Source organism: Suricata suricatta, chromosome 3 (genome assembly GCF_006229205.1).
Source record: "Suricata suricatta isolate VVHF042 chromosome 3, meerkat_22Aug2017_6uvM2_HiC, whole genome shotgun sequence".
Lineage (NCBI taxonomy): Eukaryota > Metazoa > Chordata > Mammalia > Carnivora > Herpestidae > Suricata > Suricata suricatta.
Window position 1 is genome coordinate 158,182,134 of NC_043702.1, and position 72,089 is coordinate 158,254,222.

Here is a 72,089-nt window from a genome sequence, read left to right on the forward strand (position 1 = left end):
TCAATAACTGCCAATCAGGTAGGTGTGAGGTGATATCTCAGAGAAGTCAGACACAACAGATCACATGTTTTGTGACTCGACTAATAGAAAGACAGAAAGTAAATTATTGGCTGTCTGGAGCTGGGGATGGAAACAGGGAATGATTGTAAGTGAGTAAGAAGGATCTCTTAAGGGTGATGAAAAAGTTCTAAAATTGGATTGTGGTGATGGTTTCCCAACTAATCAAATTTATTAAATATAATTGAATAAAAAATAAAATAAATAACCCCAAAATAATAACAACAGCAACAACAATAACACGCCAGAGAAAGCAGAGAAGAAGACAAAGTGGATAATATCTTGAAGTCTCTTTTTGAGATAAAAACATAAAGTCAGCCTCAAAAAAGTAGTCTATCTTGGGATTTAGGTTGTTACACAAATGATGATTTTAATTAAATCAATAATTGTATTTTCATATACAGCAAAATAAACTAAAACATCAGGAAGCAGACAGAGTCTTGCTGTTAAATAATTGTCATGGACAATAACTTTTGTGTTATATTTCAAAATAAATTGTACTAATGTAGAAAGCATTAAAGGTCATGATTTGGGATGAAAGTATGCAAATGGTCTTGGAGAGAATTTTTTAAACAGAAAAGAATATGTTTTGAAAAAGTGAAAAGGAGACAAAAATGCTGTAGCAATTTACAGAGATGTTCATTGCAAAGTGAGGGAGAAACCATTTTGCTAAGATTGCACCAGATTGTAATGCGTCTTTAAATCTATACGTAGCTATGCTAAGAAATTTCAGCTTCTTTGGTTTGTAAATTGTAAGATATTGATTTCACAAGACAGAACATGTTAATGGCATTTTAGAGTATATGTAAAAATCAATATTTTATAATAATGACAGTAATGGTCACATATACCGGAAAGAGGGGTGAAAATGTAGGCTGTGGGAAATTTTTGTATGAAGATCAAGAGGTAGCAATAAATGAAAGTCTTCTAAGGATGTGAAGATGAAAACAGTTCCTACAGAGATGAATCTGAGTGAATATAGAAAGAAGCAGTGTCTTTTTCTTTCTAAGACAATGGATTGGAGCTTAGATATGTGGATATGTGGGTTGAGTGTCAGTTCAAGGGAGGCAAGGTCAGGGACAATAGAAAATAAAAACAGAAACAAATATTAAGAACCAGTTGAAGGCATAATGACCAAAACTTGGGAATCGTTTTAGTAGAATAAAAGAGAGAAAGAAAATTGGGGAGTATTTCAAGAAGTAAACCAAAGCTCACATTAGCAGGGAGAATTAGGATTTTGCTTCTGACTTTAGAGTGACTTCGTACCATTAGGAAAGGATATTTGCTTTAAGGTTTTACTTCTGTTGACAATTTAATGATCATAATTGTTCATAAAATGATCAGGTACCACCAAAATAGTACTTATATTAGTATGATTACTTGTTCATAGAAACCAATATATTTCATTGTAGTTGCCATTATGGTCTTTGCTTTGTCATGGTCAGTCCTCTTTTTTTTGGTATGGAGTATATTTGCCTGTTGAGAAAAAGTAAATTATATAAGAATTAAGGTATTGTAAGAATGTCATTCAGAGTTATCAAGTCAACGTGAATAATGCAGACAAATATTTTCTAGAAAATGACCATAATGGGATTCATATGCACAGTAATATCATATGGTCAACAAGAAAGAAATACACATGTTACATACCCAATTTTATAATTCAAATAATTATGGGTTGAATATTTTATAGCATACAAAAATAATTCTATGGAGGGGTGCCTGGGTGGCTCAGTTGGTTGAGCATCTGACTTTGGCTCAGTCATGACCTCACACTTTGTGAGTTCGAGCCCTGTGTTGGGCTTTGGGCTGAAAGCCCAGAGCCTGGAGCCTGCTTCAGATTCTGCATCTTTCTCTCTCTCTGCCCCTCCCCTGCTCATGCTGTGTCCCTCTGTTTCTCAAAAATAGATAAAAGTTTTAAAAAATAAAAATAAATAAATAATTCTATGGAATAACACAGAGTTAAAAATTTACCAGTATTTTGGCATATTCATTGTCCAATTAGCATGTGTTGCATAAATTTTACAATTTAATATTCTACTGTCTAAAAGATTGGTTTAAATGGGATTGTTTACTATATTGAATTGAGCCAGATAACTTAATGATCTTTTTATAGTCCTCCAAATCGATGAGATTCCTAAGACATAATAGAGATAAATGCAATTAAACAAAAATGCTTTAAGGCTGTTATTCTTAAATTTATTACTTCTATAGCTATGAAAACTCCCTTCATTTAAAGGGCTTTCAAATAAAAGTTATTTAGAATATAACACATTTCCCCCCAAATTCTATACCAAGCAATAAAGTAAAAGTACTAAGTATGAAAATTATAAGAGACTAATGACATTTATTAAATGAAATATATAATGTTGCAGAAGTAATGTGACTTGTTCAAAATAATAGAACTTGTAGGCTTAAAAAGCAGAGCTTCTGACTTTATCTACAGTGTTCTTTCCATTATGACATTCTTTCATGATGATTAGCTTTCAAAAGAAAGACAAAAATATTTCTTCATGAGATAAAAAAGAAAGGAATATTCATGAAGATATAGACAAATTTTGGTATTGGAATCAGCAATTCAAGTTAACTTAGTTTTGTAGACTTGAAATTTATTTTCATAAAACAAGGGCTAAGATTACCTGAAGATAGAGCTTATGGAAAGTGAAATGTTTTATATAATGTACTGTAGCAACTGCTATAATTTTAATAGGGAGAGAATCTTTTGTAACTAAGGTTACACAACTTAGATTCAAACATAAAACAAATGGTAATTCTAAATTCGATTTTTTATCTACAAATATGATTACATGTTAACAGAAGGGATTCTAGGATTATAGGGGATGATCAAGTAGAGCCACAAAGAAGCCAGTGGACTAAAGAGAGGTTGAGGTTGTGTGATTTGATCTCTTGATCCACAATTAATACAGTTGCTATAAAAATAAGAGAGGATATGAGAAAAGAAAAATGTTGATAGGCAGAATTAGAAATTAGAAATGGTTACTGTTTAGCTATGAGAAAGAAGGACATTCTTCCCATTGTGACCAAATAGGTAGACCTTGAACATATTATACTAAGGTAAGTCAAACAGAGAAAGACAAGTACTGTATAACATCACTTATATGTGAATCTTAAAAAGCCAAACTTGGGGCATCTAGGTGCCTCAATCGGTTAAGTGTCCAACTCTTGATTTTCGCTCAGGTCAAGATCTCATGATTCATGGGACTGAGGCCCAGTTTAATCTCTAGGCTGGGAATGAAGTCTGCTTGGGATTCTCTCTCTGCCTCTCCTTCTCTCTCTCTCTCTCTCTCTCTCTCTGTCCCTCCACCACCTCTATCTCTCTAAAAAAATAAAATAAAAAGGAGAGTAAATACCATATTCCAGTTTTCATAATCAGGCCTATGTGGAGTATTGAGTTCAGTTCCAGACAACATATTTAGTCTGCTTTATATGTCTTGATTGATGAAGTATCTGAAAACCTTGATATTAAAATGAGAATGAAAAGAAAAGTAAGAGGAAAAGAAGAGATTTGAAAGAACTGAAGACATTTACCCTAGGGAGGAAACAAAAGAACTTTAGAGGAAAATATTGATTCCTTCATTCCGTGGGAGACAGTGAAGTTTTTGTGACGTGTGTGTGCATGTGTGTGTGTATGAGTCCATTGGAATGATAGGATAGATAAAAAATATAGTTGAAACTATAAGGAGATGTTTTAGGTAAAATTGTGTAAATATTTTCAAAACAATAAAGTGTGAAAATAGACTACCTAAAACTGAATAAAAATAGTGTGTTGTAAGCATGGATAAAAGAGAAATATTCAGATATATAGTCAAATTTTAAACTTAAATCACTGATAATCTGTTTTTTTTTAAAAGTTTACTCCATATTTGTGTAAACAGTGACAGTTTTGTATTACCTGTGTTTTTTTTTTACTTTTGTTCACCCACAGAATTGTACCCGGATGTCCACTTTTCATTGAAATAAAAGAATGTTGAAGTATTTATACACAACCAAATTACATTGTGAGTATGGAAATACATTAACTCTAAAATTAAAATTGTTTGCTTATCTAAAATTGGTTAAAGCAGAGAATTACTACACATACTTGTCATTATTACATAGAAATGTGTTTATTTTCCAACATATTAATATACAAAATATGTGACTTTCTAATTCTTTGAAGATCGTTATCACTGCAAAATATTAAATTTTATTGCCCCTAATTCCTTTTCTTGCTTTAATCTGTCTTCTGCACAGTGAATCTTAAGGTCCTATGGAAAGTCTTTTCCTAGGCAAATCTTGCTTCTGAATCTATTTTCCATACATCAACCCTGGTGAATAATGTTGGATATCTCTTTTTTTTAAATGTTTATAAATGTCTATTTATACTTAAGAGAGAGAGAGGAAGAGAGAGGAGGAGGGGGGGGGATGGGGAAGGGCAGAGAGAGAGAGGAAGACACAGAATTCAAAGCAGGCTCCAGGCTCTGAGCTGTCAGCACAGAGCCCAATGAGGTGCTAGAACTCACAAACTGTGAGACCATGACCTGAGCCGAAGTCAGATGCTTAACCAACCGATTCACCCAGAAGCCTGTATGTTGGATATTCTTGAGGAAAATAACGAGGTCACTAGTAGTGGTTATGTGTTCTTTTTGTAAAGTTTTGCTTTAGGACCTGCCCCTGTTCCACTCTATCCAATTCTGGTAGGCTTCTGGATCAAATAAATATCCCTACCATATTCCCCACAGGAAGAAAATATGAGCCAGGGTGCAAAGTTAGATTGCTCTATATACTTGGACACAATAAGATAGAAATGATGTTACAAAGGCTTTATTGGTACCATAGCAAACACAACCCCACTCCACCCTATATATTGGAGCCCTATCTGGTGGAATAGCATGATTATTGAATATTTAGTTATCTACCTTTGATATAATGTAGAGAGAGCCTGTTTGGGAATGAAACAAACATGGACCAAGGCAGAAACAGGAGAGAGAGAGAGAGAGAGAGAGAGAGAGAGAGAGAGAGAGAGAGAGAGAGAGAAAGTTATAGTCCTAGACATACTGTTGCACTCCTAGATTCCAAAGATGTTATGTCAGATCAGACCTTGGATCAATCACTAATATAAGCCAACAGCAAATCTCCTTTGTTTATGCCATTTGAGTTGTGTTTTTGTCTCTTGCAATTGAAAAAGCCTTGACCAATATAGATCCTATACCTCTTTTCCCCTCAAGTGTAGAGCTCAGAGCAAGCTCTCTACAACCTATTTGCTCTTCATTTATCTTCCTTTAGAGCCCATTCTAATTGATCCCTACCTTTCATAGCCCAACCAAAACCAAAAATGCATTCACACAAAATGTGTTTCCTCAAATCTTAAGGTCATGTTGCTTTCTTTTGACATATGATTTTACATGCCAAGGTCTAAGATGAGAAAACAAGAAAGATAATAATGGCTAAATTTCATGTTAAATTATAATCTTTAGTTTTCATACTCAACACTAATGGTATCGATTAAAAACTAGTTTGAAATGTCCAGTATCCTTGCTTAATTTTGTACATCCTCAGAGTATTGTTTTTTTCTCTGCATTGTACATTTGCATGGCCTTAGCACCCTCCAGGAAAGTCCCCTGGTGAACCAAACTCAGGATATGGGTGTCAAATATGGTAAAATATTAAACCTACAGTACTGAAAATTCAAGGCTTTTTGTTGTTGTTATTTTGTTTGTTTGCCTGTTTGTTTGTTTGTTTTTGGTCATTCATTTCCAACCAAGTGAATGGATTATTTCTCAAAGAAACATAAACATTCAACTAATTTCTGCATTTCAAACACATATACCCTTTTCTTCAGCCTCTGGCTATTCTGTGGTTTATTTTGTCCTTTATTTATTAAATTAACTATGCTCAGTGACTTGTGTTGTCTGCTTTAGTACCGTGAGGAGCTAAGCACCTCAATGCCTCCCCAACCAGCACTGAAATGCTTATTTTTCCCAAGACTCATAAAGATGTAGCTAATACTAGTGCTACACAGAGGTCATAGCATCCAGTGAAGATAAAATGTTTCTTCAAAATGATCCAGTTTCATGATGGCAATAACATCTAATTTGAACTTGCCTACTTCGTCTACTTGCACTGTTTCATGTAAGTTAGCAAGTATTGTACCGCTGTGAGTTCATATCAGAATTAATCATTCTCATAATGGATAATATGTCTCTCTTCCTTCCATAATGTCTATTCCTTGACTATAATGTTCTGTAATTGATATCAAGCTATTTCAGTTCATGTTGGGAAGCACATACATATGTGAGGACAAAGGGGGGATGATAATGTTTCATTATATAAAAGCCAAGTGTACTTTAAGTCTCTGAAAATGACTTTTGTCATTGGCAATCAAGTTTTTCACACACAAGTATCATCTGCCTTTATTATGTCCACCTAAATTGGATGTCAAATTTTGCAAAGTATGTGATCAGATATTTAACATCTTTTCTTATTATTACCAATTCATAAAATGGTAAAATGTTTATCTGAAATTTCCACCTATGAACACTTTCTTATCAAAATCCCATATCAAAAAAATATGTCTTCTGGGAAATATTTACTTCAGATGGTTTAAATTCTTTTTATTTCTCATTTACCTTCTATAATTTATTAATTTATATATTGTGATATTAATCTTTTGCATATATTTGATATCATACTAAATTATAAACTATTTGAAGGAACTGGCACCTACATATTCATTTTCCTTTTTCTCTTTCATTTTGGAATCTGGAATTATGTAAGTATTAATTAAATATTTGAGCTTAGGTGCTGAGATACATTTATTTTTGCATCACTTGAACACTTTTGGATAAGCCAGGACTTATTTAGAAAACAATTTTCTACTTTCAGATAACACTGATATGGTCTATATTGGCAAGAAGAATGATTTAGATAAACACATGTTTATGAACACGCACATACATAAGGCAAAGCACCTACAAAGTAAAATTTGCACTTGTCCATGTATGTAAACATTCTATAAATATATAATTATTTATTTATAAGTAGGCTTCATGCCCAATATGGGGTGAATTCATGATCCCGAGATCAAGAGTCACATACTCTACTGACTGAGCCAGCCAGGAGCCCCTTCACCATAGGTCTAAAGGAGCCATGTTCCTAACCCTTTTATAAAAGAAGTTAAAAAAAGAAAAGCCAAAAGAGGGTTAAAGATAATGAAATGAAAATTCCAAGTAAAAGATAGAAAGAAGAATAAAATATGTGAATGTAAAAAGAGGAAGTACCAGGAGACTCTAGAATTTTTTGTTGCTAAACTTTTGTGGTATAGAGGGATAGAAACATGAAATTGCAGTATGCCAGTAAGACCAGAATGTCTTAATATCTCTCATTATCAGTTTCTTCACATATAAAATGTGATAGCAGCAATATCTCTTGGGATTACTTTATGGTGTATGCATGTATCCACCTACACATATTTATTAACATATAGTGTTATATAGTGATAAAAGTTTATCAGATAATAGTAGCTTACAAAAGGGCACAAAGTAACTCACTTTAAATTCTAAGGACAAACGTTTTCTGTTTGGGAGTGAAGTTTACAAGTTTTTGATCCTCCGATCTTTCCCAATAACACTTTCCTCTTGCCATGAATAGATACTAATTTTAAGGGGTGTGTAAAATGTCAGCTGTGCCTTTTGGAACATTCCTTCAGGGTCCTCGTTGTACAACAAGACACCCAAACATCAACAAAAGTCGCTGAGGTTCTCTGAAGCAGGTAGGCCTTGGTCTTCCGTAGGACCTGAGTGATCAAGGACACTCTTGGGAAACGAAGTCTGCTCCTGAGTGTTATAACAACACAACCGTATTTGATTATCATGGTTATATGATACAACACTGTTATTCTAGGCTCTTTCTTTTTATTGCCCACAGTTCTCAAATGACAACGACAAAGGGGTGCCTGGGGGACTCCGTCAGTTGAGCATCTAGTTTCAGCTCAGCTCACAATCTTGTTCTTTGTGGGTTTGGGCCTCAGGTCAGACTCTGCTGCCAGCTCAGAGGCCACTTCAGATCCTGTCTCCCTTTCTCTGCCTCCCCCGTGCTTCTGCATATGTACTTTGTCCTCTCTCTTTCCCAAAAATAAACAAATATTTTTAAAAATAAAAATAAATAAATGATAACAACAATGACAATTATCCCCTGGCTATTTGTAATGACATCAAATCAAATTATAATTATGTGTTTAATTTAAATCCTTGAATACTTGAAATAATATTCTCCTTTTTTACAAAAATCATGTTTAATACTTAGTGATTAGATATGCTGTTTAGAAAAAGGTGCATATATGTTATTTCCTAACACTTACCTGACCATGCATTCAATATGGCATTACATAAAATTTGATTTACACAGATAATCAAACTGGTTCCCTAAACCTAATTAAGAATGATTTTTATGATGATTTTCTAAGAGGTCATTGCACTGAGAAATATTCCTTAGGGTATTACGAGACAGATATTGAATGTTCAAGTACTTGGAAAAAATGTCATCAACAGCTTCAAGACGTTAAGCTAGTCTATTTACTTTACAATAACAACAGTGGGAGTAAAATCTGGTCATCATCTCTACCGCTTTTCAAGTCTTGCATTTTCCCTTTAGCTCAGCCTATTAAATGACACTCCTTTTATTGTGAAATATTTCAATAGGGAGCTTTAAGGAATTAGTTTCCAACACTAAATGACCTAAGTTGCACTGACACAAATAATTTTATTATGATTGGGAAAGAATAACTTTGGTTCCCACACATCCATTTATTCCATCGCTCACAGCAAGATCGTTGTGAAACTAAGTACTTGTTTATAGTGAAACACCAACAAAATACATGTATATTCTTATATGATGCAAGTGATTTAAAACCATCTTTTGTTGTATTCATCATTTTCCTTTTTATAATATGTTTATATTTTGGTGTATACAACAGAGGTACTTGTGGGGAGGGGGTGGAAAAGAAACCATTAAGTGGCTAAACATGCTACATCTAGGATAATAGATGAGGAGATAAAGACCTGCCAAAATGTTCCACCAAATTACTAAGATAAAAAACAAAAAAAATTGTGGGTGAGATATCTATCTAAGTCTTCTCTTCTGTCTCTCAATATCTATAGAAGGTGGTAGATGGATGGATGGATAGATAGATAGGTAAATAGATAGGTAGATAGATAGATGGATGATAGACATTCCAGTGATATTATACTGGGTTTGTGTGTGTGTGTGTGTGTGTCTATCTATCTATCTATCTATCTATCTAGGAACATAATATTCTATCTATAACAGTATCTATATAGGAGCATACTGATATCTCCATAGATTGCTCTCTCTCTCTTTCTCGATATCTCTATATATATCCACATGTATATCTATCTATCTATCGATCCATCCATCTATCTATTGCAGTAATATCACCCACACACACAAAATCCAGTGATTTTTGCAAGGTGGTTCATATTCATATTCATTTGCATCAGAGTTACTGGTATTTAAAAGAATTGGTTTAGAAAACCAGACCTCATCATTAGCCTCAAAGATAGAGATTATTTTTTATTGGGTCACCATCCTTTAAAGTAATCAATCAGTTGGATGTGACCATATATGCTTATAAAATAGAGCTGGTGGGCAAGAAAAAATAACAACATAAAAAAAAACTATAAAACCCTAAAGGAGATGCCCATAAAGTATCCAAATGATATTATGAAATGTAAATCTTGAAATATACTTATAAACATACATATGTTTCTACCCTAGATCTAAAACATAATTGAATCAGAGAGAATAATCATAAATGTTTGGTGTGTATCTTACATTTTAAATAAGGATATTTTTAATAAGAGCCATTTGCACATAGAATCTAAAATAAACCTGGAATTAAATATACTATCATCTCTCAGCAAAACCTAAAAATTATACTGGCTAAGAGAGGAGTTTGAGAGTTAAAAGCAAAGTAGAAAAATAAAAATATCCCACAAATATCTTTTATTGGAGTGAGAAAATAGTAGAGTAGTTCTTAAATTATCTATCCAGGTGTGGGAAATTTGTACCACTTATCCATTGAATTGTAAAGAAATATGTGTTTAAATGTGAGCTGTAGGAAACTTAGAGCTATAAGCAAGGACCTGGAAGACAACAGAATTAACAGATTCACAAGAAGAATAGTGGAATGAATAGCATCATAATAAAACTAATATACGAGAAAAATAAAAATAAATAAACACATAAAAGAAAAACCATTAAGAAAAATAAATAGTAAACAGAAAGTAAGATCATGGATACATATTCACTTGATCTGTAAAAATAAACATAATGCTAACTTCTATTAACAGCAGCAATGTCCAGTAATAACAAAGACATTGAATACTACACTTGGTCTTAGCCAAAAGGCCAGGAAGTGATAACATAACAAAGACATTATGTATGTTAAACAACATTGGGTATAGAAATTTACTTTTGAGGAGTAAAAATTGGGGCGCTTGGGTGGCTCAGTCGGTAGAGTGTCCAGCTTCAGCTCAGGTCATGATCTCACGGGTTCGTGGGTTCGAGCTCCACATCGGGCTCCGTGCTGACAGCTAGCTCAGAGTCTGGATCTGCTTCAGATTCTGTATCTCCCTCTCTGATCCTCCGCTGCTCACTCCGTGTCTCTTTCTCTCTCTCAAAAATAAATAAAATAGAAAAAAATATTTAAAAAAATAAATAAAGAGTAAAAATTGAGAGAGAGAGAGAGAGAGAGATAAAAAGGGGGAAGGGTACTAAAAACTTTATCAGGAAAGTACAAAAAAATAGTGGTACTCATTATTATCAGATGATATAAAAACAAAAAACATGGGCATAAAGATATATAAAATTATATGAAATAAACATTACCACTGTTTAAACACTTTAGAAATGCGAAAGAAACTTGAGGAAGAAATTGTAGTCTAAAATTTAGTACACCTTTTCCCATTCAAAGGATTACTATCTGGTGGCCAAGAACTAGATGCAAATATAAAAACAATATCTTATTTCATAAAATGACCAGAATGTGAACTTGTCAAGAATTATATAAAATGAAGTAAAAACACGGAAAAGCAGTGCAGCAATTTGGAGCAACATAAATGCATGAATTCAAACACCAAATTAAGGGGAAAAAACTGAGTGAATTCCACTGGAAAACTGCTGTGTGGGACAAAAATTCACTACATACTTAGAGCTGTTTGTCCCTCGTACTTGCCTGAGAAGTGACAATATTGCCATTCTGAAATTTCAAGGCACTGACTTCTGCCCTGACATAAATGGTAAATCTGTTTTTTTTTACTGGGTAAGTAAACTTCTATAAATAGAATTGGTGAAGAATAGAATTGGTGAAGAAAAAACCCTTAATTAAAACATTTTTTTAAATGTTTTATTTATTTTTGAAAAACAGAGAGACAGAGAGACAGCATGAGCAAGGGAGTATCAGAGAGAGAGTGAGACACAGAATCTGAAGACAGGCTCCAGGCTCTGGGGGTGACTAACTGAGGGAGCAGCAAAGCCCTGCTTTACTTCGGACTAGATTGACTCAACCTCCCTCCTTACTGGCCTGACCCAAGAGGAAGCATGCCCACATCTGGGCATAAATATAATTATCATTTTAGTAGTTAGACAGACATGCATCTCTACTAGTCCTCGCTGGCTACATCACTATGAAATAACGGCACTTATACTGCGTGCATACAGATATAAATATATGCACATGATTCTAAATATGTATGCATGTGTGTGTGTGTGTGTGTATACACACATGCTTCTCACTTAACTATATGTTCTGTATTTAATATGCATAGAAACAATTTTTTTAGAACAAAAACCACATGAAAGGAAATCTATCCAAATTTGTCTTCAGGGCAAGAAAGTCTAAATAATGTCCAAAATTACATATATTAAAATCACACTATAAATCAATATTATTAGAAATAAAGTCAAAGAGTTCCCTTTCCAGAACTGCTGCTCCTTTGGGGATTTGGAACTGCAACCAAGGACATATAGAATTCATTTTTCTTTCTAGTTTTATTGAAATAGAGATGACATAAAATGAACTGCACATACTTAAAGGGCACAATTTAATAAGATTTGCTGTGTATATATATATATATACACACACACCCCTAAAGCTATGACCACAATCAAGAATTTCGGCTTTTGTGAGTCATGATTCCTAACTCGGTTTCCCACTTTTGGATCTGAAACTCATTGTGTGAAGAAGTGACTGAGTCCTCAGAGGAAGCATGTTGCCACAGCAGAGCAAGTACTCATGGTAATGATTTTCACAGTCCTTCCTCAAAGGGAGCTCCTTCCATTTATTCACATATTTGCCTTGTTTTTGAACACAGGAGAAAAATCATTCAGTCTCTTGTGGTTAATTAGGTTGTAAGCTGTAGGTATTTATAAGCATATTATACTCTGTAGCTGGAAGTATATCTTCAACCTGAATGAGACTGAAGCAGTTTCCTTTTAATACTAGTTTGTTGGCAGGTTTTTGAAAAGAATAGATATTGGGCATTAGCAAATGCTTGTTTAGCATATATTCATTTTTTCCTATAATGTTTTCGTCTGGTTTGTTATCAGACTAATACTAACTGCATAGATCGATTAAAGTATTTCCTTATTTTCAAATTTTGGAATAATTTATATTGAAATATTATTTGCTTTCATTAAAGACTTGGTAGAAATCCCTTGTAAAACCATGTATATCTGGAGTTTTATTGTGTATGTTATTTAACAAAAAGTCTAATTTTTAAAATAAATAGAGATGTGTGCATATTATATATTTATAATGAGGTTTGGTAGTTTTTTTTCTTTGAAAGAAATTAGAAATTTTTAAATTTATTAGATAAAGTTGCATATTATTATTATCATTATTAACTGGAAGATCTGTAGTTATGTACTTCTCTCATTCTTGGTACTGGAAATTTGCTTTTTCTCTATTTTTTGCTGATCAGATTGGGTAAGTTTTATCAATTTCTTGATAATTTCTAAGAATCAGCTATCAGTTTCAGAGATTTGAATGACAAGAATTCAACATGCCATTGCTGACTTTTAAGAGGAATGTGGCTATATGTCAGGACCAGAGAGCTCCACAGAGCTGAGAGTAAGTCTTGGTCAACAGCCAGCAAGGGGTCTTACAGTCGAACTTAAATCTGCAAATAACAGCATAAATTTGTTAGAGATTCCTAAGCTACAGAAAGGAAGACAATTGACTAACACCTTGACTTCAGCTTTGAGAGATCCCAAGCAGAGAATTCAGAGAAACCAGTCATGCCGTCCCAGACTTCTGAGGTGGAAGTCTGAGAGATAATAAATGAGTGTTATTTTAAACCTCTAAATTGTAATTTGTTATGCAGCAATAGAAAACTAATGGATAGATAATATTAAGTTACTATAATTAAGACTGTGTGATATCGATGCAAAGATAGACATGTAGCTCAATGGAATAGAATAGAGTCTAGCAATATACAAACATAAATATACATGCACCATATACATATATATACATACATATACATGTTGATATATGTATATATAAACAAATCCAAAGTCAAATAATTGTTTAAACTAAATTGCAGGAGCAATTCATTGGTATAGGAAAATCTCTTGAAGAAAATATTCTGGAACAATTTGATATCTGCATGATGAATAACCTGACCCTTATATTATTCATTACTTAAAAATCAATTATAGATAAGATAGACCTAAATGGAAAACTAAAATAAAATAAAAATGTTTCTGAAGAGAAGACAGGAACGTTTCTTTGTACCTTGAGAGAGGAAAAATTTCTTAGGGAGGACACAGGAAAAGCAAACCATAAAAAAAGTGATGATTTGGGCTTGTCAAAAATAAAACTGGTGTAAATTAGGGAGTCTGGGTGGCTCAGTCTATTAAGTGGTCGATGAGGTCACGATCTCACGGTTTGTGAGTTTGAGCTCTGCATCAGGTTCTATACTGAAAGCTGCAAGCCTGGACCTGCTTCAGATTCTGCCTCTCTCTCTCTCTCTCTCTCTCTCTCTCTCTCTCTCTTTCTCTCTCTCTCTCTCCCCCTCCCCAACTTGTGCTCTGTCTCTCTCTCAAAAAAATAAAAATAAACAAACACTAAAAATGATTTTTAAAAAACTTGTATAAGTCAAATTAGGAAAATAAGCAGGAACTACTGACTGAGGGAACATTTTTGCAGCATATTACATTTCAGACACAAGGCTAAGCTTGCTATACAAAAATGTAAGCTATGAAACAGTATATATGAACTAACCTACAGTGATAGAAATCACGCTTGACTGACTGGAAAAACAAGAAGTGCTAGAATTGGAAGCCTTGGTATGAGACATACAGTCTGGAGAGTGAAAAATGGGCAAGTTATTATGTCTTGCATATCCCATCACAAAAGGTAAGCACAATGTATATAATGTATATAATACATAATAAACTCTTACAAGTCAATGATAAAAACACAAACAACCCATTTAAAAATGGGTAATAAGTTTGAACAGACATTTCACAAAAAGTATATACTCACTGTAAATGATAAATATAACTTGGTGAGAAGTGGGTGATTAGGAATCTCATACATTATTAATAAGAACTTAAAATGGTATAATCATTTTAGAATACTTTTAGGCTGTTTTGTAAATTGAACATATTTCTATCCCATTACTCCCAAATTCCCTTCCTAATGTAAATTATAGCATAAGCCCACAAGTAATCTTACACAAGAATGTTCCTACATTTCATTCAGCATAGCCAAAATTAAGAATAGCCCTAATGTTTGTCAACAAAAGAAAATATGGTAGTATATTTATTGAATGAAACATTATTTATAAATAGAAAGGAACTCCAGCTGTTACTCACTGCTGGTAAATTCATATAGAATCATTTTGTAAATGAAAGAAGCTTGCTATACAAAAATGTAAGCTATGAAACAGTAGTATATATGAACTAACCTACAGTGATAGAAATCATGCTTGACTGACTGGAAAAACAAGACGTGCTAGAATTGGAAGTCTTGGTATGAGACATACAGTCTGGAGAGTGAAAAATGGGCAAGTTATTATGTCTTGCATATCCCATCACAAAAGGTAAGCACAATGTCTGGTAAGTCTCTGTATTCTGGAAGCAGCATGTTCCTCATCTAGCTAATAATGCTTCAGCCAATGTATTGAGTGGCACAAGTGACAAAAAACATTGACAGTGTTCAGTAGTATCCAAATCAGGAAAGGGCTCTGCAGCAGCTTTGGGCTAAAATATGCATAGTTTTGCTTCCTGTACTGTGTTATTGGAAGTTTTCACGCTGGAAAAAAAATGCCATGTGGAGTTAATGGCAAAGCCCCAGTAGGAGAAACAAAATGAATACTTTCAGTGTTCCGGAGTAGAGCCAGGGCATTTGGAGTAGGGATTATACAACTTATGGAAAATTGTTTTTGACACACTGCTATTGAAATAGAGCTTCTGACCATCAGACATAAAGAGATCAAGAGGCCAAAACTCTGTGTAATGAGCTATGATTCACCAACCACACCATAAGGACAAGTCTATCAGCAATGTGTTGAAAGTCAGAAGTGGTGCATCCAGGATAAAAGAGGAGCAGAACCTGAGTATAAACAAGTTCTAGTCCCATGAACAGGTCACCCATACTATCATGTCATCTATCACAATTTACCAACAGTGAGCAGTACCTGTGTCTTCATGGACGTTCCTTATGACCAGCTGACACAGAGGAAAATAGCCCCAAATTGGTTCACAGTTGTGAGGTGGCTTGGAACGTAGGTAGAGGTGAAAATTACTGTGACTGCAAGATGAGCTCACTCCTGAAGGACAGTCAGAAGAGAAAACTTGTGACATGGCGGAGCTTCTTCATACCTGATCGTACACACGGGAGAGAACTATAGTCTGGTGTTAAAATATACATGGAACCGGAAGGAGCGAGAATCCTGGAAAGATAAGATAAGAAAGTCAGGAACAAAGAACTGCAGGGCAGAGGCTGTGAATGCACATGTAAGACTGCACATACCCTCTTGTGTTCTTGTCATACTCAAAGCATTCACCGTGGAAGAGACACTAAGTGAGCAAGTAAACAATGTAACTTGGCAAGTTGACATGAGCCATCTCTGTCATTTGCCAGCCTGTTGCTGGCTTATAGACCATGAGTGCAGTAACCAGGCTGCAGGATTGAAGACCATGGGTGGGCTCAACAGCCTGGGTTCCTAGCTAACAGTGTTGACATATTAATGTAATTAGTTGGGGACATCGTAAACTGCACCCCTAAAAGATGCCAGACTTAATCAATAAATGCACATATTCTGTCAACTCCACTGGTCATTCTTTGGTCTCTGTCCATCTTTTCAGGCCTCTTATTCCCTGAGACACAACGACATGTGAATTAGGCTAATTAATAATCAGGTAATAACCTCTAAGTGTTCAAGTAAAAGGAAGAGTTGCACATATCCCACTTTAAATCAAAGCTAGAAATGATTGAGTTTATTGAAGAAGGCATACCAAAAGCTAAGATAGGCCGAAAACTAGGCCCTTATACCAGAGTTAGCCAAGTTGTGAAAGACAAGAAAAGTTCTTGAAGAAAATTATAAGTGCCACTTCAGTGAACATATGGAAAATAAGAAAGTGAAACAGTCTTATTGTTAATATGGAGAACATTTTAGTGGTCTGCATAGAAGATTAATCCAGCTACAACCTTTTCTTAAACCAAAGCCTAATCCAGAGCAAGGCTCCACCTCTCTTAATTCTGTGAAGGCTGAGTGAGGTAACGAAGTTGCAGAAGGAAATGTTGAAGGTAGCAGAAGTGAGGTTTAAGGAAATAAGCCATCTCATCATATAAAAATACAAGGGGAAGCAGCATGTGCTGATGTAGAAGCTGAAGCAAGTTATCCGGAAGAACTAGCTAAGACCGTTAATGAACTATCCCTAACCAAGAGATTTTCAGTGTTTATAAAAGTATTTTTTATTGGAAGAAGATTCATCTAGAACTTCCATAGCTAGAAAGGAAATCAATGCGTGACTTCAAAGCTTCAAAGGAAAGGCTGACTCTCTTGATAGGGGCTAAAGCAATTGGAGACCTTAAATTGAAACCAGTTCATTTGCTATTCTGAAAATCCTTGGGCCTCTAAGAATTATGCTAAATCTACTCTCTATGTGGTCTATAAAGGGAACGACAAAGTCTGGCTGACAGTATATCTATTTACAGCATTGTTTACTGAATATTTGAAGCCCGCTATTGAGACCTACTCAAAAAAAGATTCTTTTCAAAATATGAACTTTTACTGACAAATGCACCTGGTCATCTGAGAGTTCTGATGGAGATGTACAAGGAGGTCAGTGTCGTTTTCATGTCTGCTAAAACAACATACATTCCGTAGCCCGCAATTAAAGGCCCATCTCAACTTTTGAGGCACGTTATTTAAGAAATACACTTGGTAAGGATATAGCTGCCATAAAAAGTGATTCCTGTGATTTATCTGGGTAAAGTAAATTGAAAGTCTTCTGGAAAGGATTTACCATTCTAGATGCTACTAAGAATATTTGTGATTCATAGGAAGAGGACAAAAGATTTAAATGAACAGGAATTTGGAAGAAGTTCACTTTGAGGGGTTTAAGACCTTACTGGAAAAGGAATCATAGATGTGGCTGAAAAAGCAAGAAAAGAAAAATTAGAAGTGGAGCCTGAAGATCTGACTGAATTACTGCAATCTCATTACTTTAACAGAAGAGGAATTAATATTTGTGGAAGAACACAGAAAGTGGTTTATTTTTTGTCATTGCTGTTTCAGGTTTTTATTTAAACTCTAGTTAGTTAACATATAGTGTAATATTGGTTCTAAGAGTAGAATATAAGGATTCACCATTTATATATAATATCCAGTGCTCATCAGAACAAGTGCCCTCCTTAATGCCCATTATGCGTTTAACTTATAACCCACCTATCTTCCTCCATCAACCCTCAGTTTGTTCTCTGTAGTTAATAGTCTCTTAAAGTTTGCTTCCCTCTCTTTTTTTATTTTTCTATGGTCATCTGTCTTGTTTCTTAAATTCCACAAAGAATGAAGTCTTATGGTATTTGTCTTTCTTTGACTTATTTCACTTAGCATGATACACTCTAGCTCCATCCTCACTGCAAATGGCAAGATACCATTCTTTTGATGTCTGAGCACTGTTCCATTGTATATATACCACATCTTTATTATCCATTTATCCATTGATGGACATGTGTGCTCTTTCCATAATTTGGCTCTTGTTAATTATGCTGTTATAAACATTGGGTTACATGTGCCCCTTCAAATCAGTATTTCTACATCCTTTGTTTAAATACTTAGTAGTGCAATTTCTGGTTTGTAGGGTAGTCCTATTTGTAACCTTTGAGGAACCTCTGTACCATTTTCCAGAGTGGCTGTACCCGTTTGCATTCCCACCAACAGTGTAAGAAGGTTCCCCTTTCTCCACATCCTTGTCAACATCCAATGTTTCCAACATCTAATTTTAGCCAAGGAAAATGTTTTCATGAGTTGGAAACAACTTATGAAAGATTGTTGAATGTGAAGATTGTTGAAATGGTATGAAAGGATTTATCACATCAACTCGGTTTTTAAAGCAGTGCCAGGCCTTGAGAAGATGTACTTTAATTTTAAAGGAAGTTCTACTGTGGACAAAATACTATCAAACACATTGTATGCTATAGAGAAGTCGTTCATGAAAAAAAGAGGCAACTAATGTGGACACTTCATTGTTGTCTTACTTTAAGAAATTGCCACAGGGACACCTGGAAGGCTCAGTCAGCTAAGCATCCAACCTTGGCTCAGGCCATGATCTCACAGTTCATGGACTTGAGCCCCTCATCAGTCTCTGTGCTGACAGCTCAGAGCCGGGAACCTGCTTCAGATTCTGTATTTCCCTCTTTCTCTACCTCACCCTGCTCATGTTCTGTTTTTCTCTGTCTCTCAAAAATAAATACATGTTAAAAAATAAAAATTAAAAAAAAAAAGAAATTGTCACAGCCCCCAAGCCATCAGCAACCACCACCCTCATCAGTGAGCAGCCATCAACATCAAAGTAAGACCCTTATCAGCAAAAAGATATGACTTACTAAAAGCTTATATAACATAATTTTTTAGCAGTGAAGTATTTTTAAATTAAGGCATGTACATTTCTTTTCTTGACATTATGGCATCACATACTTAATAGACTACAACATAGTGTAAACATCATTTTTATATGCACTAAGGAAACAAAAAATTCATTTGACTGGCTTTACTATTCTATTTATTTGACTACAGTGGTCTGAAACTGAAGCACATTATTTCCAAGGTGTGCCTATACTTGGATGTCATCTTATATTACCTTACCTTTTCCTGATAGCAAATGCACAAGCACAACACCATGGCTTGAGAAAGTCATGATGACCAGGAATTCAAAATCTTCAGGAATGAGGATATGTTTCACACTACTGTGGAAAAAGAGATGCTACCGGAATCACAGTAACTGAGGGTAGATAGCAGAGGAAAGGGATGATAAATATCAGTTGTAGTTACAAGACCAGTGGCCCTGGCAGGAAGTACAGTTTGTTTTTCTAAACTTTCTTTTCTAAGGTCCCCACAGAAAGATATGCTTAGTGTAATCTTGGAAGAACCTTACTCAGAATTTGTAGAAAGAAATGGATACAGGTGGCACCATGGATATATTATTGTGAATGCTGTTATATGCTATCTAGTTGTCCTTCTGAAATAATTTCCTCTCCTAGAAGCCAGGAGTGACCTCTAAAGAAACTCCTCATCTATCCATCCCCTATAAGCGTTGTCTCATTTGCCTTAGCCAGCGTTATACTTCCTTCACCAAGTGGCCCACATCCAATGACTGATTAGCCTGAAATATGAGGAACTGGCTCCCTCACTTAAAGTAGGGACCATGTACAGCACCATCACAACTTCAAAACTCTCCATCGAATGGGGAAACCCTTCATTATGATTGTATCTCACCAAAACCCCTTTATCTACTCAACCATTAATTTTTCCTTTCCCTTCAGTAGGTTATGCCCACAAAAGCATGGCTAAATGTTCAATCTTTTATCAGGTAACCAACATATGATGATGCTTTTCCACTGTAAAAATATGAATGGATTTCAAACGTAGTGAAGAGAAAATTTTATATCTCTCTTTTAGAGCCAAAAAATGTTCTGCTTCCTAACTGCTTTTCACCCAGACAGATAGAAGGTAATGTAAAGCAATCTCAATAAAAGTTTATCTTATGATTACTTATATACAATCAGTGTGGAAATATAGATAGGATTGAGAGTCACATATTATTAATATAATATGTTCCAAATTACTGTACCTGGGTCGTAAATAACAGTTATTTCTGTATCATATGTTTCTAGTTTATGGACTCTTTCCAATGATGAAAAAATGTGTTCATTTTTGTTAGTAGGGATACAACATACATATTAATAATAGAAACTGTTTAGGCTCTAAATATGCTTAAGGTTTTATCTTATGTTCTGATAACATAAGGGTAACTTTGGATGGGCATTCAGCATGTAGAACATTCTCTAAACCAGACATCAGTTGATTGAGTTGTTGTTCAGTATCTTAGCAATAATCAAAAGGAATGGTTTCTGGTTCTCCAGTCCACTTGTTTTCCTGACAATCACTTTTGTATATATTGAAACCTCATATATTCTTAACCATGTTCTCTAAATATAAATTAGCTAATCTGGCGTCTATTTCTTCCTTTTATTAATATATATATGGTATTGTCGGAGAAGAAAAATAAAAAGTAATATGGGTGACAAGAAAATAAATTACATTGATTGAAAGACTATTTTGCTTTTAGTGTCCATAAGTTTAATTCACACGTTAAATTAACACATTTTATATTTTCATGACTACTTTAGAAATGAAGAAACAAAGATCCGGAAAGGTTTTTAACAGCTTCACAAGGCTTCTCAGAACCATGCTGTTTTTACAAAAACAAACATTGCCTGGTTTCACAAATACTTTCAATCTTATCAAGGGCTGATAATCAAATTGACACTCCCACTCGGCCAGGTACCCAGTGACACTTTGCATCAAACGTAGCTTGTTGATAGTTTACAGAAATTTTCTTAGTCTGAACTCAGATTTCTCACATATTTTCTTGTGAAAATTTCCCACATGAAACGTGTAAGCAAAAATGTTCAATCAGGCCCTGAAAACCAACAAAAAACTAGCACTGGATAGTCTTTATTTTTGTCAAAATAAACTATGAAAATATTCAGCACCAGTTTCCCAACACCTTCCAAATGCAGACATGAGAGATAATAACAGTCAGAGCATCAGAATCATGGTAAGATTTTCTCTCTACAGAGCTTAATAAAGTACTTGAATGGAATAGCATGAAAAATCACTATATATTAATGCATCCAAGAAAGTCTGGAAACCAACTCTTAGTCTGTGTTGGCAGTCATTTCTCTACCCAATCATTTTTTTTTCACCACCGCTTTAGAACGTTCAGGAGCCCAGCCTCAGCTTCATTGTGCTTTAGTTAATAGATAGCAAAGGTCAAAAGAATATTTTTTCTTTTCAAATACATAGTTGGGACATGTTTTTACTAGAGTCTGACATTATTGAAGAAAGTACAGCTTGGGAAGAAGGGTATATGCTAGAATATATTAAAATCTTGCTCCTTCTTGCTCTGTGACCTTGGTGTAACAACCTCGTCAGTGAAATAAGGCAATGTTTTCAGGGAGATTTTACAGATTAGAAAAACTATCTCCAAAGCATTTTAAGTCTTAGAGAAGGAACCATATGGATTGAGGCTATTATTTTTTCTTGTTACTGTTATGGAATTATTTTCAGTTCGAATGCATTTATCAATGCACTTTTTGTAAGACAGAATGTATTAAATTGAAACAAGAGAAACATACAAAAGTAATGATATAAAAATAATTTGAGATGAACATTTTTAATAAAGCTTCTTTTAAGAATGATGCAGCTTTTTGAATTATATTTAATTTCAGCAGAGGTCAGTCAATCTTTGCTCCTCCCAAGATTAATATGAAGTGCATCCTTGAGCATTTTTAATCATTGGAACCTAAGTGACCTTAGCACAAAAGCAAAGTTTAGCTAGAAGTTTTGCTACACGTCAGCGTTTTCTTTGAAGTTCAGAAATGCTGAGTACACAAATGCCATTCATGAACCATGTTTACTCTTAGAGGAGAAAAAAAACTTTTAGCAAAATATTTATTTCATGTAAATCGAGATAAAATACATTTTAAAATATTTTCAGATAATCTGCCAATTCATACATAAAATACATAATTTTGAAATTATTAAAGAAATATCCACATATACTACCAATAAATAAATATTAATAAGCCACCATGTTTGGGATGTGGGGCCAGTAAAATATCTGTGCTTAGGCCAACACAGAGCTCAGGAATTGATAAAAATAGACAAACAATAAACTCTTGTTACATATGTAAGTAAATAAATGAATTTGTTAAGTTTATAAACATCAAATCTTTTAAGATCCTCCTGCTCTTGGGTGTACTCAAAATCTGGACCTGACACACCTTGAAAGACCCACAGGGGCGCCTTGGGGGCTCAATCAGTTAAGCATCAGACTGATTCAGGTGTGATCTCATGGTAAGCGGGTTTGAGCCTCGCATCCGGCTCTGGGCTGACAGTATGGAGCCTGTTTCAAATTCTGTGTCTCCTTCTCTTTCTGTTGCTTCCCTTCTCATGCTCTGTCATCTTTCTCTCTCTCTCAGAAATAAGAATTAAAAAATTAAAAGAAAGAAAGACTCCTAGAAGTCAGGCAGCCAGAGGGTCTTTTGTGTCTAAATAGAAAAGTCTCAGCCTAATAATGAGGATATGCTTAAGAAATTTCAAAAATTAGTGATTTCTAAGATAGTACTAATAACTCAGTTGTTTTGCAAAAGGTTGAGAAGTAGCTTGCTTAGTGTAAATAAACATATAATGAATTTTTATTAAGGTCTAGTAGATGCAGGAAGCGTATTTGTATTCAAAAGTCTTATAGGCCAAAATAAAAGTCCCCTGCACACCATACTACCTGGGCAGGTAGTATGGAATACTGTAGGTCAAAGATGTATTTATTCCTTTCTCTGGCATAAAATATATTATAGGAAAGACACACTAACTGAAATTAAAGGATGTAATGTCTAACTATCATTTTAACGAGTGTCTATGAGCAGTATTAAAGACCTGATTGCACAACTCTATCTTTTAGAAATATGCAGTGTTTAAGACTGAAATGCTAGATGGATGGACATCCACAGTTTGGGCATGTTGTGGAATAAGCATCGTGGCCTTTAATTTGGGGACGGGAGTTAAGGGTAAAATAACATATGTGCAAATAGAATAAAAAATCTATACACATATGATCCCAAGCAGATTTAGCTTCATCAAGAAGAAAGGAACTGGATGTCACATTCTGGCAACATTTTTCTAAACTGGCATATTATATGAATATTAAATTTGACACTCTCATAAAAGCTTGCAATTTTATTTATAATGTGTCACTTTCTAATTGCTTTTTTAATACTTTGCCTCCATAATAATTTCTTTATCCTGACAGTTTTTACGGACTAAGTATGAAAACGCTTCAAAAGATTTTTTTTTTTCTTGTAATAGGTGAGGTATTATAGCTGGACAACCAAACAGCAGTCTTACACTTCAAAGAAATCTTCTCCACTGGAATGTAGTAAAAAATGTTAGTGATCTCTTAAAAATTTAGTGTATCAGATTGATCTCTACATGTATAATTGATTCCAGGTGTTCTCATATTCCTTTCTCTCTTAATATGAAGATAATAATTAGGAAACTGAGAAACCATCTAGAGAAATACTCTGTAATACCTCTTAGTGTTTCTAGATATTTCATTCTGACTTTTCTCCTTGATTCACATGATATATTTTAACTTCAACATCAGTTGTGGTGAAAAAATATATATATATATATTCAGCAGCTATACATACTAAAAGTTGTTATATGGGGTCTCTGGGATTTTTTATTTAAATTCATGGGCCTTTGTGACATCCTTAAGAGAATTACTGAAAAACACCCTCCTTCTATGTTTTTCCCCCATGGTGTTTAAAGAGAGCAACTATGCATTTGTGTGTGCACGTGTGTGTCTGTGTGCATGTGTGTGTTTGTGTGCACGTGTGTGTTTCTGTGCATGTGTGTGTTTGTGGGCATGTGTGTTTTGCAAGGCTGTGTAACAATAATAGCGCTGCTTTTTCTTGTGTGTTATGATCCTTTGCTTTCTCCTGAACCTTATTGCCCAGGTATAAACAACTTCTTGTGATTTCTAATATGCAAGGCAGTTCCGTACCCATATCCATTTAAAAATACTGCCTGAAACAAGGTTAAGATTATGGCAAACCACACAATTATATGTTTTAATATGAACACTTACTAGGTCTACCCTATGAATCATGGTATTTCTTTGCTTGAGTTTTACATTAGTTTCTTCTTTTTCTCTAGAACTCAAATATTGACTCTACCTTTCTCTCGGGTTTTCATGATCTTTTAAAAACCTGACCTCTTCAGGCCTTTAAATGACTGTGATACTTAATGTCCTTAAGTGAATCAATGAGAACAATATCAAATATGAAAAAATCAGGTTTTTTGGCTCTGAGATGGTACCCTTGGCCAAGGGTAAAAATTCAAGCAAGCCTAGAAAATAGCTTGGTCTCTCTGAAGATAGCATGATCTGTGTGAAGACAGAGGATTCAGGAAGCCGAGGGAAAGAAAGGGACCAAAGGCAAGAAGAATAAAGCTAGACTTGTGGAATCCAGAGTTTGCAGATGGAATATGGTGTTTGGAGAAACCTATTTGATTTAGGAAGTGTGATCATGATTCCACAGATATGGCAAAAATTAGATTAGGCTAATACGTTTTCAAAACACATTTTATATTACTATCATTTTACTTCTATTTTGCCTCCTATGTTTAGGTCTGTTGATGGCTACACATTGCCTAATGGTCAACATCTGACAGACACGATCCTCTCCACCTGTTTCCCGGGAACACTGGCACCTTATCGTTTCTGTGGAAAGACGCTATAGTTTGTTATCCAGGAAAGTTCCATCGCAATTCTAACTTCAATGGGTATAAGTTGATAATTAACTTTTTTAAAAGTTCATTTTCTTATTTGTAAAAGGATTCCACTTTATTAATGAGATTAAAAATAATAAAATGAAGGGTGCCTGGATGACTCAGTTAAGTGTCCGACTTTAGCTCAGGTCATGATCTTATGGTTTGTAAGTTCGAAATCCAAGTCAGTCTCTGTGCTGACAGCTAGAGCCTGAGGCCTGCTTGGATTCTGTTTCTCCCTCTCTCTCTACCCCTCGCACGCTCACACCCCCTCTTATCTCTCTCTCTGTCTCCCTGTCTCTCTCTCTCAAAAGTAAATAAACATTAAAAATGCAAGAATAATAATAATAATAATAATAATAATAATATTTTTAAAATGAGATTCAGCATGCTATCATGGGACAAATTAGGTCAGCTGTTGCATGACAGAATTACTTCCCTGATTCTTACCTATTAGCTATGTGATCTCTGATAAGGAACTTGCTCCCTTTAAGCCAAATAATAACATTTAACAATAGTAACTTCATGTCTTGTCTTTAAAATGCTTTGCACACAGTGGGAACTCCACAAAGGGTGGATATCACTGTTGCTTTTGTTATTAGTGCTTTAAATTACAAAAAACAAAAACAAAAAGCTCCTTGATTACAAGAAGCCTAGTATTTGCTTGTTTTGTTTCCTTCTTTTCCTATTTATAGATAGCTGTTTTATAAATCTCTCATTTTTGCATGAGAAACTGGACTGCTAACAGATACGAAAGAGTTTGAAAAACTTCAACTAATGGGGTGCATGGGTGGCTCAGTTGGTTAAGCGGCTGTTAAGCGTCTGACTTCAGCTCAGGTCATGATCTCATGTTCATAGGTTCGAGCCCCGCATTGTCAGCTGTGCTGACAGCTCAGAGCCTGGAGCCTCTATCTACCCCTCCTCCACTCATGCTCTGTCTCAAAACTAAATACAAATTAAAAAAAGAAAAATTTTAGCTATTATTACTACAATAACCACTTAAAATCTGTTGACATATTAATAAGAAAAAATATAAAGTAAGTAGCAGAGAAAAACTCTTAGTAAGAGTTTCACAAAGACATCAAAGGAAAATATGCAAATGAAACATCTATTTCCTTAAGATCAATGTTAATAAACCACCCCCACAGGCATATTTTGCATATTCTTGCTACTTCAATTAATTGCCAACTATTTTCAACTAAAAAATCATTCAGATTTGAAATCTGTAGGTAATACAGAGCACCATGTTTCCTGATCTATATAGATATAAAATTTAAGAACACCTTAATGTGTAATGAACACATTTTCAGTAAAGATATACAACTAAAGTGTGATTTTAAACCAATGTGAACTTTTTTGCTTGGGCTGTCAGGTAAAGTAAAGTAAGAGGTATGTATTATAGAAATTTTGATATAGCACCATTATAATAAACTAGTCCATAATGCTTCAACAGTCTACAAGTCTATAAGTGAGTATTAAATGAGGCAAATCTTTTCTTAGTTTCATCTTCTTACTTGTTCAGTTTACTTCACACAATTTTTCAAATGAGCTTTATAAAAATTCCTAAGAGATACATCTTTGGTTCTTAAATCTTTATGTTAGTATACCATTACATGGCTAAACTGCACTTAAATATCAGAAAGAAGAATTTTTCTACAAGATTATTGTTTTCATTCAAAGAGCAATTATCTGCATGTATTTTTCCATAACATGAAAATATTTCTGACATTTACTAAATTTATCTATTAAAATAAAATAAAATAAATTACTATGGTAATTACACCATTTTTATACTTCAATCATTTGTTGATTTTAAGTCATTGCCTTCTTCCTTGAATTTAATACACTCCATTTTTTCCTATTTATAAATTTAAAGTAAAAATTGGGGTTTACATTAAAAACATGAGCTACTGAAAATTTACTAGAAAGAAGCATATGAATATTATAAATAAATGTAATTAGTGTTTACTGATATCTTTTTACAAATTTTATTTCAGTTTTATTTGGATATAATTGATATAATTGATATAATGATTTAAGGTACACAATGTAATTTAATATATGCACGTATTACAAATGATTACCACGATACATGTAATTAACACATCCACCATCATATTGTATATTTGAAAGTTGCTAGGAGAATAGATTAAAATATACAATATGATGGTGGATGTGTTAATTACATGTATCGTGGTAATTTTAATTAACACATATTTGTGAGCCATGTCATCAGACTGTGACCCATTCATGCTCATTTCCTACATTTATCTTATGTAATTTTTTCTGACATTTGTTTCTTGAGAGGGAAAGTGGGAGACAAATGTAAGAGATTTGAGGAGGTGCAGGGCAAGAGTCAGTACTGAGTATTACACTTCATCACATTCCCAAATGAGTAAAGAAAATCTGTCCTATATTGTCTAATGGCTAAGGGTTTGGCCTTCCTTCTATACAGGCACTCCAGACAATTGATTACCTGTGTGACTGACTACAAACCACTAAATATTTTTATTTCTCAACTTTGCAGTTGTAAAATAAATTTATTAATATTTAGCTGCCTCTTGAGATGGCCATGAAGACAAATTTAGTGGCTAGAGGCACTATTTAAAATTAAAGTAACGTAACTATTTTTCTTGTTTATAGTTAGAATATCTTATATAGAACAAATTTATGAAGTTAAGAAAGACACAGAGCATACATAAATACACACATGCACAATCCAGGACAATAGAAAGACATGATATAATGTAAAAAAATAAAATAAACAAATACAGAATACTGCACAAATGGTTCACTGGTGGGTATCTGGTTGAAAGCTCCTGAGGAAATGGGATATCAAAGACCTAACAGGCTAGAGCACAAATCAGGGATTCTTAAATAGCTATATAAGATATATATTTTTTTTTCCATAAGAAGGATGGGTGTATGTTAACATGGAGGAGAACATGTACTATTTACATATTCCTTGGTGGGTGCGTTTTTGTTCAGAGAATTCTCCTTAATTTATTTCTTGATAAAGATTTCTATAAGTAAATTATAGAGAAAAATTATTTGTTTATATCTCCCCAAAAAGGGTAAAGAGAATTATAATTGAATGTCACCATGGAGTGACAAATTCTGCTTCAGGAAAAAAAATAAAAGGAGTCAAACTACCACTCCCTTTCTAGAAGATATGCCCTATTGTCCATTTACTTTTCCAAGGAAGGTGTACCTGTTCCAGAGACCTGAACATTTTGCACTTCAAATATTTCTTTTTTTTTTTTTTTGACAGCAGACCAAACAAGTAGGGGTGGTGTCCAGATACCTCCTGGTATAATATTTGAAGAGAATAACATTTCACTGAGTTCTTCTTTGGATATCTTAATTTTTCTATCTGATTTTGATACAAAGGATCAAATTATAGTCCAATTCAGAAAAGCATGGCATCTTCAGATTTGACAGGCTGAATGCAAACATTTGGATCCTCACCTACTCTGCTTCTGTAAAGAAATGAGTAAATTTTTCTAGGGTAATTGAGTATTCAAGAAGCCTTCTCAACCCAGAGCAAATAGAGCACCAGGAGACTTTCCCTAACTCCACAAGTTGTGTTACCTGAATCAGAGCCCTAAACCATCAAGGCATTTTATCTTTGAAACCATATATCAGAATGCTATTTTTCCTTACTGCAAGGTCTAACAGGTGCTAAGATACCATATCCAACTATTTTCATCATAGCAGCATTAAACAGTATCATCAGTCTTCCTTTAGAAGTCCAATATAAAAAATGGACAGAAGACATGACAGACATTTTTCCAAGGAAGACATACAGATGGTCAACAGACACATGAAAATATGCTCCATATCACCCATCATCAGGGAAATAAAAATCAAAATATAATGAGATATCATCTTACACCTGTCAGAAGAGCTAAAATCAACAATATAAGAAACAATGGAATTTGGCAAGGATGTGGAGAAAGGAGAACCCTCTTGACTGTTGGTGGAAATGCAGTTCCATGATTTCATGATTAGATATGTACTGAGAAAAACAGAAATATTAAATCAAAGCGATACATGCACCCTGATGTTTAAAGCAGTATTATTTACAATAGCCAAATTATGGAAACACCCTCAGTGTTCATCTACTGAAGGATGGATAAAGAAGACGTGGTATATATATTGAAGTGGGTTCTACATTGACAGCAATGGGCCCCCGTGGGGTTTGAACCCAAGAGATGTGAGATCATCACCTGAGCCAAAGTCAGATGCTTAACCAACCGAGTCACCCAGACATCCTTAACAAATTAGAATTTAAGGAAATTTTAGAAAAGAAAAGAAAAGAATACAGCAGCTATTTATACTGGAAAAAAAGTTAAAAGAAAAATAAATAAATAAAATTCCAGAAGAAAACATTTAAAAATTTGGAACAGTAAATAAATAAATAAATAAATAAATAAATAAATGCTGAAAAAAAAGGAAAAAATTTAAATGAAAAAAAAGTATTTGGCCATGGTGTCATTAATCCTTAAAAACATTAAATCACCTATAAACAAAGGAATATATGAGGTTAAACAGCATTCACATTTCTATATGCTTTGAAAAGAAGTGAAAAACATCAAAACAATGTTTAAGAAATAACAATCAACTGGGCATCTGGGTGGCTCAGTCGTTTATGCTTCCGACTTCGGCTCAGGCCATGATCTCATGGTTTGTGGGTTCGTGCTGACAGCTAGCTCAGAGCCTGGAGCCTACTTCGCATTCTGTGTCTCCCTCTCTCTCTGACCTTCCCTTGCTCACACTGTCTCTCTATGTCTCTCAAAAATAAATAAAAAACATTAAAAAAAATAAGAAGTTGTGATCAACTAACTTGTCAAAAAATTAGAAATTTCTCCTACAAATAAGCAGTATACAGAAGTATATATAAATATAAACATATATTTATGTATAAATATGAATACAAATATTTTTATGTGTATCTATGTACTTGGTATGAAACTATCCTTAAGAATAATTCAAAAGTGTAAATATTGCAGACATTGTACATCTTTGTGGGCTTGAAAAAGATATAATAGAGATTATTTGTCTCTAAACAATAGCTACAAATGTTTGTCTTACATAAATTTACACTATTTCTCTGTAATATCAGAAAACTAATTAGACAATTGAAATATGTTACCAAAATAAGACAGAAAGACTGTTTTGTTATTATTAAGACATGCCTTCAGGATAATGAGAATTAAACTCACAAAAGGACATCTTGGCAAAATGTTCCCCATTGCATTTGATTCAGATAATAAACATAAAAGAAAAGAATAAGTTATTTTAATCTTGGAAGAAAACATTACAGTGTTTTACATACACCCTTCCATATTAATTCTGATTTCTATCATCTAGGGTATGACATGAATGTAACTTAGAGTCTGTTGGGAAACTGTGCAATAATTGAAAGGCATTTTATTTACCAATGTTCATATAAAAATGATCACTCCTTTGACAGAGTTGCATTTTTTTAATCACTCTGACATTATTACTTATGATAATCCCTCTACCAATATTCCTAAATATAGTACATTTTTAAAAATTTCACTGTTATGAACATTAAAATCTAACCAAAGTATTTTAAATTAAGATGGTATTTGAGGAATTTTAAATTATAAGATGAATTTGTATACAAAGCTTTTAATGAAATCTAATGAGCTTTTGATTTGCCATTTGATCTTAGATAAAACATTGAATACCTTTGTGTCTCAATATTTTCAAATTACCAACTTTGGGATTTTAGCACAAAATTTTATTCCAGTGATGAAGTTCCCTTATTCACATAAATTAGTAGACAAATTATTTGATACATAACTTATTTAATAATAATGAAAACAAATTGACTTCTAGAGTAAGATTTTAGGATCAGCAACATTTTAGTGTCTATGTTGATTTAGAATGACACTCCACAGTCTTCAATTTGTCCTAAAATATCAAAAATAGAAGAAATACATGGGGAAGGGGAAGATCAGCACACACCTTCCATCATGTTTGAAATTAAAATTCAAGACAAGCATTTTTTGAATGAGTCATTCAGTTGAATTTTCTAGGAATTTGGTTTATGAAATTTGAATGTTTTTCTTCAGATTCTAAATACATACAGATTAATGTAACTTTTTTGTTTCCCTCAGTTGATCAAGTTTCTGAGCATTCAGGTTATAATGCCATTATTTTATTTAAACTTATATGGTTATTTTAAAAGCTATAGTTATAGGGGCCCATGGGTAGCTCAGCTGGTGAAGCCTCAGGCTCTTGATTTCAGCTCAGGTCATGATCTCACGGTTTATGGGACTGAGCCCTGTATTGGGCTCTGTGCTGACAGCCACAAGCTTGATTGGGATTCTTTTCTTCCTTATTCTCTGCCCCTCCCCACTCTGGCTCACGCACACTCTCTCCAGATAGCCAAAATACACAGGTGAACTTAAATATATAAATAAATATTTGTGTTATAATTTTGTAGTTTTTGGTAGATAAGGAGGTATTTTGTTACTTTTAGAAAAAAGGGAATTGACTATGGTGTCTGTCTATAAAGTTAACATACATAATCTATACATATTTTAAGAATTATATTTTTAAAAATAATAAAGAATATTCTATTTAAAATAGCCTTAACTATAAAACAAACTTTGATAAACACAAATATGGAAAGCTTTTATGAAGAAAACTTTAAAAGTATTTTCAAGATGCTTGTTATTTCTTTAATATATTAGCTTAGCATCATTCTATTAAAAATATCAAAAGCATCCTTTATTTGATTTCAAAAATAACCTACAACCTGCAAAGATACCAAAAAAATTGAAAGGCTCTTTGCCACTTTTTATTTTTAAGTAGCAGCATAAAACCAAAGGTATTAAAATATGATCTTAGGTAAGATTACCCAGACAGATAAATACATTATATTCTGAAATATTAATGTAATTACATTTGGAATTTGTTATGTGTTAAAAATTGCAAGTATTTTAAGTTAGTAAGAAATGGATAGGTTATTTCAGATGTCTGTAATTGGTTAGCACTTGAAGAAAACTAAGAATGCCTCTTTACTTAATTTTTAAAGCTCAAGCCAAGTTCCATAGGTGAAATAATTAAAACATTAAAAATTAAACCCTGTAACAAGGACTGATGAATGAATATTTTGCAAACCTGGAATGAGAAGAGCTTTCTAAACACCTTCAGGTTTCAACACCAAGAAACCATAAAAGAAAATATTGATTATTTTGACTCTGCCCAAACTAGAATATCCATTTAATGTAAGATATCAAAAATAGCTAAAGGAAGATGAAAATTCAGTGAAACATTTTTAACACAATTGAAAAAGGCTGGTTTCCTTAATAAAGAGATACTGAGGAAGAGTAAAAAAAAAGATTGATCAGAAATAGAATACAAATGACCAGTAACAATGAAAAAAAATCCATATTTACATATCTTGATTATAAGATATCTTATAAGGAAATCAAGATATGTAAATAAAAAATAATGATGAGACAATTTTAATCATATTGTAAAATCATAACATCTAAGTGACTATCACAATGTTATAGTAAGTATCACTTAAAGTTAATAAACCAGGGTTGCCTGGAACTCATTAGGTTAAATGTCTGACTCCTGGTTTTGGCTCAGGTCATGATCTCAGGGTCCATGGGTTCTAGACCTATGTTGTGGGATTCTCTCTCTCTCCCCACCTCATTTTGCCCCTCCTTGCTTGCTCTCTCTATCTCTCAAAATAAATAAATAAACTTAAAAAATAAATATATGCTTTTAAGAAGCCCGTGCCCTCGCATACTATTGATTAACATGTAGTTGAGAGAGAGTTAACTAACCTGATAGAACCTAGCCTCAAGGCATAAATGGGGAAATATGATTCCAAACATGTGTGGATTATCCTCAGCTAGGAAGGAAAGCATTTCTCCTTTGATAGACTATGAAAGGAAATTAAGAAAAGAAGGTTCATCTTTCTAAGTGAAGTGAAAGAAATTTGAGATAATCTGTTGACTTATATTTTCTTCTAAACTAAATCTCAAAATCATTTGTCGACAGTGAGATCAGAGTTGGGCTGGTGAAATCTTTCCAGAGATCATCTGAAAGACTAGAAACATATAGAAGTTAGTGTCCAGTGTCCAGTTTTCTGGTGTGAATTGAATTTGGAAATCATGATAATAATGATATAAAGCACTGAAATGTGTACTTTTACACTAGAATCTTACCAAATTCTGGAAATAAAATGGAGAAGATTGTTGGTTGATTCAGAGGTTGGATTTTGGAGGGCAGTTGTGAAAGAACCTCAAGGGGAACAAGGGAGTTGATACGGGAAGACTAAATGATTCAAATGATCAATAATTATTATATCGATTTGATGAGTATTTTATTTGATCTGTATTAAGACTGGAATGCCTTCCAATCAACCCCTCAATTATTTGATTTTCTTCCTAATGGTTACTCTCAGTACCTTTCCTTCCAAATACACCTTCTAGTCAATTCTCCATTACTTGCCCTTTCACTTTTCATTAATTAACTTTAACTGCCTTGTGCAGTTTCCCTTCCCTGGAATTTGTATTCCAATTGTTAGAAATGTTTAGGTACCATGAAGAATAAAGACACTGGAGATCCATAGACTTCACACTGGAAACTGCAAAGCAATTTTGCAAGTCACAATTCTTCATAGTAGTAATTGTAAGTTTTTTGATAACTAATTAAACTACGTATTATATATATATATATATGTGTGTGTGTATATATATATATATACACACACACATATATATGTACACATTGTGTCTATATATGTATAGATATAAATGTATCACTATATATATATATATACACACAAAAACATTGGATGAATAGTGTATATACAGATGGAAACCTGGTAGAGGAGACACTAACCATAAGAACAAATCAGGTTTTTTTTTTTCAAAATATAGTAAGTGCTCTCACCAAAAAAGGACAGTCTAATGTAGGAACACTTAGAGAAGCAACTAACATAGAAGCAGAAATTGAAATTTGTGTGATTGGGATAGTTCACCTTGCTAAACAGTAGGGAATGTCAGACGATGCTAGACAGAGTCGAAGGTGCCAACACCAGAGCTGGCCTGATGCAGTAAGAAGAGAACCATTTGTGTTACAGGAAAGCATATGATGTGAGCAGAGGACACCCTGGGAGAAGATTGTATTTGAGGAAACTACTCTGGGAAAGGACAAATTATTGATATGCATGTTTTGATGAATAATGAGTAATCGTTAGTGGAGAAAACCAGGTTTCTAGAAAGAAAAACACCTATAGTTGTGTGTGAGTAAAGTGGCTATGCTAGAATTTCCAGGTGGTCTGCTCTGGCGTGATACATTTTGAGGAGTGTGCCACTTGAGATTTTTTGGCAGCTCCTGTTACGGTTATGGACTGTATAAAAACACCACCACAGATCTGGGCAGGGCAAGGTTTTGAGCAGTACAGAATAATATAAAGAATAAATGAAAATCACCTGTCATTCTATTAGTCAGAGTTACTCACACTTAGTATTAAAAAAAGTGTTTATTAATTTATTTTGAGAGAGTGCAGGAAATGGGGCCGAGAAAGTGGGAGAGAATCCCAGGAAGGCTCTGCACTGTCAGCACAGACCCTGACTCAGGGCTCAATCTTGCAAACCAAGAGATCAAGAGTCAGAAGCTTAACTGACTGAGCTACCCAGGTGCCCCTATGCTTAGTATTTTAATAAATGTCTTTCTATTGATTTTCTACACTTATGAGAAGATATCATTTTAAACAATAAGGATCATATCTATTGATGTATCCATGAGCCCCTAGGAAACCATGCTCCTACATTTTACCAAATGTAAGGAATTTAAAAAAATAGTCTTTTTTGGTTTGCATATGTGCAAATTTTATGTGGCGATAGGCTTAAGACAGACAACTTTAAACTGATACTTATTTCAGCAAACTTTCACCTAGAAGTTATCTCTTAATATAGTTCCCTCAGATATTCTCTCCCGGAGACAAATATTCCCTCTAACTGTGGCTCAAATGTTTTCATAAATGGCGCTTGGAGCTGCTTTGGAAATTGCTATGATAATTGCCAAAATATTTGACCACTTAAAATCTCTTGATGAAATTCTCCTAATCACATTCCTCACTGCCTGTGCTCTGTCACTCTTTCCCTCTCTTCTGCTCTGTCACTTGGCTGTCTTCTTTCAGCTGGACAAACGTGAAAATGAAATTTCACAGGCAACATAGCATCTCTTCTTTTTTCTAATAAGTACAGTTTAAAAGTGTATGTGTCCTCAGCTGACAAACACAGGTTGTGTGAAAGTGTTTTCTGCCTTCAGCATCCCGAGGGATTTTCCATATAAGAAGGAAAGCAGGCAACCAATCAAAACCTGCTTTAGAAGAAAAAGATTTGGGTCTAAATCAGTCATACCTTTGTGATTTGCCAATTTCTCTAGTAAAATACACTGTGCTTCCACATCTGTAAAATGGATTTAACAGTACATATTAGAAAGGCATTTCGAAAATAAAAAGGAGATATTGTGTTTAAAGTATAGGATAAAACCTCAAAAATACAACTTCTTTTGCATTCCTTTCAATTTGTGATCTTCAAAATTCATGTTTTTATATCCCTCCCATTTAAAAAAATGAAGCATGACTGACAAACATTATATTAGTTTCAGGTATACAATGCAGTGGTTTAATATTTGTGTACCTTGCAAACCCAACACCACAATACTCTAGTTACTATCCATTGCCATACAAATTAATACAATTTTATGACTGTATTCCCCATGCTACACATTTAATCCCTATGATTTATTTATTTTATAACTTTAAGTTTGTATCTTTTGATCCCCTTTATCAATTAGCCCCTCAACGTCTCCCCCTCCACCCTCCTGGCACCCACCACTCTGTTCTCTGTGTGCATGAGTCTTAGTTTTGTTTTGTTTTGTTTGTTTTGTTTTTTAGATATCACTTATAAGGAAAATCTTCTGGTATACGTCTTTCTCTGTCTGAATTATTTCACTTTGCAAAATACCTTCAAGGTCCACCCGTGTTCTCACAAATCGCAAAATATTATCCTTTTTTATGGTTGTGTACATACACACATACTACGTCTTCTTTGTCCATTCATCTATCAATGTGAAACCTAGGTTGTTTTCATAATTTGGTTATTAGAAACAATGCAGCAAACATAAGGGTACATATATCTTTCCTAACTACTGTTTTTTTTTCTTCAGGTAGATACTCAGAAGTGGAATTGTTGAATCACATTTTTATTCTCTTTTTATTATTTTTTAATAATAATAAACTGTTTCCATAGTGGTTGCACCAATTTACCTTACACCAACATCGTATAAAGATTCTCTTTTCTCCACATCCTGACAATCTTTGTAATTTCTTGCCTTTCTGATAATCGCCATTCTGAGAGTCATAAGGTGACATTTCTCTCATTGTTTTGTTTGCATTTCACTGATGATCAGTAATGCTGAACATCTTTTCCTGCGCCTGTTGCCATGCTTGGTAGATAATACTCATGAAAAGCTTATCATATCACACTAAAATATTATAGTGCAGAATAATTTTAGTACTCTGTTAAGTATACATAAGAAATTCATGCACCTGTAGACTCCTATTATTGCCATAATCTTAAGATATTTCTGGAATAGTTGTTTTCCCAGGTTGTGTAAACTAGTAACATGTCATAATCTACTAAAATCTGAATGCCTACTTATCATTTAAGCGGTAGTTCAAGGTTGGTTCCGCAGATGGTCTTCCCAACATCCTCAAACTTTCTTACCAATCTCACCCTATCATATTACAATGCACTAATCTTCTCTTTTAATATACTCATTATCTTATAAAAACATATATTTTTTTGCTTTACATGGTTGAATCTGTCTGTGGGCAGCTATCATCATGAGAAAAGCCCTATTATAACTCTAGTGCCTAAAATAGAGAAGTATGTTAATTATGTTTCCTGAATAGCTGGAGGAATGTAGAGAGAAAATAAGGAAAATAATTACAAACATTAAGTATGACAAAGTGGGTTTATAAGAATCTAAATATTGCTACATAGATGCCTTTGATAACTTTTATTACTTGATGAAGTAAGATATTGGATGCATTATTTACTTTAAAAATTTTTTTAATATTTATTTATTTTTGAGAGAAAGAGACAGAGCATGAACAGGGGTTGGACAGAGAGAGAGGGAGACACAGACTTTGAAGCAGTGTCCAGACTCTAAGCTGTCAGCACAGAGCTTGCCTGACACACGGCTCGAACTCATGAGCCAAACCATGAGATGAGGACCTGAGCTGAAATCAGATATTTAACAGATGGTGCCTCCCAAGAGCCCCCCCTGGTGTACTGTTTTAACAGGCAGTATTAAAAATTTAGAGCTATTTTATTTAAAATATATATCCTTAAAATATGCTATAATTTAAATAGGTTTCTATATTAGTGAGTATAATTAGTATCATTTCTATTCTAAATTGAAATGATTTTATGCAAACTTTTTAATGATTTATTTGTGATTATTTTACCCTGAAAATGAGAAAGGTTAACATAATTATCAGTGTGATCGAAAGGAGTTTTGACAGACTTTATTATGATTTCCTTTCCTTGAGGGCTGGAGGACGAAAGTAATAATATATATATAATATTAAATTGTGTTCACATTTTGTTTTAAAATATAGAATAGACTACAATAGTTTCCTATATGCCAACATGACTAAGCTAAAATATTTGTTTCTTGACAAGACCGAACGCTGTCTGCATAAAACTGAGGTGGTAATTGAGATACAAATAATTAAAGTTCTAGTCTTATGATCAGGCCTTTAAAGAAAAAAAATCAATATGTTTCATGTAAGTCAGTTTCAAATAAATCAGATTAGGAAAGAGTCCCATGAGCAGTAGCTGTTGTCCTAAAGGGCAAGCAGAAGGGGAGGGAAGGAAGTTGTAGACCAGTTTTCTCATCCTGTATACACAGGAGAATAATTTGCAAAGCTTTAAAATTATCAATATATCATCACCAACAGTATCGGTCATTTAATTTTTCTAGAACCAGGGTGGACATTTCTATTTTTAAGACAGCTCAACAAGAAGGTCAGTTTGGGAACCTCTGGCTTATAGAAAACAAGTTAGAACTCTTAGCCAAAGCCAGATGTAATGCATTTTAAGATGCTATTTTGGTTCACTCCCACTATTTTCCACAAAGCACCAACCAAACAAAAAGACTATGAATTGAAGATAGGGGTAGTGATGGGATTGGTAGGTGTCTCTCTGTCTCTCTTTCTGAATTGCTTTATATAGTTGCCTTATATTGATAGACTAAAGTTGAAGTAGCTATTTTATATTTTGTGTATTTATCAAAAAATAATAAAAGAACTAACAACCATATATCTATGAGACCATGCAGTGGTAATTCTTCAATTGCCATTAAAATAATTATGCTTGATTTTAAGTACTATCAACTAACACACTTAGATAACACAGTAGTTAGTCTATTCTAACTACTGTAGTCAGTTAGTAGTCTGTTCTAAGACTATGAACAATAGAAATTATATATACACGTGTTTTAAAGCTCAATGTTTGAAGTTTTACAGACAAAAGCTATCCATACCTAAATAGTGAATTTAAATGTTTCACATAGTGCACAAGTCGTTGGATTAATATTCTTTCTCAAATTAGCAAGTTATCAGTCTGATGCTTTGCAGTAAAAATTTTAGCCCAAAAGAACGTGACTTGTTAGGCCCTCATCTATGTTATCAACATCTGTTAATTACCAGGAGACTCTTTCCATACCTACTGTTATTGTAACAGTAAATCATGTTCCAATCTGTTCTGTTCTCCAAGATTATTAGTTCCTAATTACCATTTGAGCAATTTAGCAGGAAACCGATTCAGTTAAGGGGGGAAAAAATAAGAAACAATCACCAGAGACAGTGAGGATGTGGGAAAATTAGTTGTATAGTAGAAGGCTGTGAGGAGATATGAAAACTGAGGACTTCATCTGAAGAAATTAAACACAAAGAGATAATTATCTCAAGGATATCTAAATAATATGATGGCTATTAGATCTAGGACATAGAAATAAGCAAACTTTGTGGTTAACTGGATTTGGGGATTGGTGAGGGAGATATTTATGTAATTTTCAAGTTTCTAATTGGTAAAATTGTATGGATAATAATGTGACTGCACTCCTGTAATATTATTTATTTTTATATTATTAGAACATGTTGAATTATTTGTCATAAAATATGTTATGAATAAAAAAACAGACTTAGTTAAGACTAATCACACACATGTCTAGGTTCCTTTTCAACTAACAATAACAGCAAAATTTTTGAAATAGAAACAGGGAAATACAGCAGCTTAGTTTAGAAATATTTTTGGTACAATTCAGTTTCGGATTTCAATACTTACATCATAATATATGTCAGGGCTAAATGACACTGTACTTAAAAGCCTTTTTTAACAGATTTAGTTGAGGTATAAAGTTAAGGGAATAAAAGTAAGATTGGAGAGAATTGAACACGAGGGAGTCTTCCCAAAATACATATACTGTTGGTGGAGATTCAGAAGAATTGAGTAAATTAAAAGAATATTGAAAAAAAATGACAAAAGAAAACTTTTCAATCACAAAGTTTCAGTTGCATTAAAAAAAGTACATTTGAGATTTTCTTGGCTCAAATTTGGATAAGCAGTAGGTGTTTCTGTGGAAACCTATTTATAACTGAGCTGCATATTAGAGAAAATGGGAACAAGATGTTCTTATTAGAGCTATTCTCCATTCTTACTATCCCTATAACAAAAAGAGTTATTGGTGATCTATATAAAATAGATTTATTTCACGCTTTAATTGCATTTTAAGAAGTTCACTTATATATGCATGATGTAAAAGCATACACATAAAAAATACTAATGCATGCTATAAGAATTCAAAATGTAATCTGTGTTACATCTAACATGCTGGTAAATAGGACATTTCACAAAGATAGTTGGTGTGTTGGTTTTTTTTTTTTTTTGGTCAGCTCTTGTTTACGTACTAACTTCTTTTTTCAGGTAATTTTATTACAGTAACTGTCAGTGTAACATTTGTGGATTTTGGCAAATTTAAACAAGTCTGTAAGCAAAAATACTCAATCAAGATATAGAACATGTTCCTTCCTCAGAAAGTTTAATCGTGTTCCCTTCAAGTTAGTTTCTATCTTCCAGTGACTAACATTGTTTTTATTTCCATCAGATTTTGCCTACTAATCACCTTCACATAAATAGAATCATGCAGCATATTTTGTTGACATGTTAGTCTTTTACATGCAACATAATGCTTTTGAAAATCAATGTTTTTGTGAGAAACAGTTTTATTCCATTGTATAATATACAATATTTTACCCACTCACCTTTTGAGAATGTTCCTTTTTATTTCAAATTGGTTAAGGGTTTTTCCATGATTATGAATAGGTGCTGAATTTTTAAATTTTAGATTTTACTGCATCTATTAAAATGAAAATTTTTCTGTCTAACATAGTGACTTTCTTTGATTGACTGAATTTTGAATAAATTCTGTGTTCCTGGTACAAACCATACTTGGACATGTACTATACTACTTATTTATTTATTTATTTACTTATTTATTTTTATTTGAGAGAGAGAGAGCATGAGCAAGGGAGAGGGACAAAGAGAAAGACTCTTAAGCAGTGCAGAGACTGACCTGGGGCTTGATCCCATGATCTTGATATCATGATCTAAGGTAAAATTTAGAGTCAGATGCTCAATTGACTGAGTCATCTAGGCACCTAATACACTATTTTTTATATAGTCCTGAATTCTAGCAAATATATAAAAAAAGACATAATACTTATTCTACAAAAACTATTCCTGAAATTAAAAGGGGATGAAATATTCCTTAACGTATTATACAGGAAGGACATTATCCTAATACTAAAACAAGACAGTCATTATAAGAAAAGAACCTATCGACTAATATCCTTCATGAACATAGACACAAATGTCATTAATGTGATTTTGTAGTATATCAAGTCAATATCCGAGATGCAAAATTCATCATGACCCAGTACTGTTTTTCCCAGGAATGCAAGGTTGGCTTATCGTATGATAGGCTAAGTTTCTGAATTCTTAGAATCTGCAAATATGTTAACTTATACGGTCAAATACATTTTGCAGTTGTGATTAAGTGAGGTATCATGATACGGGAAGTGTCCCCTAATTTTAAAACAAGTAGCCTTATAAGAAATAAGTAAAGGGAGATTTAACTACAGAATCAGAATGTCAGACTTTACAGCATAAGAAAGACTCAATCAGTTGCTGATTTTAAAGATGGAGAAAAAGGCCATGAGCCAAGTTATAAAGGTAGTCTGTAGAAGCTGGAAGGTAGAAAGAAACAACAGAGCTGCCAGGAGGAATAAAGGCCTGAATACACTTTGGTTTTAACACAGTGAGATCCATTTTAGACTTTCAACCTCCAGGACAGTAAGAAAATAAAAATGTGTTGTTTTAACACAAAATTGTGTTGTTTAAAGCTTGGGGCAATTTGCTAGTATAATAACAGGAAGCCACATTATCAGACTAAGAAAAGACATATTTTTGACTTAAGAGATGCAGAAACATTTATGTGTATATACAGAAACTAAACAAAACACAAAGCAGCAAACATTCATGTTTACTTAATTTGTGTGTGTGTGTTTGGAACAGGACAAGGAATTGTGCTCTTAAAATATTTATTCAGAATTGCAAGAGTGAAATAAGGCCAAAAAAGGGGGAAAAAAGTATAAACTTCCAGTTATGGTTATGTTATGTACAACATGGTGACTATAGTTAAAAATATTTTATTTCATATTTGGAAGTTGCTAAGGGAATAGATCTTAAAAGTTCTTAACACAAGAAAAAAATTTTTAATTATGTATGATGACAGATGTTAACTAGACTATTGTGGTGATCATTTTGCAATGTTTACAAATGTCAAGTCATTATACTGTACACCTGAAACTAATATAATAAGTAAAAATGTAATAGACTGGAAAATAAAAGAAATATATTTTTTGCAGTTATCATGACTATCTATCTAGAAAATTCCTATCAAATCTATAATGATCTAGTAGTAAGGTCAATGAGTTTAGCAAGGTATCAAGGAACAAGGTCATTAGGAGAAATTAATTGTATATCTATGTCTTATTAATGGGTAACTGGATACCATACAAATTAATTGTATATCTATGTCTTATTAATGGGTAACTGGATACCATACACTTAAAATTTGTGCTTTTTTAATCATGTAGGTTATACACAAATTAAAGCCAAAAACTAAATATTTTAAGGTGCTTGGGAGAAATGTTTAATGTTACCAGAAGATTCACAAGGCCTATATTTAAAAAAACAGTCTGATAATATTTGTATTTGGACATCTCTAATCTATTATAGTTTGTGGATTCAAGAAATGAACAACACTATATTTCATATTCTTGGGAGCAACAGAAAAAAACAGAAAAAAAGAAATTCTATTTACGGTGAGACCGCTTAGGATTTACTCTTTTAACAACTTTACTATATATAATAGGGCACTGTTAACTATAGTCGTAATGTTATACATTAAATCCCCAGTACTTATTATCCTTATAACTGGAAAGCAAAACCACTTTTGTTTTCCTTCCAGAATGTACTGACAAAGGAAAGGAGAAAAGTTTAAAAAAATTAGGTATGGATACATGCTTTAGTTTTTTTATTTTTCATTAAATATTCCAAAGCCAATGTCAGCTGATTCTTAATGTGGTTTCCCTCAGTTACATTAAAATTTAATTCATTATGCTTTTATTTCTTATTGAGGGACACCAAGCATGTTATGTGGGTGCTGGTCCTTACAATTCAGATTTTTCTTGACCAATTTGGAATAGGGGCTGGTTGTATCTAATAACATCTGCGATTTGCATTTCAGGAAGTACAATCACATCATTGCTAGGGGATGCCATAGACGTGTAGGACTCCGGATATATTTGCATAGTTTACTTTAATATGTTACTGCCTTTTGAAGAAAAATGCTAGAACTATAAAATCTAAAGAAAATATACTATTTATATTTATACTATATAAAGGCTGTTGTTATGTAAATTATTTTATAACAGAGATAAAGAGGTTTTACTGGTAAAGCAAGAAGCTAGAGAAGATACCTAAATTCAGCCAGCAAGTTGATCGCCAAGTGTCATTTTTTATTGTGAAGCATTTTTCTCTCAATATCAAATGCAAATATCAAAGCCAATTACTTTCTGAATAGTGTTATTTAACAAATTTCTTAATGAATGAGATATGTGGATATAGGATGAAGATTTTCTTTTTGCTGACTTTTGCTGAATACCCTTATCATGCTTTCTATGAGTCTCATATTATTTGATATGGATCTAGGATTAAACTGATCTCCATTATATGCTCTGAAGAGAAAGGAAGATTTATCTTGATTATGATATTCAAGCACATTGTTACATTTGTAACATAAATTTCAAGGTAAGGTGTGGTCCAGAAGAAGACAAGAAATACCTCTATATCACTTTTTCGCATCACATATCATAAGCTTGTATTTGATGGGAGATCATTCTCCATGTCTCTGGCACTTTTACTGTTTTTAGGCATTAATGGATGGATATAATAGCTAGACAGAGTGTCCCCGGGTGGAGGTGTGGACAGATTTATTTTTTTAATTTTTTATTCTATTTCTATTTTTAAAAAGAGAGAGCACGTACACGTAAGCACAGAAGCATGGAGCCTAACGCCGGCTTGATCTCACAAACCTGGGATCATAACTGAGCTGAAACCAAGAGGTGCACTCTTAACCGATAGAGCCACACAAGTGCTTCAGACAGATTTATTTATATGTGGAGATGGTCCAGGTCAAGTTCTCCTTCCTTCCCCTGGAGAAGGTTTGTTTATATCCCAGAGGGAAAAATAACCTGGAAAACATGTTTCTTATAGGCAAAGTATAGACCCGTTCATTAGTGGTTCCTGGTAAGAACGAAGTTCTCCAAGCTGAATATATCACAACTGTGACTCAGATCACAATATACTCAGCATTTACCTAGGCACATTCTGCATTATTCCCATGCTTGAAGGATTAAGGAATCTAATGTGAACATGAAGTTCATGTTCTTTTCAGTGCCATGAGCAATATTCTGTCCAAATCCAATTAAACTCATTCTTATCACTAACTACATATTAACATGTACCAATAACTATATATTAATAACTCTATAATATTAAGTTTATCACTACCTATATAAACTATATGCATTAATATCACACATTAATACATACAAATATATGTGTCTTATACATATTTCAAAATTTAAAAATCTTACAAAGGTTAACAAATATCCCAATAGTAATAATTTGTAGCAACAGTTTGAATGAGCACAGCTTAAATTCTGACAGTATAATTGAACAAAGCAAGAATCACACTGCACTGAAAGTATAATACTCCAAATCCCATGTACTTAAAATTATAAAAGGCAAGCATAACACAAAAACAAGAAAAACTTCTAAGCAACTATCAGCTAGAGAACAAAATGGTTAATAGTGGATCTGAAATATATTTTTCTGTTTTCCCTGGAGACAGACTGCAGTGCTGGGGGAGGAAAATGGTCCATCAAAACTCCCTAAAAAACATACTATTTGACAGACTTCACAATAAAAGCACTGATGGTATTTATAAGTGAGTCCTTACCTAAGGAATATTTTTCATAGAATGTATCTATTCTCTCTAGAATTCTTATGCTAAACAAATCTATAATGTATAGATTTATTTGTTAGCTCTTTGTAAAATATTAAATAATGCAACCATTAGATATAAAACGGAGTACATTTCATAAATGAAATATTTCTCTTGTGTGTAATGTATCATTTGTTATCCTCATACGTAAAAGCTAGTTCACATCTGATACTAATGTGGTAAGAAAGGAACTGGGGTGCTGAGTTGGCTGTTGCCCACTTATTTCTATCTTGCCTCTACTTCACAATTGCTCGTATGCTCAAAATTAATAGTAATACATGATATTGGGTAAAATGTCTGCTTCTTATAAGTCTGATTTATCTGAGATCTAAAGCAGTTTATTATTTTTATTATTTGTTTGAGAGAGAGAGAGACAGCCTGAGCAGAGTAGAGGGGCAGAGGGAGACAGAGCGAGAATCCTATGCAGGTTCCATGCTCAGCGCGGAGCCCAACACAGGGCTCTATCCCTTGAGCCTGGGATCATAATCTTGGCTGAAATCAAGAGTCAGATGCTTAACCAACTGAACCACCCAGGCACCCTTACAGCAAATTATTATTTCTTAAGACAAATAATTTTGAAAAAATTATATAAAACAACTCATAACAAAAGAGATTACTTGTTACTCTTTGGCCACAATGGTTTAAGCTTCAACTCAGCACTTCCACTCAGAGATTCTATGACCTTGAGCAATATAAGAAAAACAAATTCCAACGGTATCTAGGGTGCACTTAGAAACCACACTCAGTATTTTAAGAGAGAGAATTTAATGTTAAGAATTGCTTTCAGGTTTTGGATAACTGAAAGAAATATTGATTAATGCAATCCTTCTTTAGTAGGGTGGTTTTTAACCTCCACATTTTTGGAGATTTTCCAAACTTTTTTCTGTGGTTCATTTCAAGTTTCATAGCATTGTGATCTGAAAATGTGCATGGTATGATCTCTATTCGTTTATACTTATGGAGGGCTGCTTTATGCCCCAGTATGTGGTCAATCTTTGAGAATGTGCCATGTGCACTTGAAAAGAAGGTGAATTTCCTATCATCAGGATGCAGAGTTCTAAATATATCTATCAGTTCCATCTGTTCCAACGTGTGAAAGAAATATTGAATATTAAACATTACTAATTTAGAAATATTGACTACTAGAAAGAATCATGATCAGACGAGGAGAAAAATGAAGTGGACTTGGAGTTGTAAGAACCTAGACATATAGAGGGCCCTGTGGACCTAAAACCAGAACTTTAAGGATGTGTTTCTCATGTTGGCACTTTTCAAGGGTAGGAACAAGGCTGTTTCTGGGAGTAATAAGCAAATCTACAGAGTAGGATCAACTTTTACTAACCTGGAGTATTGCCATACAACATTGAGTAGAAGTATCAGAAAACAGGAAGAAACATATCCCTTCCTACTCCCTCCTGCCGTTTAGTTTCTCTAAAATACTCCAAATTGGCAAGATTTCATAAATAACCAGATGTTAAAGTTTAAACCAACTTGCATAGCCTAGCCCTTGAATCTCAGGTTATAGAAGGGTAAATTCTGTGTTTATATGAAATAACACTTAGCAATTGGCACAAATTTCTATCTCAAAATATTGCTATAATGAAGAAATGAGTTTAAGGTGAAATCTGGCTCACATTAAGCCACATTAAGTACTTAATAATTACCTTCAATTACTAACATTTATCGTTATAATTTTATTTAAAGAAAAATTAAAGCTGGGCAAGAAATACTAAACGAGAAAAAAGGAAATTAGCGCAATGAAATCATTTATCCTATCTCTTGTTGACAATTGTATTTGTAGCACTTTCAACAATATCTGGCATTCAGTCAGTGCTCAAAAAATATGTGTTGACTAAGTTTTTGAAAATATCTCACACATTAGTTATGTATTAGTTATGTAACAATTTATTCTATAATAAATGGTTTAAAATAATAAACTCTTTTTGTCCGTAACACCTGCAGGAGAAGAATCAAAGAATAATTTTGTCTGGACGGTTCTGAATCAAAATCTCTGCCATCAGTTTGTTAGCTGGACATGCAGTCACCTTGAAGTTTGTCTGGGGGTGAATCCACTTCCAGACTCAAATGGCTATTGAAAGTCTTCAAAAGATCTTTCTCAAAGTTCACTCATATGGTTGTTAGAAGGAGGCTTGATATTTATTCAATTGTGTTGAAAATTTATGTTCATGTAGAAATCTGCACAGATGTTTGTAGCATCTTTATTCACAATTGCCAACTTAGGAACAGCCAAGATATCCTTCAGTAGGTGAAGGGATAATAATTTGTGGTTTATCTTAACAATGGAATATTATTCAAGTACAAAACGGTATGAGCTATCAGTCCATAACAAGTGGTGGAAGAGCCCTAATTACCTATTACCAAATGAAAATAATCAATCTGGAAAAACTACATACTGTAATTCCAACCACATGACATACTGAAAAAGGCAAAGCTGTGGAGAAAGTAAAAATACCAGGAGTTGCCAGGTTTGGGTTGGGGAAGTAGGATAAGTAAGTAGAGGAAAAGGATATTTGGTTCAGCAAAAAATACTCTGTATGTTACCATAATGATGAATATAGATCATTATATATTCATCAGCCCATAGAATGTTAAAACCAAAAGTGAACCATAATATAAACTCTGGACTTTGAGTGACTATGGGTGTCAGTTTAAGTTCATCAGCAGTAACAAATGTACCCAGCTGGTGGGGAATGATAATAAGAGAAGGCTAGCTATATGTAAAGGCAGGACGTATGTGGGGAATCTCTTCAGGTTTCCCACAACTTTGCTATGAACCTAAAACTTTTCAAAAAAAATGATCTTAACAGGAGCACCTGGATGGCTCTTTCCACTAAGTGTCTAACTTGATTTCAGCTCAGGTGATGATTTCACGGTTTGTGAGGTGTGTGCTGACAGCTCAGAGCCTGGAGCCTGCTCCGGATTCTGTGTCTGCCTCGCTCTCTGCCCCTCCCCCACGCATGCTCTGTTTCTCTCTGTCTCAAAGTTTCATTACACCAATTATCTATAATTCATTTAATATAAGTTCATGTTAAGATAACTCAAATATTTTACTTATATTCATTCAAATATACATACAAGATATCTTGCCAGATCACTTTGCTTCAAAGTGCAGTAAATTTTCATAATTTCAAAGTAATTGCATAAATGGAAGATAGACTAAAATGATATTTTACAGAGGAAGCACGAATATCATACATAAGTGTATTCTGTAGTTTTAGTAAAAATTACTTTTTCATATCTGAGCTGGAATATGGTAATTATGGCTAAAACTACACATGTCAAAATAACACATTTATGTGCTCCCTTCAATAGTATATGTGTTATAATTGCAAGATACAGAGATTAGCGTGTCCCTATACAAGGATGATGTGCAAATTCATGAAATATTTCAAATTTTCTGGAGCTCCCCAGTGAGCCTTTTGTGGATTAACTAAAAAAAAAAAAAAAGTAAAAGTACAATGAGAGACACTGAATAATAAAATTGTGATGTTTCACTAGAAATTCATTTCTGTAAACACTAGAAATACATGTGAATGAAGCTGAGTTACACCTAAAAAATAATAATACACTTATGTTTTTAGAAACTGTAAATAGACTCTAATGAGTTGGGAAATAATATACCACAATTGAAATTTTGTCCTGGTCCAATTTGGAGAAATTTGTTTTCTAAAGTTTCCAAATTAAATTGGCAGTGTCTAAAAGTTTTGTCTGGGTGGCTCAGTTGGTTAAGCATCCAACTTTGGCTCGGGTCATAATCTCACAGTTGGTGCATGGGTTCAAGCCCCACATAAGGCTCTGTACTGACAGCTCAGATCCTGGAGCCTGCTTTGGATTCTCTCTCTCTGCCCCTTCTCTGCTCATGCTCTGTCTCTCTCTGTATCTCAAAAACAAATAAACATTTAAAACATTTTTTAAAAATAAATAAAATAAACAAAAGTTTTGTTTGGTTCTACTAGAGAGAAATTTTGTTGGTGCAAGGGAAAGCTTAGAGTTGTGCTACCCAACTCATTGTTCAAGAAATACATTGATTTGTCAAATGTGATATGCATCATTCAAAAAATGATGAAAAATTCATTATTGCAGAAGTTTAATATCTTGTTAGAAATAAATGAGTGTCAATATTTTTTTTCTAGCTTGCATTCAAGATGTGGTTGACTAAATTATTGATCTTGACTTTTTCATTCCACAGAAGGTATTAAACATCTAAACACTTGCCATGGCCTCCTGATAGCAGATGGCATTTCCTCACCTCTTGACTTTGGGCTTGACCAGATTATTCATTTTGGTCAATTTAATGTTGATGGGTGGGAAACAGAAGCTTCCAATGTACTTATGAGTTTGGATTGTGTTCCTTACCTCTGTCATTATGAAAAGACTTTTTTTTTCAGTCTTCTCTAAATACTTTTTCCCTTTTTATCAGAATGAATATATATTCCAGTACTATATTATCAAACCTCCATATTTGTTATTTCATGTTTAGATTTTCAACTCAGAATTTATTTATTTATTTATTTATTTATTTATTTATTTATTTATTTATTTCGGTTTGGGAATAAAGTATAAAAAAACCAATTTGTTTTATTTTCCTTTTTAATGTGGTTACACTGATGTACATGTTCATCAAAAATATCTATCCATGTTTTTCTGTAATGCCTCTTCAGCTTCATGTTATTGTTACTTATGCTGCTAGGTCTGTTTCTGGGTTCTGTATTTTGTTTCATTAGTATACATCTTATCCATATTGTACTGATTGTCCTGTTTCCTGTGAATTACCCAGGGACTTTTCTCAAAATTCATACCCCCACATGAAACAAGCCAAAGAAATGGATTTTAAGTAAATTTTTTATCCTCAAGTGACCCTAAGCTAATCTTAGCTCTTTCTATTACTAAATATAATTTAAAATCAGTTTCTCAATCCCAGAAAAATATTGGTATGAAAACATCATTTTCCAAAATGGGATTTATTTATATCTCCATCCAGATGACTGAGAGTTTGTCGCCCCACATCCTGGATAAAATGCACCAATGTTTACATGTGCAGTTGTACAATGATGAATAAAAGCGGTACGAATGAAAACCTAGCCTCGTTCCTGATCTTGAAATTTTAATGTGAATGCAGTGGTATTTTTAGAAAGATATCTTTTATTACACAAATGCATCCTTCTATGTTCTATTTCTAATTTGTTGAATGTTGTCAGCACTTAATTGAGTGTTATCTTTAATTGAGTTAATTACTTTTTTGTGTACCTATCAAGATGATTATATGTTTTTCATTTGTATGTAGGGAAGATTCTATAAACTGCTTTTTATTTATTTTTTACTTTTTATTTTTTAAATATTTGTTTGGGGGGAGGAGAGGGAGAGACAAAGAGAATCGTAAGCAGGCTCCATGCTCACTGTGGAGTCTGATGCTGGGCTCAGTGTCACGATTTCGAGATCATGACCTGACTGAAATCAAGAGTCAGACTCTTAACCAGGAGAGCCACCCAGGCACCCTTTTAAATTGCTTTTTAATTTTTGCTTTTTTTTTTTTTTTTTTTACTTATTTTTTGAGATAGAGAGACAGAGCATGAATGGGGCAGTTCGGGGGTCGGGGGTTAGTGAGAGAGAGAGATGCAGAATCTGAAACAGGCCCCAGGCTCTGAGCTTCAGCACAGGACTTGACCTGGGGCTGGAACTCAGGAGGTGTGAGATCATGACCTGAGCCGAAGTCAGACGCTTAGCTGACTGAGCCACTCAGGCGCCCCTTAAACTGCTTTTTAAACCCTAACATCCATTTATATTCTAGGATATACACAAGGTGGACGTGATTTGTCACTGTCTGTTATACACTGTTGTACTTAATCTGTTAATATCTTATTCTATATCTATAACTACATATTTATTAATTTACATGTATATATTCTTTTATTCATGAATATTTGGGTTTGTAGTTGCCATTTCTTGTAATATTTTTATCTGATTTTAATATCAAGATTTTTTTAGTCTCATAAAATAAATTAGCATGAAATGCTTCTATGTACAGTTGCTTTTATTCCTTTTCTAAAAGTATATTGTGTGAAACTAAGGAATTGTAAGGAGCACCAGTCACCTGATGAAGTTTTTTGAGGTGATAGTGGGGTTCATGGGGTCTGGAACTGAGAGCCAAGAATGAATTCTTGAAGATATCTTTTGTTGAACAAGGTAATTTTATTAAAGCACAGGGACAGGACTCATGGTCAGGAAAAGCTGCCTTGGGACTATGAGGAGAGACTGGTTATATACTCTGGAGTTGTCCCGGGGAAGTTTCCAATGAGATTTTCACTTGCTAAAGAAGAATCAAAGGAAACTGGAGGCTAGCTGTTGTCAAGTTACGGTTGTTTTTCCCTCTAGCAAATCATTAGCATTAAGACAGTAGGCAGTTCCTGGAGAAATATTACTCTGTCTGCCTCAAGTATCTGTCAATGGGATGCAGGTTGTAAAATTTAATTTTATCTGCCATTTCCTTCTGCACATCATTATGGAGGGGTGATGATGGGGCTCCAGGAAACTGAGTCTATAGGTTTCTGGAGATCAGGCTATTGACGAGATTTGCCTTTTTCTTGTAATTTACCAAGATATTTGTAAGTAAATGGAGACTCAGGTCCTGTAGGACTAAGATCTCTATCAGGTAGCCATTTGATTTTCTCTTGGACAGCCAGGAGTGACCGAGGGATATCACACATATCCTGCCCAGGTGTGGAGGACATTAGAAGTCTGCCAGTTTAGCTTATGCTCCCTCATCAATATCTATCTGGTAGAGAATTAGGACATTTGGAAGTAGAACCTATAGGCAGGCCAATTTTATCCCTTCAGTATTTCTGTAATAGCACACAAAGGTAGAATTGAGTTCAGTAATCTTTACATATTTTATATAATGTCAGAGGTCAGTATTTGTTAGACAACCAGTCATAACAATAATAGCAAAATATCTTAGAGATAAGGTTTAACTCCTAATATCTATACAATTTTCTGTTCACTTGAAAAATAAGAATCATGCAGTGAGTCTTTTTGTTTTGTTGTTGTTTGGGGGTAGTTTTATTTACATACACAAGTAATACAGATGTATTGTAATACGTCATCTAAAAGTAAATCTCCACTCTGAAAACAAACTATCACAGTGAAAATATACACAATTAATTATTATTATGCTTTAATTTCTAGAATGTGACAAAAAGCAAGAATTAATTATGGCAGATACGAGAATTCAAATGATTGTGCCAGCTAGTATTTAGCATTTAATTATTCAAAATATATTTAGTAATTTAGGAATAAATAATGTGAGTTAATAGGGCACCACTTGAATTAACTTAAAACAAGACACAGGATAGTGTTCAGATGAAATGTAAAGTTCACTATTGTGTAATATTCAGATATGTTTTTAGAGTTGAAGTCATACTCTCAAGATGATTGAAACATACAAGTGTTTTTGATTATAGATCAATCTGTTGTGACTCTATTTCTATAAATTCTACACAGCTAAATAATTTGACAAATTAGTACAGCTATGTGATGACAAGCAATTGCTTTATATGAATTTTACCCTATCAAATGACTGCTTGAGCTAATATGTTAAATTAGTCATTGTTTTGATTCCATGTATACAAAGATATCATTCAGTTAATCAAAGTAAGCCTTTGAAACATTTCCTTTCTCTTTAAACCCTCATTTTCAACTTCATTACATTTGAAACAAAGATAATTATTACAATTTGAAAAACAAGTTGTGTATGTAATATACATATATTTGAATACAATAATACATTAAAATTCATTTGCACACATAATAATTCAGAATATGTTTATTTTAATTTTTTTTAATTATCATATCTCTTGTTCTGGAATATTTTATGCAGTTCTAGTCAATAACATTTTTTTCAAGAAAAAATTGCCAGCCAGGGTAACAAAGATGATCAGAATGAAAAAAAAAAACATATTTTGTGAAGCAATTTATTAATTAAGAAATTCTTTTTATGGAAAGACAACAAAGATATAGATGATTTTATGTCACTTAAAGGAAACAACAGACCTAGATATACTTGTTTATACTGTGGAAGCAGTAATTATCTCCAAGAATATCTGTGTGCCATGCAAATTACAAAACTGGACATAAACCAGGCAAAAGAAGAGGACCATACCTATGCTGTTACAGCGCAGCCATTTAAGTTGAGGAGGGAAGTAAGGGATTGCCTGCAGTTAGGAGTTTGTCTTTGAAATGATGGGCACCACTCTGATAAAAACAGTCAGAGCTTATTAACAAGCTTGAACCATGCTAGGTGCCAGAATGAATAAATGGATTCTTAACTAGGAAATTGTCCTAACAAATGCTTAAAAAGAATTATGGGAACAAATCAGGTAGATCTTATAGAGAGTACTGTTGCTCTGAGTAGCTGAGGAGTTGACTCCAAAAGTTACATGTTTAGAGATATAAATCTGAATTGTCTTAGAGACTCAGAAAGTAAAAATGAAAATATGGATTGATGAATCTATTAGGTAAAACAATGATGTCAGAGTTAGTAGGTAAACTGTGTAGGGACTGATACCTAACTACCTTACCTTTCAGAAATAGTCTTAAGCAAAAAGTTTTAAAGAGAAAATTATAGTTTGTTTTGTTATCTGTGTGAACTGTAGGGTGATATGCTTTTAAATAATGGCTAACACAAATGCTAGTGTTTGTTTGAAAAGACCTTCACCACAAACAAGAAATGTCTTCTTTTTTTGAAAATATGAGTTATAAGGAACTGCTGAGCTCTAAGAAAAATGACACCAATTTGGGATTGTTAGCCCTGGGATGGTGGTCACGGTCTTAACAAGCATAGGTACACTCATTATTATGAAGCAAGAAGTGTGAGGCTGTAAGAAGATAAAGTAGGTCAGACAACATACATCATTAGTGTTGTTTGTTGTCACCAATAATAACAAGGAAAGGTCCATAAGGAAATAGAATTGATTTAAATGATAACCGTGATACAATCTACACAGCTACATAGTATTACCTGTAGATTTTTTTTCCGGAACGAAACATTAGTATATCAACATAAATCATAAATGTGAGAGCCTTAATTTAGTTGCAGAGTTAATGCTATTCAAAAGTATTTAGAACATGTTTTTTAGTTGCAAAAGAGACAAACTGCAATTAAAATTCTACATTGATGCTCAGAGTGTCACAGAGGCCAAGTAGAGTTCTACCCTTTTGGCACAAGGTGCATGATATGATTTTGTTCTTTACTCTGAACTGTAAGCCTTGCTTTTATTCTCACAGTGATGGCTCTACTCCAATTACTGGGAAGTAAATGGATTTTGCATTATAATTGCATAAATTTGTAAAACTGAACACTGGTAATCCTTTAATAAGGAATTGACATTTTAAGGAGAAAAATAGATTTTGATATGTGGGAAAGAGCAAAGAAACGCAGACAAATAAAAAAAAGTGCAGCATCCTAATGGGTGAGGTGGTGGTTACTATGACAGTATTACCTTCCATTGTGCATCTCTGAATATTACTGTGTAGAGTTGATTGTCACAAGGAAAATAGCTCTCTGATGTGTCTGCAAGAGTCAGATACATTCAGCTAACAGAGAAGTCTAATGTCGGAAAAGCAACATGATCACAAACAAGACTCAAGTTAAGACAGGCCAAACTCTGAAAAACACAGATGTAGAGGCTGTATGTAAAAAGTGCAATCTGTACAAAAGTGATAGAGAGATAAATATTTGATAAGATTATCAGGAAGTGGGAAAAGCATGCATTTAATTACTATATGAATAGAGGAATTTGCATTTTATGTGTTGTAAAGCTCAGAGACGTTAAGTGTTTCTACAGCTCTAATACACCTAGTTAATTGTGATACCACGCCTTCACTACCTTCCTGAAATAACTCCAACATGTGTCCCAGATTTAGGGTTTTTCCTGGTTCCATACAAATTTTATGATTGTTCTAGCTCTGAGAAGAATGCTGTATTATTTTGATTGGGATTGCCCTGATGGTGTAGATTGCTCTGGTTAGTATAAACATTTTGACAATATTTGTTCTTCCAATCCATGAGAATGGAATGTCTTTCCATTTCTTTGTGTCTTCTTTAATTTCTTTCATAATTTTTTTATAGTTTTCAGTGTACAAATGGTTTACCTCTTTGGTTAGGTTTATTCCCAGGTATTTTATGATTTTGGGGTGCAATTGTAAATGGGATAGATTCCTTGATTTCTCTTCCTGCTGTTTTATTATTAGTGTATAGAAATCACATTATTTTTTTCTTGCAACTTTGCTGAATTCATTTATCAGTTCTAGTAGTTTTTTTGGTGGAGTCTTTCAGGTTTTCCATGTAGAGTATCATGTCTTCTGCAAAGAGGGCATGTTTGATTTCTTCCTTGCTGGTTTGTGTGCCTTTTATTTCTTTCTTGTTGTCTGATCACTGAGGTTAAGACTTTCGGTACTATGTTGAACAAGAGTGGTGAGAGTGGCTATCCCTGTGGTGTTCCTAAGCTTAGGGCAAAAGTTCAGTTTTTCTTTATTGAAGATGATATTAACTATGGGTCTTTTGTATGTGGCCTTTATGATGTTGGAGTATGTTCCTTCTATCTCTACTTTCTTGACAGTTTTTTATCAAGAAAGGATGCTGTATTATGTCAAAAGCTCATTCTGCATCTATTGAGAAGATCATGTGGTCCTTGTTGTTTCTTTTATCTATGTGATGTATAGACGCAGAAAAAGTATTTGTGGTCTTTCCAAATTTTTCCTGTGGTTGATTTCAAATTTTATAGCATTGTGGGCTGAAAATATGCAAAGTATGATATCTATCTTTTTGTGGGCTTTTGGAGGGGTGATTTGTGACCCAGTATGCAATCTGTTTTGCAGAATGCTCCATGCGCACTTAAGAAAAATGTATATTTTGCTGCTTTAAGATGAAATGTTCTGAATATATCTGTTAAGTACATCTGGTCCAATGTGTATGGACTTAATTCGAAACAAGATTTGAACATTGTTCCAAAATCAAAATAGCATTTTTCCATAACTAAAATAACTCCTAACAATAGATGTTAAATTCAAGAAGCATTTTTCTAAGTAATCACAAGAATAATTTTAATACATGACATTGCCATAACAACCCCACCATGCTTTGTGGGCTTTGGTAGGATTACACTGATTATGAATATTCATTTATTTTTATTTTTTAATGCTCATTTAGTTTTGAGAGAGTGCAAGAGAGGGAGGAATAGAGAGAAGGAGACAGAGGATCCTAAGCAGGCTCTGCTCTGATAGTACTGAGCCCAGTGTGGGGTTTGAACTCATGAACTGTGAGACCATGATCTGAGCTAAAGTTGATGCTCAACTCACTGAGCCACCTAGGAGCCTCTAGGTATATTTATTTTAAGATGAATGAATAGCAAATTTCATATAAACACCTCTACTAATCCTTCCTCAGTGGAAAATGTATAAAAACGGATTGCATGCCAAATAAATAGTAAGAGTAATGTGTTTGTATGTGTGTGTGTGTATGTATGTATCCAGAGATTTTTCTACATTTGTGCATTACTATAGATTTTTATGCATCATACTTATATTTAGAATCTATTTATTTAGAAATTCATTTAACAAATGCATCAGATACCCACCAAACCTGAAGGAAACAATATAATTCAATTAATAACTCAGGGATAATGAAAACATTTCACAGTTGATTCAACTCTTCCTCTTCCACAATGTCAAAGAATTTATATTTCCTATAACTTAGGAGATGTGATGCGGAAATAAGAGCAAAGAAAGTATTGGAAAAATGGAGCATCTTGTTATTCCAGATAGATAAATAACAACATAGGAAAAAAGGTTTTAAAGCCCCTTTTCTTAAATGCTTGCCCCCAAATTATAGGTAAGTATGGCAGCTCTTAAATTCACTAATATAAATATGCCTTTTACTTATTAGTAAACAGCATATATTAAGGAACAGTATATAAAAATATGATAGAATATTTTGATACATTATTAAGAAGAAATGGATAATTTCATTATAAATTGATTTGTTTTGTGTTCTGTTGATCTAAGAATATTTAACCATATTGTAAAAATTCAAATTGCTTTTATGCAATAGGCTACAAATGCTAATTTGGAAAATAGACACAGTTTAGTGTTAAATAAAACTATTTTGAGAATGTAGAGAAAAAGCCCAAGGGAATTAGAAACAGAGAAAAGAAACAGACTATTTAAAAGACTAATAATGCAGTGAATTGTGTAATTCCTCATTTATTAGGTAAAAACGTGACATTGTGAACTAGATTAGACAATTGAGAACTAATGCTTCAAAACTGTGTACTCCATACTCAGAATGGACACTGAGAATCTAAATCACATCTTAATGCCCACATTAACATAAGTTGGCTATTCTGCTGTTATTATTAGTACTTCCTTACACTTCCAGGACTGCTCTGCCCCATTAATGGTTCCATGGTTCATTATAGGTACTTCTTAGAAAACCATTAACTCTTTATTGGAAAATTTCAACAAACAATTTAATACCCTAAGATTATTTGAACGTTTTGCAAAATCTTCTCCTGGCTGTTTCCAGCAATGCTGTGTTGCTGTTGTGATTCTTACTCAGTCTTTATCAAGTCCCGACATTTAAATAGTGCTTTAAACCCAAATTACACATCTTTTTTATGTTTGTTTGTTTGTTTATTTATTTATTTATTTATTTATTTATTTGAGAGAGAAAGAGAGCACACAAGGAAAGGAGAAGGAGAGAAAGACACAAAATCTTAAGCAGGCTGTCAGCTCAGAGCCTGACACAGAGGCCAAACCCAGTAAGCATGAGATCATGACCTGAACCGAAGTGAGACGCTCAATGGACTGAGACACCCAGGTGTCTCCCAACTTAGAATTCTGAATAAATTTTGACCTCTTCCAACTCCCGGGAATATGTAGACACATCCAAAAATTTATAAGGTGGTCTTTTCCCTTACCAATCATTTCAGCTTCATTTTATCGAATGCAAAAATCTGTTAGCATTAACAAATATATTCAGCAAAGTTGCAGAATATAAAATGAACATAGAAAAATCAGTTGCTTTCCATACACTTACAATGCATTACCTAAAAAGGAAATTAAGGAAGCAATATACTTACATACCATCAAAAGAAGAAAATATTGAGGATAATAAACTAAGGTGCGAAAGACTTGATGAAAAACTATGCGAAGTTTGTAAAAGAAATTAATTAAGAAATGGGAAGTTATTTTGTGCTCATGGATTGGAATGTTTAATGTATTATTAAAATGTCCAATCTGAAAAAAGTGAGGTACAAATTCATTGAAGTGTCTATCAAAATCTCAATTGCGTTTGTCACAGAAATATAAAAAAATATTTATAAAATTTATATGGAACTACAGAAATCCCTGAATGGCCAAGGCTATCTTGAGCAAAAACAGTGTTAGTGGCATCACATTTTAAAAATTACAATATGTATTATAGGGGCACCTGTGTGGCCCAGTATGTTAAGCATCAGACTTCAGTGCAGGTCATGATCTTGTAGTTTGTGAGTTTGAGCCCCACATCGGACTCTGTCCTGATATCTCAGAGCCTGGAGTCTGCTTAGAATTCTGTGTCTCCTTTACTCTCTGACCCTCCCCAACTCATGCTCTCTCTCTCTCTCTCTCTTTCTCTCTCTCTCTCTCTCTCTCTCTCTCTCTCTCTCTCGCTCTCGCTCTCTTTCGCTCTCGCTCTCTCTCACTCTCGCTCTCTCTCTCAAAACTAAGTAAATATTTAAAAAAAACTTTTTTTAACAAAATTACAATATATATTACAAAGCTATAGTAGTTAAAAAAGTATGGTATTATAAAGACACACAGTGAGACAAATGGAAGAGAAGAAGCCAGAAATAAATGCATACAAACAGTCAACTGACAATTGACAAGAGTGCCAAGAATGCAAGTAGGTAAAGCATATCTCTCCAAAAATGCTGAGAAAATTGAATGTCCACAAAGCAAAAGAATGAATTTGAATCCTTACCATAGAATACACACACAAATCAACTCAAAATGGATTAAAGATTAAGCATAAAGCCTGAAACTGTAAAACTACTAGGGAAACATAGGTAAACAGCTTTGTGACCTTGGTATTGGCATTGATTTTTTGGATTTGAGACAAAAACACAGGAAACAAAAGCAGGATGACTGAGTGGGACTACATCAAACTGAAAACCTTCAAGATGGCAAAGAAGACAGTCAACAGAGTGCAAAAGCAACCTGTGGGATGGGAGAAAATATTTGCAAACCATATGAGAGATGAGAGATGAATATCTCAAATGTATATGGAAACTCATAAAACTCAATGGTTAAAAAAAATAAAATAATCCAATTAGAAATTGCAAAGATGGGCACCTGGGTTCTCATTCGGTTAAGCGTCTCTTAGTTTTGGCTCAGGACATGAAATCATGGTTTTGTGGGCTTGAGTCCTGCATTGAGTTCTGTGCTGATGTGTGGAAACTGCTTGGAATTCTCTCTCTCTCTCCATCTCTTTCTGCCCCTTCCCCACTCACACTGTCTCTCTCTCTCTCTCAAAATAAACAAATTGAATTGTTTTAATTTGCAAAAAACTTGAATAAACATTTCACAAAAGAAGATACAAATGATTACCACATATACAAAAACATGCTAAACTTCACTAGTCATCGATGCAATGCAAATTAACAATAAACTATCAAGTTACATCCATCAGTATGACTATTGTCTAAAAGACAAAAGATAAGAAGTGGTGGAGAGGTTATGGAAAAAGAGAACACTTATTCACTGCAGGTGGGAATGTAAATTAATGCAACTATTATGGAAAACTGTATGGAGATTTCCTTAATAATTAAAAATAGACGGTCATAGGATCTAGCAGTCCTACTTCCAGGTATATATTCAAAAGAAATAAAATCAGGATCTTGAAGGGATGTGATATCTACACCACCCTATTTATTGCAATATTATTCACAAGATCTGCCATTTGTGACAACATTGATGAACCCGTAGTGAAATCAGCCAGGCATATAATCACAAATAGTGAATGATCTTATTTACATATGTGGAATCTAATGTAGTTTCATAGAAGCAGAGTAGAATGGTTGTTACCAGGGACTGAAAGGATGGGCAAATTGATGTTGACCAAAGGCTGCAAAGTCTCAGTTATAAATGACTAAGACGAATAATTTTGCAGATATAACATAGGGCATGGTGACTCTACTTAACAGCCCTGTGTTGGATATTTGTAATTTTCTTAGAGGATAGATCTTTAGTGTCCTCACTGTGCATACATGAATAAGAAGAAAAAGCAGGAGGAGAAAGAGGAAGATGGGGAGAAGAAAGTGAGAAAGAGAAGAAGAAAAGAAAGAAAGAAAAAGAAAGAAAAAGAAAGAAAGAAAGAAAAGAAAAGACAGAAAAGAAAGAAAAAAGGTAACTATGTGAATAATACATATAGTAACTATCTTGATTCTGAGATTTTATTTATTATTATTACTTTTTCATGTTTATTTATTTTTGAGAGAGAGAGAGAGAGAGAGAGAGAGAGAGAGAGAGAGAGAGAGAGAGAGAGAGTATGAACAGGGGAAGGGCAGAGAGAGAGAGACTCACAGAATCTGAAGTAGGCTTCAGGCTCTGAGCTGTCAGCACAGAGCCCAATGTGGAACTTGAACTCACAAACTGAAAGATCATGACCTGAGCTGAAGTTGCACACTTAACCAAATGACCCACCCCCAGGTGCATCATGTTCTAAGATTATAAATTTGATTTACTTACTTACTTACTTACTTACTTACTTACTTACTTCGTTTTTAAAATGGGAGAAAGCTTGAGTGTGAGTGGTATAGGGAGAAACAGAGAATTTGAAGCAGACTCCATCCCCAGTACAGAGCCCAATGTGGGGCTTGATGTCACAACCCTGAAATCCTGACCTGAACCAAAATCAAGAGTTAACTGCTTAACCAACTGAGTCACCCAGGCACCCCTAAAATTTTAAATTTTAACTAAGTGATTTCTTTAAGCTCAGATTTCCTTTATATAAATATCCTTAATGTGCATGTTTATATTTCCTGCTATTTTTGAATAGCCATAAGATGTGTTTTTATATTTAAGAAGATGTAACATTAAACTATAATTCTCAACTAGAGATGATGTTGCCCTGTGGAATATTGACAATATCTGGAGGTATTTTTGTTTGTCAAAACTAGTGGATTGCTACTGGCATCTAATAGGTTAAGGTCAGTAGTGCTACTAAACATTTAGTGAACAGGGCAGATTCTGACTAAAAGCAAATGAACAAACAAAGAATTTTTGAACCAAAATGTCAGTAGCACACAAGTTGAAAAATCAAGCATTAAAATTATTGTCTAGTTTTGAAACAAAGGTTTTTCTGTTTGTTTTTGTTGGTTTGTTTATAAGCTTTTATTTTAATTCCAGTTAGTGTGTGTAGTGCTATATTGGTTTCAGTTGTGCAATATAATGATTGAACAATTCCATTCTTTTTTTTTTTTTTAGTTTTGTTGGAACATATAGTTTTAACAAACATGCTTTGTATTACAGTGCATACTGTCTGCAATTTCCTTTTACATCAACACTTCTCTTGGTGCAAGCATTTTAAGTTGCTCCCAATATGTATAAAGTAGTATCTCATTCTGAGAATAATCTACATTGTTGATTGGATTTCTTTGACCAGCCTATGCTTTAATCATCTGCACTTTTAATAACTGAATCAAAGGTTTGGCAATATTATGTCATAGAAAGGTGCTTCTAATTCCAGGTGACAAATCAGAAATAGTTTTATGTGTTATTTTTCTCCCCTGTTGATATATTTTTATCTTGGATCATTACTTTCCACAACCAAAACACATTTTGGCTTTTTCATGCATCCCTAATGAAGACAATTAAAATAGTCGATATACATTATATGGACAGGATCTCTTCTTAATTGTTCATTGTTTGCTTTGATAGTGATCAGTTATATTAAATGAGCCTTGACGTTAAAGAGCAGCTTGATGTTCTATGTTTAATTTGTCATTTCAGGTGACACCGAGTGCTATTTAAACTTTGATTCAGGAGCTGAAAGACTGGTGTTATTCAACAAAGTATTATAAATGACAATATTTCAAGCAGTTCAGAGAAAATTTCAAACTTAAAAGAGCCTTCTTTGGTCTCAGAAAGCATGACAATAAATCTAATAAATCGAATAAGAACTTGTACACTTTTATCCTTCTAAAATGAATTTATTCTAACATATTTAAGATCCTCAGATAATGCAAGGTACTGAAATACCTCCACAAAATCATCGTTTAATCTGAATCAGAGTATTAGAAAAGAACAAGTAAAATAATAAAGGCAACTGATACTGACATCAGTATGAACCATGAGCCATGGAGAATATGGCAATTGAAACAAGGAATGACAATCTAAAGTAGGGAGTCCATTGCTGCCATGTGGGGACAGACCTGATTTTTCAAGAAAAATAAGCTATCCAGACATCTACCTAAAAATATGTTGGTTTTATGTATTGACTACTAATTATCCTGAAATACTCAGTTAAAACTAAAGTCATAGGACACTGGGCGACTGAGTCGTTTAAGTGTCCAACTCTTGATCTGCTCCATGCCGAGAGTGGAGTCTCCTTGGGAGTCTCTCTCTTTTCTCTCTCTCTCTCTCTCTGCCTCGCTCCCCTGCTTATGCACACACTCTCTCTCAAAATAAATAAATAAATAAACATTGAAAAAAACTATAAAGTCATACAAAACAGCTGTGATCTATATTTGACCAATAAATTATTATTTTTTCTTTCTTCTTTTTGTTTTAATAGAGTTCAAGACTGGGTCTCAATATGAAGACAAGTATAAAATATTAAAATTATATGATTCAGCTTTACCCAATATAATAATTTTATGTGTAAAGTTGGCTGGTCCACGATGCCTAGATGTTTGTGCACACATTATTCTGAGTGTTTCCATGATGCTTTATTTTTCCCTGATGAGATTAACATTAAATTTGTGGACTTTGAGTAAAACAGATTGCCATCCATAATGTGGGTAAGTTTCACACAAATTAACAAAAGTGAAAAACCTTAAGAGATCAAAACCTAATTTCCCCTGAGCAAGAAGGAATTCTGTCAGCAGGTGACCCTTAGACTTGAACTGCATTATTGGTTCTTCCTTGTTTCTCCAGCAGATTTCTTAGCTGCCAACCTCAATAATCTCACAATACCTTAAAATAAATCTATTTATATATAAATACTTATTCTATTGGTTTTGTTTCTCTAGAAAACCTTGGCTAATACACCAATTTAAATAGAAGCTCTGACACTGATTCCTTCACTTCATCTATTAGTCATCGAAAAGTATTTAATCCATTGTGGTTGATTTAGTCAGATATTTGTGTAGATGTTGCATAATAAACAATCAGAAAATTGCAGTATCTTTCCACAACATGCTCATGCATCCATGGGTTAACTCTGTTTACTATTTCATTTATAATTCATTATAAGACCCAGACTGAAAATCAGTTCCTTGAAATATGATCTTCAAACAGAAGTTAGAAAAGATGCAAGTAAAATCATGCAAGCAAATTTAAAATGTCTGTCAGCTAAACTATCATTCGTTATCATATTCCACAGGCAAAGTGAGTCAAAGGGGCAAACTGATAATAAAAAGTAATATAAATGGAGAACAAAGATTTTCAAGAAAAAAATACCATCTACTAATGTCCTATGGGAAAGAACACATTCAGTAGGGATAAGACATTGGTCTCTTTACCTTTGGTAAAAGCTTGTGGACTGCACCTAATTAGACAAGTACTGGTCATAGTAGCAAATTGTAGTAGTGACACAAAATAGAATCATTGTACAAGAATTCAAAGTAAAAAATCTCATAATGAACATACCAGGTGAACAAAAAAGGAAATTTCAAGGTTGACATGTTTCATATTTGTGCACATCATCACCAAAGGAAAAGATAATATTAAAATAAAAATATTCTAAATTTGGCCTAAAATGTTATTTTAAATAATTATTCATAAAGTGAATTCAATTCATTAAAATTAGGACCTATTTATAAAGTGGATATTATATTTTGAATAATTAATGAATGTTAGAAAACAAGTGTGTGAAAAGAACATTAAAATGTAGTTTATATCATTTTACACTAATCTTTAAAGGATAGAACAAAAAGATAAGTAATAGAATAAATTTTGAAGCAACAATGAAACCAACACTGATTAGATGTATGAAATCAAAAAAGTTACTTGACCTCTTTGCCTCACTGACTTCTTCTGCTAAGTGAAAATTGCAATATATCTCACTACAAAGGGCTAAAAAAAGAATAAATAAGGTAAAATATGTAAAAATATGTAAACTACTTAGTGTTTGGAATGTTGTAGATGATGTATACAAGTGTTATTATACATTTATTTGTGCTTTTTTCCTCTTTTGTACAGATAAAATGTTGATATAAATGAAACACATTTTCAAACAAAGGGAAAAACCATAAAAATGCATTCTTGATTTTATTCCATTATTTATCAAATAGATTTACTCCTGAATTATTACTGAAATTTATAAATTATAAATAAGAAATTTACTAGTACTCCTTTCAGTTATTGAAATTTTTTTCTAATGTAGTGCTGAAACATATTTAAAGAGCAGGATCAACCTGTGTTTTGTCTATTGAAAAATGATATAAATATTTAGAGTTCTTAGAAATCTTGCAATTTGACAATATGAAGTGAAAACAATTAGTTTAACTAAACATATACTCACACAAATGCACTCAACTGAAATTGAAAAGAATGAAAAGGGAGTCTCATAGAGAAAATATCATCTATTCACCAAATAATGATCATACAACTGGATGTACCTATGCAAAAATGGAACCCAGATGCAAACCTTAAAACTTTCACAAAATTATCTAGAAAAGATCATATACATAGAGGTAAAATTAAAAACTGTAAAATTTCTAGAAGAAAATCTATGTGACTTTGGATTTGGTGGTGCGTTTTTAGATAGATCATCAAAGTCATACTATAGAAAAGAAAAAATTGAATTGAATTTTGTTAAAATTACTGCTCCATAAATGACACTACTATATAAATGAAAACAGAAACCAAAGAAAAAGAGAAAATATATGCACAACTTATATTGTATAAAAAATTTTTATTCCAATCTTACAAAGAAATTTTACAACTCAATAATAAGAACATTTACAACAAAATTTAAAAATGGGCAAAATATCTGATCAAATACCTCATCCAAAACACATAACAAATAGGCCTATAATATATTCAGCAGTGGGTCACCATTGTGAGTTTGGGCCCCACATCATGCTCTCTGCTCTCATTGAGGAGCCCTCTTCGGAACCTCTGTCCTCCCTTCTCTGCACCCTCCCTGCTTGCTCTCTCTCTCTGTCTCAAAAATAAACATTAAATATATTTAACAGTATTTGTCATAGAGAATAAAAACAGTATTTGTCATCAGGGAATGAAAACTTAAAACAATGAGATATTACTATACACACCTAGGAAAAAGGCTAAAATATGTATACATACATCGTATATACATAAATACATATAATAACAAATAAACCTAACACTTAAAAACTGAAGATATGTAGCAACAAAAATTCATCAGGGGGTGCCTGGGTAGCTCAGTCTGTAAAGCATCCAAAGTTTTTTTTATTAAAAAAGTTTTTTAATGTTTATTTTTGAGAGTGAGAGACAGAACATGAGTGGGGAGGGGGGCGCAGAGAAAGATGGAGACACAGAATCCAAAGCTGTCAGCTCAGAGCCTGACACAGGGCTCTAACTCATGAACCTGAGCCAAAGTTGGTTGCTTAACCAACTGAGCCACCCAGGCATCTCAAGGGTCCAACTCTTCATTTCGGTTCAGGACATGGTCTCACAGTTGATGAGATGGAGAACCACATCAGGCTCTGTGCCAAGCCTGCTTGGGATTCTGTCCCTCCCTCTTTCGCTGCCTCTCTCCTGGTCATGTATGCATTCATTCTCTCTCTCTCTCTCTCAAAATAAATAAATACACATTAAAAAAACAAATAAACAAGCAAGCAAACAAACAAACAGAAAGAGGCGGCTGGGTGGCTCAGTCAGTTAAGCCTCCAACGTTGGCTCAGGTCTTGATCTTGCAGTTCATGAGTTTGGGCGCTATGTTGGGCTCTGTGCTGACAGCTCAGAGCCTGGAGCCTGCCTCATATTCTGTGTCTACCTCTCTCTCCCCCTCCCTTGCTTATGCTATGAATAAACATTAATAGGTTTAAAAAAAAAAAAGACTCCTTGTTGCTGGTAGGAATGCAAAATAATGTGGCCATTTTGGAAGACAAGCATTTGCCCAAAAAGTTGAGTTTTCTCTATTCATAATGGTGCGATATATTACAATTGGTGAATGATAATAGGTAATGTATTTATACATTCAAGATATATTGGAATGTGTTCTCTATTTTGTAAGTATATTAAAATCAGACACAAAATTTTGTCACACTGGAAAAAAATCCCCCCCCCAGAGTTTATAGCAAAATATGGACTGATTAACCCATAATCAAAGGAAAATATGTGCCAAAAAGGAAAAGAAAGTTTTCTTATTTTGTCTAAAATTCCATCTACCTTCATAATTATTTTTGCTAAAACATTTCCTTCCAAAGTTTTAATGTAAAGAACTAATAATTCAAATACTATATACTTTAGTATAATATACTGAATAATTTTGACGAAAGTATAGTCTTTGAAAACAATATTGGATGACACTCATGTATTCCAAAAGTTTGTCAGATCACAATTGTAATTCATGAGTTAATGTAAATGTAGATTTATTTTGTTGAAGTAAGAGTTCTGCATCACATACTTGTAAAACAACCTTCTCTAAATTATAGACTTAATCTATGTCTTAATCCATAGACTTACTCTCATTTTTTCTGATAAAAATTTTTAAAAAGTCAATATGTGGGGGTGACTTAATCATTTGGTCACTATAGGCAAATAGCATAACAAAGTTATTCCCAGTTTGAGGATGTTTACCACCTTAAAAGTATTTTAGTTTCAGCAAACAAATTGGAATATTAGAAAAAACTCTTTTTCGTCCAACTTGAATTTCACTTTTTAATACTCGATCATTTCTGTTTTTAACCAAGGATAGAATTTCTTATAATTCTTTAGTTAATTCTTCTTTCTTAAAGAGACTCAGTCAATATAACAGTATCTTTTCTCATTAATTTTTCTAACATGCTATTTTACATTAGCTGTGATGTGCAGGCAACTACACTCACAGATTGAGAATTGAAATTCAAAATATTAATTTTAGTATCTAAAACGAACAACACATGAAAACCACAATAACATAGTTAGACAAAAATCTGAAATAGTACATTTTAAGAGTTACATTTGCATAGACTGCCGTATGTAAAATTGTATTTTCTGGTAGTGAAAAAGAAATTGAAATATGGTTCCGAGCTATCCCTGAGTTTCAGTGTGGCACTTGCAGAGCTTTGGTATAATGGAAAGAGTATACGTTACACTCCTACTTAAAAAGCTGGTGCTGGGGCACCTGGGTGCTCAATCAAGCATCCGACTCTTGATTTCAGCTCAGGTCATGATCTCACAGCTCATGATTTTGAGCCCTGGGCTTCATGCTGACAGTGCAGATCTTTCTTGAGGCTCGCTCTCTCTCTCTCTCTCTCTCTCTCTCTCTGTCTGCCCCTTCCTCACTTTTGTGTGCATGTTCTCACTCTCTCAAAATAAACAAGTAAACTTTGAAAAAAAGTTATCAGTTCATCAACACAATAAAAAAAAATGAGCCTCTCTCACAAGTACTACTGCACTTTCTATTTGGAAAGTATTCTGAGGGTAAGAAGAGAGAGATAACCTAACACTATTAAGTTGGGAAACAACAAGCAAATTAATCATTTAAATCATTATGGCAAATATAAATGTAAATGTAAATGTAAAGAAAGTGAAGAAGAAGAAAGTTGGAATCAAGAACACAGCATCTGATAGTGATATGTCTTATAAAAGATAATAAGTCATTAGGAAAAATTATTGAAAGAGGATATGGAAAAGAGTGAATACATTTAATATTTATATTGTAATCTGCATTTAAATAATTCATATTTAATATATATTGTTTTTACATCGAGCATGGTTTGATTTTTCTCCCCCCCTTGTTTTAATATAAGTATCAGATTCTTGAGAAGACAACATGAACTGTGTTTTTACTGAATACATCCTGCAGATACCTCCATATGAGTACATATTATCATAGAACTCCATCATAGAAATAGAACACATGAAATATCACAATAATTTTTCACTCTCCTTACTATTTCTAGAGTGTAATGATTTTATCAGATTTTCTTAAATCTTCTAAGTGTTCTAGTAATCTTATGAAAAGATACCTGTCCTTTCTTAACACCCTTTCATGAATAATCTGGAGGTCAATCAATTGATTCATGTCAGGTCAAGGAACCAATTTTTATTGCAAAGTTTTCCAACACTGAGAAAGTTTTCATTTTAATTGTTAGTTCAGCAGCTGTTCAAGTTCATGACTTTCACACATATTTAATGCTTTAAACTTAATGTATTTTTTGGAAATAATATACACATTAACTTTCACATGACCAACATTGCTGAACTCATTATTCTGTCATTATGATATATGTATCATGCATCTCTGTCTTATTGGATGTTTCTTTTTTCCTTATCAGAATCTCATGATAATTAATATGGTATCTAGGTGGTTCATTTGCATGAAGGTGAGAGATTGAACTAATGTAGTTGATTTTATTCTTTAGAACATGTGGTTAATTTTTCATTTTGACACCCATATACAGACTTCTTGAAAGTGGTAATTATGATTATTTGTCTATTGATTAGGCCTTAATATTTTTGTTAAATATATTAATATTTTCTGGTTACTTTTATTCACACACTGACCCACGACTTCCTCCCAGACGGTGACATATGCATTATACACCATCTGCCAAAATATGTAATCACCTTTCTTATTAATATCAACAAATACTAAACCTAAGTTATCATATTTACTTTTATCGAGTATGAAATTATCATTTGATACTTTATTGTTACCTTTGAAATTTCTGTGTATTATTCTGAGTTAAGGGACTCACAAAACCATTTTCATTATATGTAACTACCACTGCTACTTCTACTAGTAATAAATTTTGATTGCTTGCATGCATTCTCATGAACATACTAGAATTGCTGATTCATACTAGAACATACATTCTCATGAACATAATAGACACTGCTATTTCAGAAACATCCTGCTGACATTATGTGCAATGACATGGAGCATGGAGCTTCTTAAAATAATAAATTTGAGATAGTGTTAATAAGTTACTGGCAGACTCTGTCTTTGAAGGTACTCATAGGTTACTTTTAGAAAAAGATCAGGAAAAATGTTTTTAAAGTTTGATCTATATTAGTTACTTAATTATAATTATTTGATTGATTACCACCTTATAAAATGTTTTATCTTTGAGGATTCTAGTATTCCTAAGATGGATGAGCTTTTGGTATATCACTGCTTCAGCAATGTGTAACTAAGAAAGGGGTACACACAGTACACTCACACATACAATACACACACACACATACCCACATCTGTATGTGTCAGGAAAATAGAACTGTTGTGGCCAATATCCCATGAGGGGTGAATTTCAGAGAAGCGAACTGGCATTCTTGTTGTTATTTGCTAATTCTCAGCTTAAGGTGGTAACAGAATTCCCATTGCTAAGAAGCAAGGTAGTCAGCAGGAAACACTACTACATTTTTTGTTACCAATCTCTTTCCCTGAAACCACAAATTCGTTACTAATAGCCCATCTTCCAAGTATTCATAAGTGACAGCCTTGGTATGACATCAATCTCTGTCATATTCAGCCACTGATATAATGTCCCTTATAGTCTACAATCTGTCCATTAAATCAATGTTGTAAGTTTTGTACCCCACTTCCTAGACCAAGTCATGTTTCGACTATGCAAGAATATGTAGTATAAGGAAATGCTTAAACATCAACAATTATTTGCTTTAGACTAATGCGGATTCTGATGTATTTCTGATGACTCCAAGACATGCGTCGCTCATGTGGTGACATGCGAGCAGACCTGCCTGCATTTTTCCTTGTTGTTTTGTTCTCAGTGTTAATCTTTTGTGGGCAATATAGCAGGAGCTGAGTAACTTGTAATTTTGATTATAGTTCTCTAAATGCTTCTCCATAGATGGGACAGAATTATTTCTAATTTTCTTATTAGCCATAACTATTCCTACAGACAAATATATCTACAAAGGTGCTAAGAAATATGAGAGAGCATATGGAAATTCAATTACCAATAAATACCATTTTCAGTTACCAATCATTATCTATAAATGTCTCTCACAATAAGCCATGTTTTAATAGTCATTTTAAATATACCATATTAAGGTAAATCTCTTCATTATCAAAATGTTTGATAAAATTGAGGAAAGAAATGAGTTGAAACCAATACTTAATGTAATGAAGGCACTAGAAGGTAGGATTGGGATTTGCCACATATTAAAGTTGGAGCTTGTATCCACTGGTTCTATGTCGGAATAAAACTGGTGGAGTTCTTTGCTACTGAGACTTCATTAACTTATTTTTATTTACTAGTTTTCTATCTTTTGTTTGTTGACTATATTAGTGTGTGCATTTATTGGATCATCTCTTTCCCCATTTTCATTGTCTGAATCATAGTAGCAATTTTATATTTAAAATTTTTTAATATTTTTTATTTATTTTTGAGAGACAGAGAGAGATAGCGTGAGCAGGGGAGGGTCAGAGAGAGAGGGAGACACAGGATCCAAAGACAGGCCCCAGGCTCTGAGCTAGCTGTCAGCACAGAGCCCGACGCGGGGCTCGAACCCACGAACTGTGAGATCATGACCTGAGCCGAAGCCGGATGCTTAACGAACTGAACCACCCAGGTGCCCCACATAGTAGCAATTTTAGTGGAAGCAGAGATAATGGAATGGTTGCATGACTGAAATTATCACAGAGCTATCCCCAGCTCTCGATCCTCACCACCAGTCTATCACAGGACCACTGTGTAAAATATAATGACATTGCTACTATTTAACTAACTCTGTTTTGTAAATCTTTGCTAATCAGCTTAACTTTTCACCTAGATATTACATTTGAAGAAATGAGTGTCGCAAGTGAGTGTCACTTAAACATACTTGAAAATATATATCAATGACTTACTATTTTGTCCTTGGACAACAAGGAAACAATGAATGAAGACATGAAGACTTATAATCTTTGTTACATCATTGCAAAAGTTTGATGGAAATTCTACCTGTAATAACTTGGAAAGTAACTTACAAGCCTATGGAGGCTATAACTCTAAAGAAAGTAGGCAGAATTCCAGTTTGCAAGCATAATTGGAAGGAAATAGAATTCTCCTATAAAAGCAGTGTTTTGCCTGCAATATGCAATAAAAATTTTGTGAAAGTACAGACTTTGAGGATTCAGTATCAGAAAAGAAAGATTGTTTATTGCTAAAAGTAGGAGTTTTTTCTACAACCAGAATTCTGTTGCTCAGAGTCTTTTTGAAGTGAATTACATTCTTTTTATTTATGCAAATAATGGCTGTCAGCCAGCTGCATAGATCAAAATAAGAGTTTTCCAATGGCACAAAGTTATTACCATTGAATTGATGAGAGAGAAAGCTGAGACAATATTAAATATAGGAGGATATTCTACAAGTATAAGAACTATGACCAGAAAAGTCCTTTGATTGTGGTAACTTTTACATAGAACTCATTGAAAATTAAAAAATATATATATATCACTAACAAAGTTATGACAATTAATCCACTAGCTAAAGAACTCATGGGCCATGTTACTTTCACATAGCTATGGGTTATGTGAACAGACAGGTGGGAATCATAATTATGTTGACTAGATCTTTAACACATTTGACATGTGATTATTCAAGCTTTCCCTTTTCCTGTTGCACAGATGTTGTGACGACCGGTATTTGCTCGTGCAGATGACAGCACAATTCCTGGTGATGGTGGTAAAGAAATAAAGTG

The 72,089-nt window shown here is 33.6% G+C and overlaps 1 long non-coding RNA gene and 1 other non-coding gene across 3 annotated transcripts; both read left to right on the forward strand.

Annotated features, from left to right (window-relative positions):
- Positions 1-2,888: 2,888 nt before the first annotated feature.
- Positions 2,889-25,274, forward strand: LOC115286812. Of its 2 annotated transcripts, XR_003906283.1 has the most exons (4): positions 2,889-3,132; positions 4,004-4,076; positions 20,271-20,321; positions 25,066-25,274. It is a non-coding gene; the product is annotated as an uncharacterized LOC115286812 (long non-coding RNA). The 2 variants fall into 2 exon arrangements; XR_003906282.1 differs by lacking the exon at positions 20,271-20,321.
- A 23,018-nt stretch (positions 25,275-48,292) lies between these two features.
- On the forward strand, positions 48,293-48,394 carry LOC115288820. Its single transcript, XR_003907209.1, has one exon. It is a non-coding gene; the product is annotated as a U6 spliceosomal RNA (small nuclear RNA).
- Positions 48,395-72,089: the final 23,695 nt, after the last annotated feature.